The 52,468-nt window shown below is 43.8% G+C and overlaps 2 protein-coding genes and 1 long non-coding RNA gene across 5 annotated transcripts; 2 read left to right on the forward strand and 1 right to left on the reverse strand.

Annotated features, from left to right (window-relative positions):
- Window positions 1–2,454: 2,454 nt before the first annotated feature.
- Window positions 2,455–30,661, reverse strand: LOC147758737 (uncharacterized). Of its 2 annotated transcripts, none has more exons than XR_015319057.1 (2): window positions 30,523–30,661; window positions 2,455–3,417 (listed from the first exon to the last, which is right to left on the reverse strand). It is a non-coding gene; the product is annotated as an uncharacterized LOC147758737 (long non-coding RNA). The 2 variants fall into 2 exon arrangements; XR_015319056.1 differs by lacking the exon at window positions 2,455–3,417 and adding an exon at window positions 26,894–27,710 and having other exon boundaries at window positions 30,523–30,660.
- On the forward strand, window positions 15,409–27,556 carry LOC111242805 (uncharacterized). 2 transcript variants are annotated; one of them, XM_022787633.2, is made up of 4 exons: window positions 15,409–15,708; window positions 24,859–25,473; window positions 25,795–25,911; window positions 26,123–27,556. In XM_022787633.2, exons 2-4 carry the CDS (start codon window positions 25,137–25,139, stop codon window positions 26,515–26,517), a joined length of 849 nt encoding a protein of 282 aa, XP_022643368.1. In that variant the 5' UTR covers window positions 15,409–15,708; window positions 24,859–25,136; the 3' UTR covers window positions 26,518–27,556. The 2 variants fall into 2 exon arrangements, with proteins under 2 accessions (XP_022643368.1, XP_022643374.1); XM_022787639.2 differs by lacking the exon at window positions 15,409–15,708 and having other exon boundaries at window positions 25,093–25,473; window positions 25,798–25,911.
- Window positions 30,662–31,500: 839 nt separating the features above from the next.
- LOC111242799 (phospholipase A1-like) lies at window positions 31,501–36,187 on the forward strand. Its single transcript, XM_022787623.2, has 5 exons — window positions 31,501–32,375; window positions 33,726–33,891; window positions 34,006–34,261; window positions 34,474–34,668; window positions 34,844–36,187. Exons 1-5 carry the CDS (start codon window positions 32,020–32,022, stop codon window positions 35,089–35,091), a joined length of 1,221 nt encoding a protein of 406 aa, XP_022643358.1. The 5' UTR covers window positions 31,501–32,019; the 3' UTR covers window positions 35,092–36,187.
- The last annotated feature ends 16,281 nt before the right edge of the window (window positions 36,188–52,468 follow it).

Consider the following 52,468-nt stretch of genomic DNA (forward strand, 5'->3'; position numbering starts at 1 on the left):
TACACTGCTGCTACACGTGGTCGATGCAGAGAATTCAGAGAAAGGGTCGGTGTAGGGTATAACTGGACTCCGAAAACAGCTTCCCGGGCTTCGCTGATTAGCTGATGTGTATTGGGGTCCATTTAAGCTGTAATGAAAGGAAGGCTGACTACGCACAGCAGCCCGCCGTACGACCCCAGCATCAGCAGTAACACAAGAAGAAGACGTCAACAACCGCCATTACTGCTGTTACCACTACCACTCTAATGTCACCAGCATTTGTCTGACCTCTGCGTTTCGCTTTGAATGCTGCAGTTTCTAGTCGACTGGCGTAGACCGTATGTACTGCTTTCTGCTAGAATAAACGGGACATGCAGCTAGTAAGTTGTACGAGAACCTTTTGACCCTCCTTGAAAATCGCCTTTGACAGACAGATGGAAAAAGGTACAAAGTAATGTTTTCCTTTGATGTCTTGGCTTATGGCTTTCGACAACTAGTTCAACGAGTGAGTCGATAATAAGGGTCGTGATGCTGTTTGCTTAGTTGTTTGATCAAAAGGAAATTGAACGGGTTTCGCTTTAAGTTTATTTAATCTGATTTTCTCTTATCGAAGTATACAATCCAGTTTGATTACCTTATGAGTAGACATAAAAAAACATTACAAAAAAACTAGCCCACATTTTTTATTCGTCTAAATAACCGATTATTGACAGGTTTTTTTTTAATGTAATTTTTTATGTAATTTTATGTAATTAAAGTCTGCCCTTGCTATCCATTGAGTGAGTTTTTCTAAAGGAACAGCAATAGCATGATCACTCGAATTTGCTATTGTTCATTCGTATCTACGGCGCCGCCGAAGTACTCCTATGGGGAATCAGCTTATAGCAGTCCGCTGTTCGTTGCAGGAAATTAAAATTACCCAAGTGGAACTTTTTCCACAGTCACCAGCTTGTTGGCAACGGTAAGGCAGCTGCGTCGCAAAGGAAACTTGGGACAATGAAGCTTGGGACGTTTCGATTTTGTCAGATACATGCCGGTGAGCATTGACCCCCAGATGAAGCTCCATCTCAATGGAAATATGCGACGCACTCGACCAGTTCCTAAGGTGATGCACTTGTTTTTAGGGAGAGTCAAGGTTAACAATAATCAACGAGTCAATAAGGCAGAGTGCTATCGTTTTCAAGTCAGGTGGGTAAAAGCAAAAAGTAACATTAATATCATATATTGTAGTATCAGGATGTAAAATATTAAGCCTTGAAGTTATTACAGATTAACAAAGCTCATGACGTTGTTGCAAGTGCGATTCAAATATAACGGATACGATTATTCCATTTGTTGCCAAAATCTAAACAAGCATTGAACATGCCCATTCGTTGATCTTATAGCCAGTGTAGCGTAACTTATAGCTCAGTCTTAACTTACTCCGTTGTTCTGTTGCCGTACTGTAAATTGTTTGCGTACAACCTAATTTATTCCTCTGCTATGGTTATGTTGATGACTCGGTCGCCCACTCCGTTATAGTCACCGTGGCAATTCTTTTTATATGACCAAGTCTTCACAGTCACCTCTTGTAACACTTAGGGCTTACCCCCATCCGGAGTCTAAACAAAGTGTGTTTTTTTGAACTTCCCCGGGTTTTCTCTCGGCACGTCAACCATACAAACAACCATTAATTTTAGCAATAATGCCTAATTTTTCCTCGACCCCGCAATGCTAGCGTGCTTGCGTACTAAAGCAGAGGTGTTGTTCATTCGAAACTGGGCATAGGCATACTTCATCTCGTACCAAGAACCAGCTTTCTATGGCAGTAGGGATGTAGAAATTGGAACGCTCCGGTTACCTTGTTACTTTGTTGCAACTAGTCCAATTCTGGCGTCTTCTTATAGATATTGACCCGTTGTTACGTCGCATCTGTCCTGCTGCACGGGAAAAGTTGACTGAAACTTCAAAATGTCTAATATAAATTCTGAACCCCAAGCCATGTAAGCAGCGTCAATATGTTGCTAAGGCCTGGCTTAACTTAAACTCTAGCTAGGCTGACTTATATTTCTATTTTGTTGTCTTGCCGGCAGTAACTCCGCTAGCCTTCTTGTATGCTCGATACTTTGTTGCATTTTTCGTTTTTGCGCTTACACTAAGAAAAAAGAAACTTCCAGTTTTTATTCAATTTTCTGTAAATTTTTAACCAGAGGCAAAAATCAAGCGCGCAATTCAAGCTACGTGATGACTTCACATCTGCCACTTTGGAAACCCTCTGGCAAGATATACATATATATCTATATCGCTTTATACAGCCTGTAACATAGTTTATTTTATGTTTAGTTCTGAAAAAGAACTGAATATACTGGACGTATAGTTGGGGGTTTCAGTAATGCGTGACGCATTTAATATAAGAATATTTGGTTTGGTTTACTTAATTGGAGAGATAATGTAAACATCATGTAGATCTTAAACAAAATATAAATAACAATTAAATGAAGCGAATTAAGCAAAGGTTTTATTAAAAAAGAAACCCACTTTCTCCGTGCAAGGTATCTTCTATTGCCATTTATAATTGTTTAGGAGGCTTTTCCTGAGGAAGTTTGTATTTACATGTGAACAAGGGCTTTGTACATTTTCTAATGTTGCGATCACATTAATATTTATTATGATTTAATGTCTTTTCAAAATTGCTGACAGCGCCATTAACACTCTTTCCGTTTACTTGTTCAAAACATAAACAACAAATCAAGCTAATAACAGAATAATTTTGAATTAGTGCCGTGCCGCAGACATCCTTTCGAATCGTTTTGGTCCCCTCCTTCTTCGGTGCCAGCAAAGGATTATATAACGTCGCAAATTCGTAATCTAAGCTATATCAAAAGAAGAGACGTACGAAATGGTCGTTGTCCTAATAATACATAGTGTGGCATTAGGAACGTTCATCTGTGTATCAACCTTCCGCGGGTTCTGCCAGCCAAGCGATTTCTTCTTACAGGTTAAACAAGGCAGATAAATTCGTAAAATATCTCGGTCAGTTCGCTTTGCTTGAACAGTGGCAAACAACGGTACTGGAAGATAATCCTGGATTACTAGTTGTATCCTGCAATGATACTGCATGAAATATGGCCATTTCTAACCCCCTCTCAGCGAGGCTTCCTCCAGGAAGAGGTAATGTTCGTAGTTGAAGAAATGTAGCGAACAGCCGAAGCAGTCTGGTCCCCTAACCCCCAACGGCGCGCGCGCGCGCGCGCGCGAGCGAGCGACTCTACTGCGTCCAAACTAATGTCCGCGTTCACAGTAGGATAAACTTCTCTATTGGCTTCCCCTTCTAAGTAAACGTGATGAACAGCCGAGTATAGGGAAGCACTCGAGGGAGGTGACCCATTTCAAGTTCAAGTAACTCCTCGGGTACCCCAGCGGCCTTCGCTTTTTCGTTTCAAATGGTTCACAACTTGCCTGTAGGGACGATAAAAAAGTCGAAGTCGACAGCTCTCGAGTTTTTGCAATTACCGTTAATTAAAAAGGGGAAAGCTTCACATATTCATGTGTAATTCACGTGCAAAAGATTGACTCTTAAATGGAACGACACGTTGTTTGCGCTAAATAAAAACGTATTTTCCGTACTTCACAGAGCCGAGTGCAGTTACTGTACGATCATTTTCATAATCAATACAAAATAAAAATCAATTTTTTTAACATTTAAATGTTTCTGCCATTCCCAGATATTGCTAGGATGTTATAATTCCACCGACGAAAATTCTCCGCGTAACATAAAATAGCTTTTAATCATTACCTCACGTAAGAATATGTTTGCGCCTTTAGTCCCAAAGGATGGGTCTATAACGGCATTCTGTGCTCCTTTGACTAGCTAATTCGGTAACTATTCAGGTATGCTAAAACTTTTTGAAAAAAACCGTTGAATGTGGTCCTAAAAATGATGAAAGATCGCATGTTTAAAAGACAGATTGCTTTGGTCTGAATCTGAGTGTTGACGTGAAACTAGAAATAGAAGGTCTTCACATATTGTCAGGACTTCCGCTATTTCGCGAGCTTCAGCTATCTAGGTTCATTATGTGATCCTAACATACCTTTAAATTTACTCAATTTAGAAAAATGGCGATAGGAACGCTAAAGAAAGCGGACAAAATAAATACAAATGGAAATATTATCCTACTCTAGCAACTACTAATCTTTTGGGTATTATCTAATTCAGTTGAAGTATTTCACTATTTGAAATCAGGTTAGGTTTTGTAGGTTAAAATTGATAGTCATAAGTAAAAGACAAATAAGGTGGAAAGCGGGGAGGGCGTTTCCAGTAACTGTTTCAGAAACAGAGAACTATATAAGGAAGTTATGCTGAAATTATCTAATTGGATTTAGCATTATTTTCTTTATCAAGTGTTAATATGTTTCAGTTACTGTTGATGATTTTACTATAATTAACGAACGCCCCTCATCACACCTGAACTTTTACATATACTATAATCCGGACGAAATTTACCTAAAAGCAATGATTGTTTAACTTTAAATATTCATATTGTTCACCGGCCTTTGCTGCGCGTACCTCGTCCCACAGTTTCGATCCTTCTCGAACCGTAAACCCATCCCCTTACACTGCAACGTCTACATACTTTTCTTTCAGAAAGATACTTTTCAATATACCACTCATTGCCGCCTCTTCTATCTTTTTTTTCTCTATTGCTTTTGGTACTCGCCTTGCCTTCAACCGCCATCCATGTGTCGTCCTCATTTTCCCAACCGTTGTCCTGCTGCTCGTTCTCGTTTTCATTAAAGTGCAAATTGTTAAGTAGCAATTAATCCACTTTTTGTATACAATTCAACTCAGTGCACGGACGGAGTTCCTGCGTCGGTCGCTGCACGATCTGCCTTCTCGGCCTCCGCCTCGCCATCAACGTTTTCCTCGCTCCTTTCACGTTCCTCATCTGTGGCTTCGGTCTGAAAAGTCCCCCCTTTCTACCGATCGTATGCTATAGCATCGCTGCTCCTTAGTTTTGTCCCGGTGAGTGGTTCGAAAACCTCTCTCGTGCCAAAGTTGTGCCTTCCCTTCCTCATTCGTTTCACCCGAGAGGCAAAGAAAGATAGACAAAGACTGAGGCAGATCTTCGCTCGACTTTGAAAGTCTCAAGACGTTATATAAACCGTGGCGCTGGTGGCAGCGGAAGCAGCACTGGTCGTCGCAACGGCCTAAAGTCAGTTCGAGGAAAACTAAGGCGACGTTAATGCAAAACAAGAAGTGCTACTGTGTGGTCGGTCAGCCGGTACAGCCAGCAGCGGTGGCTCTATGTTGTAGCTACTGCTTGCGGGCTTTGCGGCACACGCTCAGCATCGTGACGCACAAATACAATTCAGTTCTTACTGTGTGGGAAAGAATAAGTACAAAACGAAAACTTCAGACAGGCTAGCTGCCAATGCTGTTGTTGCGGAAGCTACTGCTGCCGCCGCTGCTTTCGGCGCAAGAGCCAAAGCGGGCTGCTGCTGGGGTTGGCCACTGCGGGAGAGGCATTCCGCATCGGCCAAGTCGCCGAAGAAGTGGATAACATCAAGGGGACATTAAGAAGAGATGGGAGAACAAAAGGGCACAGGCAGTAGTTCAGGAGCGGCCACGGCAAGCGGAAGGAGGAGCAGGACGACGACGACGAAGAGGACGAGGGAAAAAAGAGAAAAGGGAAAAGAGAACACTGCACTGGAAACAGAGAAAAAAACGAAAGACTGCTAAAGAGAGCGAGCGAGAGAGAGAGGGAAGAGGGGTATCAAGAAATCTTCATCCACTCAGTTGCGGCTCGCCGGCCGGCCGACAGGCCAGTTTGCTGCTTCACAGGCTTCTTCTGCCGTAAATGAAGAAGCCAGCGCGACTCTGAAACGGAGAAGCGTGAGGTGCTAAGGGCGGGAGAAACGGCTAGAGTGAGACGAAACGACGGGCGGAACTACTACGACCACTGCTTGTGCTGCTGCTGTTACTACAGAGAGCGCTGTGAGTAGGGGTGGGCGGCAGTAACGGCAGCCGAAGCATACTTGCAAAGCGATAATTAAGCTGAAGTTTAAATTGAATTTTCAGGCAGGCAGGCAGGCAGGCAGACAGGCGGGCAGACGTCCAGACAGACCGCCACCGGCGCCAGAGAGAATCTCAACTTCGAACCGTTGCCGATCGCCCCGAAGACATAGGGCTTTCTTACGTACCTGGTGGTAATGGTGAAGCGAACTGTAGCAGCGATAGTAACAGGCAGGCACGTGACCGAAGAATCTCCCAAAGTACAGAAGCAAGGCACATTGCTGCATGTCAGAGTACCTTTGGGAGATCGTCCAAAGAAGACGGAGGCGAAAAAGGGCAAAATGCCGTCACGAAATTCGAATTGCCGAATTATTCCGAACTTTCGCAAACTTGATTCCCTCTAATATTTGTGTGCACGTGAGGATGTGTCGACGGAAGTTTGGAACATGGGGGAGAGAGTCAGAGTACGTATCGTGCACTACAATTATTAATAAGAAAACGACCAAGAGTAGGTAATATGATGTAGGATTATTGTAATTTTTTTTCAGTGTTTTAGACGGCCGGGAGAGCTATCTTGTAACTAGATCAATAAACATTTGATCGCTATTATTAGAATACATTGAATCGGCCATGTGTGTAGCGGCATCACTCAGTACTCGAGTGTCGACATTGTTGCCTTACCACCCGGCTACCTAAGTTGGGAACTTCATGCAACTGAAAATCTTCACGAACGGGCCACTTAAAGCCCAGCTAATAGACTATGGTGAGAACCGACCTGAAAATGACCTGCACTAGTACAATCACGGTAAAAAGGTTGGAAATGGAGACATGAGAAATTAGGGACTGATTTTCAGGTGGTAAATTAAGCAAAATCAGTGCAGGCGGACGGAGTTCCAAAGAGATCTAACGAGGTAAGTTGGCATTGTTTTGTATCGAGTTGATGTCTATGATGTTAAAAAGAATCATGCGCATCTAACCTTAGATTCCACTTGTACATACGTCGCACAAGGACGCAGCTTAGGCACATAATAATATACTTTTCTCTTATTTATTAGCAGGCAGTCTTCTTATAGCTGTTAATCTAAATTTCTTGAAAAAGATGAGTCCAGACTAAAATGGTTATTATCAAATTCCGACAGAATCCACGAATTATAATATCTCTAGCCGCCAACTAAGCTTAGACTTTCTCATATTCACGAGCTGGCCTTATGATTGCTAGAAACTTTTTTTCTTCGGGTGCAACAGCTAGGACACTTGTAGAAATAACGTAAATTTGCGATTCGCAAATAAAAGGAACCTCTAAAACGTAGCAGATGTAACGCTAATTTCAATAGTAACGACTAGTGGCTCTTTTTGCACAGTTATAACAACGTTACGATTCTGTAGTTTCCTCTGGGCATGTGCATACGATAGGCTTAAGACGGGATGATAAAATTAATCACATTAGACAGTTAAGTGTAATGTTACAGGCGTAAGTTATAAATTAATTATTGTACTACCAACGCTGGGCAACTTTAACGTTTAAAGCTGTGTCTTATCTGAGTGCTGGTGAAGCCTTTAGGCTTCATGCCTCAGCATCTTAACTACGGATGTTCATTGTGATCTATGACGGAAACCTCCAGCCGGAACAGGAATTAATGTTTGCCCACCACTCAATACGTATAAAATTTAATCCCGTACGAAGACATGCGGAACAATAAGGGTGGGTAGCAGCAACAATAATAACAACATCGATTCCGCCATCGAACAGCCGACAACAGGATTTAGCAATAAAATTGTCAAGGAATTGGATCGGCTGTAAGTGGAGCTACCTAGCTAGCAGTCCACGAAACCTTAGCCGAGTGCAGCCTTCTTCTTTGAGATAGTAGCCCCAAAAAGCAGTCAATCGCAAACGCAAGTCCTGGCTTACGACAGTCGCTGGTGGTTTCTCTCTTTCCGGGGCTACTGCTGGGACAAGTGGGGGTTGGCTGTAAACACTGGCGAACGCGCAGATGAAAAGCTTCTTGCGCTTGTTCCGTTCATAGAGACGAAGCAACACAGGTTAGACTATTTGTGACGATATGCGCCTCTGTCCAAACTACTATACTGTTGGTGGAAGGCGTTCGGCGTTCGCTGCATAAGGATCACATGGCCACTAGGGCCTGCAGGTTCGTTTCCCGCAGGAACGTAGGCTGACGTTCCGAAGAGGGTTATACCACTTACCGAGACGGACAGTAGCACCAAGCGGATAGAGTTCTGCACAGGTCGACTCATCGCCGTCGAAGTCGCTGGCGCCTGTCGAGTAACTCGTAAATATCCACACAGATGGATAATGCAATAAAGCGACAACCGTGGACATAAAACCCGTTTCCCACGCGATCAGACTTGAGATCTCCCTCGCTATTGAGTATCACCAACCGTACGCGATACTTTAGCAAGCAGCGAACGAGCAGACGGCCAGCGACAAGTGAGTGAGTACGCAGAAACGCAAGCAAGCAGCTCCAGTGCTGTACTAGCGAATCCCAAACAGCCACGGCCGTCTTACATCTTAATGGCGCCGAAGGTCTGACCGTCTCTCCTCCCTCGGGGTAACTAAGACTATACGGCTGCCTCCACCCAGAGCGCGTCTTGCAGGATTGCTTCCAACCCCTCAACGCCTTTCCCGTCACAGTCGACGAGACAAAAATAGACATCAACCCCTTCGCTGGCAACGTTCATGTTACCCGCATCGCCCTCGGACTCCCCCAGCTCAGGGGTGAGTAAGAGGGTGAGAGATAGATGCAGCACGGCAGGCAGCTAAGGAGCCTAAACAGCATCTCAGGTGCAATTACTCATTGTTATTGCACTGCTGACCAGCAGAAACGGTTGTTGAGGCAATGCGACCGAAGGCCTGGGTCAGTTCTCTTGTTGTCTTCAAGACGATACGATGCTTTCGTTGTTTTTACTATCAACACAATTTTACCCTTAGGTAGATAGGATACAGTTGGTGGGATGTTATTAATATACATATGCGTATGCTGTAAACTCTAGTCGTGTTGGATAATAGCCTGCTTGATGCCGGTTTCCATAGGTGTCTTTGTTGTGTAGTTTTAATATTGTTAAAAACACTCGTTGATTTACTGCGCAATAACGGAAATAAGATCGCTATAACTAAATTGATAACAGGTTATATAAGATAAGATTAAATGGTTATGTTAATTTGATACAAACATGATAAAGTTAGTATCTGATACGTAATTATTTTTATGTTTTCTTTTTCTTTTTCATTTTTTTCATTTCTTTTTTATATATTTTTAATTTTAACATATACAAAATCCAATGAAAGGCACAAAAAATACCTATAGGTGAACTGAATCTTCTGTTTCCTGTTGTTTTGCGGTCTACATTGTGCTAAGCAGTATTTAGATTAGTCTTTATTATACCAATAGCTTAAATATGTTTGATAATCCCTCCATATTGTTAGCATTTGGTGTTTCTGAATGGCTTGAAAAAGCGTTACATTGACCCACTCTCACAAAGGCACTGTGTCCCAATTCCGGCCCCAACCCTAGTTAAGTGGAACACCTTCTCGCATATGAACTGAGTATCGTGTTCAGAGTAGAAAGGTCAGGCCGATGCCATTCTTGGCCTAGATGAACGGAGGATTAAAGGCTCGACAGCTTCTACAAGTTATAAAAAAATGCTCATTGCAATAGATGATATTAATTAGAGCTTATATCGTTCGTGGCTGAGGGCTCTCAGTGAGAGTAACTCTGTTTACTACCACAAATAGGGTCAAGAATTCCACAGTAGGACCAAAATGGCACCATCTATGCTATTGAGAAAGGCTGAAAATAAAAGTGTTCGTTTTCATTACCGCCCGCTGCTCTCTAGGGAATGAGATATTGTTGACTACCTAGCAGATAGGTTAGACGCGTGCTAGGGCCGCTTCAAGGCTTGCTCGAGGAATTACCCCGATCGTAGCAAAGGTAATGCTGCAAACGAGGCAGCATAACAACGTCTATGGACTATACTATACCCTAGGCCTAAATCAACTTCATCGTGCTATAGAATTCTCGCCATTTCCGTAGTGGGCCTTGCCGTGACAATCTCCAGATACGCCGGAGCGTGCCACTGTGCCCCGTGAGTTCTACATTGGACTTCTGTTTTAGTAGACTTATTCACTTGTCTACGCAATGCTTTGATTTAGTATTCCGCCGCCAGTAGCGAAGACTACTTTCTATTACTTCCGTCCTACGTCTACGCAGGTGCTACTGAGGATCACAGAAAGTTTAGACAAAAATTGTCGAAACACGATTAGTGCATTAGGCTGATGCATACGGTGTTCCCTGAGCTATTGAAGGCGTCCCCATAGAGAAAAGTCACACATGGCAAAAGTCTTTCTGTTACCTCGATCTTAAAGTAAGTGACTTTGTACGCGCAACTTTTAATTTGGGACAAAGTAAACCTTTTCGGCGGTGAACGATTATCGTTTCGTAAATTTACAAACTGTAATAAATTAAGGCTCGAGACAGACATTGCATGTCACACAATGAAGAAACGTAGGTCATTTTATTCCTAAAAATCCTGCCTCGTTCAACGTTATCTTCCTTCGGTGGATTGAATCGTTTGTTATCGTACGATGTGAACTTGACCCTTTGCTCTCCTTGGATCGACAGATGGGTTCTTTCGGTTAAAACTATGCGTTTCGTGCCAACTACACAAATGCGCACAATGTCAGACGCCAAATTATCGTCATACTGCGAAACAAAGTATTTGGTTATGCAGTGACAAAGTTATACGCTCATAGTTACTATGCTCCTTTGTGTGTTTAGCACTTTAAAGTTCCCTGAAGTACTCAGAGTCGTCGGAGTGTCACAGTTGATAGTATCGTAAAATCTTCCACGTATATACAGTATACCTCAAGCTAACAAAAGACAAAATAGTTTCTTGTCAAGTCACGTCATATTTACGTATTTTGTATCATATGCATTATTAACTCTTTGCATATATAGACAAGTACCCCTGGACTCGTAATGCGTTATCTTTCCTCATTGTTGTTGATTGCTAGCTGCGTTTAGGGTCATGGCATGGCGAGCGCCTTATAGTCTGTGAGTGGTGAAGGTGACAATTCCTCGCTCAACCGTCCTTTACGCGCACGCTCTAACGAGTTTGCCACGCCGACGTTCATCGGTTTGTTGCGATTGCCCCTAAGCCATAAATGTGTATTGTCCCGCGCCGCAGATTCAGCCGCTAGCGTCGCTCGCGTCACTAGTATTCGGGACGTCGGCCCATAAATTTGCCTTAATCGTTTTCCTTTGCGCGGCCTCACAGTAAGAACGATGTACCATTTCAGTTGCAACTCAGATAACTCTCTGCATAGTGGCCTGACTGAAATAACTAAAAGCTTCCTCGTTCTCCCAACGATGCTTTTGCACTTGCGTAAAAGGACCCCCTCTACGAGCAAGGCTGAGGTGGGGGCAGACAATTTCAACTAAGGACCCCTTTACGTCCAGCCACACCTGACAGCCTCTTCTATCCTCTTCACATTCTCTATGAGCTGGTAGGCAGCAGTTTTTCGAATTACAGATGTGACGCTGTATTTCAGTATATGGCGACGTCGTGCCAACTTACGCATTCCCTTCACCGCGTGCCCGTACTGCTGATGCTCATTGTGACGGGATCGTTTTTAGATACGTCGCGTGTATGCTATGCAAGCGAGCCCTTGCGGTACGGCGCACTGTGACAATGGCACGGTGACTGCAACAGGATAATAGCCGCGCGCCTACGAAAGCCCAGCTTCCGATAGCTAAATGGCGTAGAGGTGCGCCCCAGATACTAGAATGCTTAGCTCATAGTACGATGCTAGCTTTACACGCGCGCGACACACACTCCATTCGTTTTATACTATTCGACCGATACGTGTAAACGAATTTGGCCATGAATATATCGATACGCGGTGCGGTGAGCGGAAAAGGCTAGGAGAGAGAATGGGAAGAAACCTAACAGAATGCTCGCAGCGACTTTTTGAACTGCTTGTCGTTTTAAATGGCTTGTCCGATAATGCAAATGCCGATATCGCCGAAGTCTGCCTATTCCTTGCAGCAGGCGTACGGCATCACAGCTGTACAGTGCGATTGCCTTTAAGTCGTTTCATAGCTCGTGAGCAAATGCTTCATGCCACGTTTAATTGTGCCTTCACTTAATTGTTGCTATTCTCTCTCTGCAGACGGAGGCGGTAAATCGTTGCATGCACAGCCACAGTACCAGCTCTCGTGCGCGACAGCAGAACGCGATAGCTTTGGACACTAGAGGCACGACTACATAATACGGGATGTTGGAATCTGCACACACTTGATGAAATTATTGAAAAACGGCAAGTTTTTATGAAAAAAATAAAACACAAAAAGAACTACTGTAATTTAGGATCTTAAAAATACATGTGCTATTATGCTACCATTGTATGGTGCTAGCTTTACACCCGCGCGACACGCACTTCATTCGTATTATACCAGTCGACCGATACGTGTCGTATATATATGCCCGAATGTAAGCGGTGAGATACGCTTTATACATTATATATATATATATATGCGATAATCCATATAAATCGACATTATATAAAGACTTTAGCCAAAGCCAAAATCAACCTCTAGAATAAAATATAGAAAACAATATATAGTAGTAATAACAATACTATTGCATATAAAACTATTGTTTGTATATTTATGAGAGAGACGTCTTCAGAAATTTAGACGTAACTTAAAAAATGCATTGCATCAAACCTATTAGTCAAAGTTATTCTAGAAGTCATACAACGAACCATTGATTTAATGCGTCCATGTGAACAAACGGATATTAGCTCTTAAACGAGAAAAATGCCGAAAAGTGGTCTAAAATCAGTTGTATTGACTTTATAAGGGCTCTATATCCATTGGTCCTGCTGACCCTCGAACAGCCTTCTTCCATTCTCAAATCCCGGCTCAGCCTCCCCAGGGACCTTCGCCACGCAACTGGCCGCATGGTCCCTGTCCAATACAACTCCCTTATATGCCGACGTTGAGCTGTATCCCTGCTGTGTAATGACTCCTTCTTGTATATGTTTTCGTGTTCAGCAGTAACCTATATATGGGCGAGGTATATAGATACATGCCCTACCAGTGTATCGCTCTCGTTGGTGTTGTCTTTGTCTTTACCGTCATCAAAAAACCCTCGATACATAGATAGGGGCACTGGTGTTCGACCTCCATAAAATTGTTCATACGCGACTGGCGACAACTGGCGACCTATCGACGGACCGACTTCTTCGATAGAAACCATTTGAATGATGTCCATTCTAGTCCGCTACCGCACCCTACCGCACTATGGCTACCCCCATTGCTGCTTTATCCCGCTAAGGTTTCACGTCGTCATCGAGATTTCATAGGTCATAGACCCCTCGTTCTATCTCCACATTTTCATGGAAGAGGCAATTTTCGTGGGTGAGTAGCGGCATGCGCTCAAATCGCCATCCGGCCACAGTAGCAGTCGTTCAGGTGAACAGGCAGTGCATCCCTCCCGCATTCTCGTTTTCCTTCTCGTCGCCGTTGTGGCTGTCCTCGTTCGCGCTGTGCTGTTACATAAAATAGTTTAGGCCGTGTGTCCGTCGGCGTTCGTTGCCCTTCACTTGCTCCCCTGCGCTTCACTCCGAGACCGATCGAGAGCTCACAAGTTGGCCATTTTGCTGCTCCAATCTTCGATCCAAAACGATGAAAAAGACAAGGGACGAAAAACTCTCGTAGTGGCCATGGGCCACCGGGATTTGATATAATTTATTGTAAGGCTCAAACTAGGCTGCCGCCGCCGCGATTACTACGGTTCAGGACGCTGTACGACAAGGTACGCGACTTAACCCCAATTTAGTATTCTCGAGAGAGCGACGGGTATGTCCAATGCCCGTGCAACTCGCGCCGCCGGCGTCTGGCTACTGTGATAATAATAATAACATTGTAATATTTCATGTCGCTGGGTGGCAATACTTGGTCGGTCGACTGATCGGTTGCAAGCGGCCGAACGGCTGCTGGCCGTCTGTCGTGCACTCTCCCCTCACAGGAAGATATGCGCGGGTTACCAACGTGACCGTAAAGGTGGCAGTGGAGCTACTGCATCTGCTATTGGCCGTTGGGTATCTCGTCGGAGAGTTAGGGCAGACTAGGTGGTCCTGGCGGCCAGCTGCAGGAAGGTCCTATCCCCATCCTTTTCATCCGTGCACGACCAGCGGCTCAGACAGTTAATACCTCCCGTGGTGCAATATCTCACGAGGCTGTAGTCAATGTGTGGGTGGATCCCGAGAGCGTGGCACCGATGACGAGTTTACCAGTAGAGAGCGGCAAGTTCAGGTGGTTTCAGGTGTAGCCTTATAGGAAATACAATATGAACGGATTAAGTGATTAGGATAGTACCTACACCCCAGACACCACTTGACAAAAGACTACGAGGCTGATACACAAAGACTTCCGGGTGTATTTTGAGAACGGCAAATAATGCTATCATGCAAGTAACAAAAAAGATGTCTTTTATTGTTGCCATTATTAATACTACATACATGTGAATATGCTGTAGTATATAGATTTAACTGCACTGTCAGCTTCCAGCAGCCGTAAGCCCTCAGAGGGACTGGCAGGCTTTCGACTGAATAAGGATGGGTCCAATGCTAGAAAAACATACGTAAGTTGACATGATTTAAAAAATTGACTGAGAATTAAGTTATTGTATTATAGAAAAAGTCCTCTGTAGTAGTAGTGGGAGGTTATCTGTCGAACTTTACCCTGCACTTCGACTAAGCCTTATCAATAGATCAGTACCCTTACGGCGATATTCCGGCCTTTGTATTAGGCGAGCCTACTTGTTTCTGTGCCTTTATCTGTTAGCGCTTTGTCATGGGAACGTTAGACGCTGGCTGGAACGTAAAGCCGAGTACGTTTAAATATGTCAAGTCAGTGCATTACCTAAATTGTGACGTGAAGATGTAGCGAATCGGCATTACGTGCGCATATGAGCGCCTAGCTCGCTTCAACTATTGATGGAGATTAAAATAGACGGAGGTCTCTTAACACTGCCACTGATAACCACTGATATGTAAATGTAAGTTAATCCGTGCGCCTAAATAGAGAACGCGCGAAGGCTGGTGCTGTCATATGGACTTTAGCCATCCTGCACATTTTGCAAAGATAACTTTTCGTTAATTTCATTGCTCCACTGGAGAAAGCCTTTAAACAAATCGCTAGACGTACAGCAGAACGACTATCTGATGCGCAACGTCATAATTTGGCTACGTCATAGGACAGCTACGTCATTTAGAGAGTGCCTTTGATAGTATGATTAAATCAGTTGAACTAGCTTGGACAACCCAATCATACTGTTTCTCTAAATCATGACACAGAGACTTCGTTGCTAAACTACAACATTTTATATAAGTGTAGTATATTTAACACGTAATAGCTGATGTACCACTGGCAGAATCAGTTTTTAAAAAAAAAACAAAACAACAAACGGTATTTTGTTTCGTGACATGCCACGATTTACAGCGCAGAGCCAGACGTTCAACATTCTGTCCGCTGCCGCTCCCTTGGAAATGGCGTCTTGGGAATTTACTCCTTGACGGCCTTTACTGTGCGCAAGCTCAAATCAACGCGGTCCACTACATTCAGATTTGCAGCGTCAACATTCAAAGACATCGGGGAAGCGCTATAGCCGAGGACAAGCGACACGGAACGACATTCGAACATCTTGCTTTCCAAGTAGGTGTGACTCTCGATTTTCGTTGTCTTCTTTCGTGCTTTCTACCCACTTATCGAAAAAATCAGTCGGGTTCGGGGAAACCATTTGGCAGACATTCGCCCGCAAGGAGAACTTGGCCGGCACCATTTCTCTCCTCTCTTCCTGTATTTGCTTGACTATATATTTCACTCTCCACCACGCGCTCGGTCCCTTGCCTACGCGAGGTGGAACTCTTAGCGACTCAACGTCAGGGTGGCTCTTTTTCTGACTTTTCCGGGGACTCTTTCCTTGTCGACGGACGATAGCTCTAAACGAAACAGGACCACATCTAAGCGATGTCTACAAGGCACATTCCTGTTCACATTGCACGCCCATGCATTGCCTGTTTCTATGTTAAATCTTGCTTAGGTAGGTGCCTCCTTTCTCGAAAATCATTGAGTTCTTCTGTTTCTCTTTGGCCTGGATCTCTCTCAGCCCGTCGTTATTTCTCCTTTCACTTTATTCGGATCTCTTGAAAAGTGTCGCATTGTCGCCGCCCATTCAAAATTTCAAGTCGCTGATTTTCATCATTAACGCGACGGCCACTCGGGCCGTATCAACCATTATTGCTACCAGTGAGGGTGTGGATTTGGATCAAAAGCAGCAAATAAGCCAAGCTCAGCTCAGCCAAGCCGTCAGCGACATGGCGGCACTAGCTTAAGCATACAGTTTGCTTAGACAGTGGCTGTAGCGGCGTCCTGTACGCTATCCCGCCTGCAGTGCCTTCAGCAGCAGAGTCAGTTACTTTCGCAACTCTGACTTGCTTGGATATTTGCCGCCACATGTGTCTGTCTGTTAGAAAGCGTCTCTGCGTACGTGAAGGAGAACACCTCTTAGTCAGGCCAAGAGGTGACGAATTACAGGGGCAAAGGCATATCGACACGGTCGTATCAGCAGCACAGGATTCATCGCCACTGTCACCTTTGCAGAATTTTTTCTTTTTCACATTTCCTTCATAAAGCCTTGGTACTCGAGAGATTGTGCTCTCGTTCTCGAGCGAGAAGTACCAATTAATGCGCAAGACTTGTCACGCCCCGTTGCGATACTCTCGGACTCCGTCGGTCGGCAAAAGTCGACGAAGTACCCCGGCTCTTGTGTCGAATCACATTGTCTGCTCTGACTCCTAATCGGCTTCTGTTATTCTAGGCGGCTGATTCGAATTAGAGCAATGATTCCCCTCATTTAAGTTAACGCTGCTACCTGATGACGATACTACTTTATCTTCGTTGTATCTTCGAGCTCTAGTTGTTAAGGAAGGAAATCTGAAATCGCACCATAGTAAGATTTGCCAATGCAGGGGATGCGAATTAAATGTGATTAGAGAGCAAAGCACTGGTCTAATGAAACGTGCAGGCGCCGCGTTCATTTATACTAAACTGCTCAGTATCTAACGCTGCTAATTGTAAAGCGCTTTTAATTTTTATTGTAAATTATTCCTAGTGTGCCCAGTTTGCTATATCTAGTTGTAAAAACCGACAGTTTCCGTTGCATACAATGAGCAGGTTGGTTTCCACCGTGCTTCGATGATATAGTACAATAAAACTGATACGACTTCCTTTTGCAATCGCTGACCGCGTGACCCAAGCAAAGGAACTCCCGTTTCCACACCTAGCACTCCCCCTGCTGGCATTTTCTTCGTATGCTTTCTCACCCCTTTCTCCCTTCTGATACCAGTTCTAGTCCTAGACTGCACCGATTTTCTCTACAGGTTCTCTGTCTGCGACGGCTCCTTCTGATGGCGCAGCAACGCACGTTATCACTGCGTACCAGGCACACACGGTGGCGTTCGAAGCGGGGTGAGTCTTCTTGCCTCAAGATATAAGCCATCCTTTCTTTTCAAGCTGGTCTCAAGTGCTCACTGGCGAAGTCTATTGTACGCCTATTTCCTTATGCTAGCGTCCGCCGTTTGAGCCTACAGCTTCTAGAATCTCCTCGTTTGCCTTCCGTTTATTCTACTACCACAGCACGGTGGCGTCCCGTGCCATCCTAACAACTACGACTGAAGAAGAGGAACTCAGGTTCCCGAAGCCTTCGAACCTCTTCGGTCACTAGAGCCGTTAGCGGATATCCTAAGGAGATGTCGTCGCCTACTAGCAAGCATGCAAACAACTCCCCGGTGTCCTGTTATCCTTCTACCTAGTTCGCGGTGGTGATGAGGGGTGATGTCTGTGGCTCCCCAGCCTCCCTGGGCAACTGCTACTTTCACTTGAAACGAGTTCTACTACACTAGTACATAGGCAAGCAGCCTTTAATTCTTGGCGCTCAGGCGTCTACCAACGGCTAGTCGTTACTTGACCCCTAGTGCTGCTGCTACTGGACATTACTGCAACGTGACGTTATTAAAGCAGCCGGGACAGATTTACAAGCAGGACAAGCTGGCCGACTGCCTGGCTCGCTGTCCAGGAGAGTCACAGCATTTGGGGACCGTCCCGCTGCGCGACAGAGGCGTGTGCCGATAACCATCTGCCTGTCCTGGCCTCCTTCCATCTTCTCCGAGATCTCTCTCTGATTCGGCTCAGCTATCTTCTTCCCAGAGGCTGGCGATGTTTTACCTACACCAACGGCATGAGCAGCACCTGGATCACACCGACGGTGCCGAAGGCCACCGCCGTTGCATGCTTGTGGAAACGAGGGAATGTTCAATATCACGCCCATACAAGGATAAGAAGATAAAAGACTTAGCTAGAGCATGGGCTCTGGTGCAGCGTTCGACTGGGATTCATTGATTGGTCCCAGTGAGAAGAACCGTTTTCCGATTTGGTTCACTCGACTATGTAGCCTCAGGTTAGGGATACTGATTGCTGCTTCGTTAAAATAATAATAATAATAATGGTTATGTATATTCTAATATTGTGCAGTATTCGTGGAGATAATCTGTAGTCAGCTAAAAGTCTTATGGACGGGGTATTGTTTATCAAGAATGTGCTATACTTAACAAATATCCTCTATTGTGACAGCTATCGTATGGACAATGAGCTATTTTATAACGGCATATAGTATATGTAGATTATTTGTGTGTCGTTCATTTTTATTGGGGGTTATTTTTTGTTAGTTTTTGTATATTGTGTCAAGTGGAACAGAGCTTTGTACACCCCTTATGGAAATGTTTAATAGAAGCAAATTATACACTTTAATACTATGATAATTAACTAATTTCTATTATTACTATTCCTTCGATTAAGCTAGAAGCAATCTGGCCAATAGGTACCCATGTTTAACCGGAGCTTTGCAGATTGTTCGCCATTGGGTCGGCACATATCAGTCACAATTTAATCTCATATCTTACTTCAGGGCCAGGAACACTGACTAATTAAAAATTTTTTTAAATCGGAAGCATATTTGAAAAGAAAGAGACGGAACCTTAGTCTGTTTTAACGTGGGAAAAATCCTGAAGGGTCATTTCTTATTTGAGGGTAATAGTTTATTCATCAACGCAGAATATAAGTCCTTCGGCAGAAGATAAAGCCTTGATTGCAGCACATATACACCGCCTTTATGAAAACTGTAGGTTGAATCCAATCCTTTCTGATGTAAACCCAAAATTAGCAGACCCAATGAGTGATATTGTGAATGTTTGTATTCGTTCCGAGGATGATATTACATGTAGTTGCAAATACATACAGGGCGTTCCGTTTAGGTTGGCAAGAAAATTTTATTTTTTGCTCTTCGCCTAACAAAGACAATGCAAGGTAAAAAAATTTTTTATGGACTGGGTTTTCGGATTACTAGTTCCTTATACTGTATGGGACCGGCGACCAATAGGTTCTTGCGACATGAAGCTTAGAAACGCTCTTCTATTCTATCATCCATAATACACGTACCTATGCAATGAATACATTTTCATCAATGGGTTGTTATAATTCATCAGTCGACAGCTGTAACGGGTTACTTCACTGTTGCAGGTATGTGAGCAAATTCAGCTTATTATTAATACACCCTTATGCTACAATTACCGTTTGAAGACGACCGTAGTTTTTCATTATCACTCACGTCTCACATCTTTTGTTTTCTTTAATTCTCCCGAATAAAGAAATTCGCTCGAAAAATAGTTGACTTCTAAAAACTTATCCTTCATTCCTGGAACCCTCGTTACTTTTATAAGATGCGATTATTTTCTGGGGCGCGTGTGCTCGACGCTGTTGTACGCAGCAGCTCTAGAATGAGGCGTCCAGCAACAGGCCCGGCAATGCTACAGTACTATGCGCGGATCTATTGTTCGTTTCATCTATGAGCGGTCTGCCCTCGGATGTTCCCCCATTGCCGTGACAGGAAAGTCATCCTGTTCTCTCAAAGGAACTTACGATGCAGCCGCTCATTAATTCCCGCAGATGCAATAGAATGTGTAAAAAGGCACCCTGCGATCGAAACGCCTGCAGTAGTAGCCTCTTCCACGATTCGCATTTGTCGATCTTATCTTCGGCGATGCTCACTTCCGACTCGCGCTTTGCTACTGCGTTTTTCCCTGATGTTCCCGTTATTTCCGACTTTCCCGGTTCGACCTTTTTCATTGTCGGCCATTTCCTAAACAAACGCCTTCGTCGTCGTTGTGCTCTCTGTTGTTTCTCCCTCTCGCCGACCTTTCCAACTCGCACGCCTACCATCGCTCTACCACCGTGCTCAGAGCAATGGATGTAGCTGCAGTTCCTTCTGCAACTACAGCCATTGCAGGCGGGCAAATGTTTTAAGGAAATTACACATGAAAAAACTGCGTAGTAGCAGTAGTAGTGGCGGCGGCGTGCCACAACGGCGTTCGTGGCGTACGCGCAGTATGATAGTAGCTGCAAGAATACGCACATCAAGTTGCTTTGTCCCTTTACAACTGGCCTTTTCCCGTTTTTCGTTAGCTTCATCCGCCAGCTTTGTCTTTATTTTTTTTTTTTTTTATTTTTATTAACATGTCGACGTCGAACAAAAGGAGCGGATCGGTGACTGAGAAGAGCACATAGTATCGAACAGCAGCAGTCGGCAACCGAGGCGGTGCACAGCTCCGATCTCACTTTGATTGTCTTCAACCGCGCTTTGGCATCTATAGCCGTCGCTGACGCTATCACTGCTAACAGTCGACACACAAGCGGGCAGGCAAGAAACAGGCGGATCGGTGAACGGGCGGCGGGTTTCTGCAACTGCGTCGTCGAAACGCAATCCCACGGATCACTAAGTTGACCTGACAGTGGCATTGATGTGAACGGAGATGGCAAAGAACGAGCGGAGATAGATGGATAGAGCAAGCAGAGATACAGAGAGAGAGGCTGGATATCTTACCATTGCCGGTAGTGCCGCCACTAGCAGAGCACGTTCTCCGCCACGTCTTTCCTTACAACGCCCTTCTCCCTGAAGTTTCCCCAAGCCTCACAGCCCCTTCCGGTTACCACGTTCGATTTTCCGTATGTCTGTGCTTCCTTCTGTTGATACCCACCGCCTCGATCCGATAGATACGACCGCTACTAAGTGAGACGAGGCAAAAGGAAGAGACAAAACCAAGACGAAGTGTAAGAACAACAGCAGAGTGAAATCAAGATGCCCCGAATTGGCCTTGCTTTCTGGCTTGATCGAGTTGAGTTGCGATCGATTTCGCTGACAATCGCTCAGTCGTCAACAGCTAGCTGGGCCGCAATCGTCATCGTTCTCCTTGTTTTCGTCCACCAGCCGCGTCCGTTGTAAACTTGTCCTAACATAACCCAACCAATGCCGTTGGGTCTTTGAAGACAGCGCTACCGATAGAGAACGCGGATACGTGATAGACGGAGGAAGGAAGGCGTGAGGGATACGGGGATAGCTGATAGACAGGACGAGTGCGCTCAGCCAGGTCTAAATCGAAAACCAATACAGATGTCGAGCGTCGGGAGAACGCCATAATGAAACGAGCAGTAGAGGAACGAAGGTGGGATGGTGCCTTAAGCAGCATCGAAGCGATTGGCGACTGTTGCCTCGGGTCGGCTTATAGTTGCTGCCCGCCACTGCGAGCACCGGCCAGCTGTACTTTTCCCGCTGCCACACTCTGTCCACCACTGAAGCTTTGCCAATTTTGCTTCCCCTTTACCTGACGCATCGTTCCATTTTAGCGACCTGGAGAAACTGAGACAAGATCGTTCGAGGCGACGAAGAACAGCTTTTCGGTTAAAGTAGGCGGGGTGAGGAAGGCTCAGGTAACTTTCTCAGGATTGCCACGAGCCGTCCACTTTCAGGCTTTGTGAAGAAACAAACAATCGCTTTGATTAAATTCCTTTTTCTTGGCCTACATCGAATTTGCTGCCAAGGCCATTATCCATGGGTCCCATATAAAGGCTTCTACAAGTAACAGTGCTGTAGCTCTCAAGCGATGCTACTGTGTCTATGAAGGAAAGTAATAACGCTCAGAATAACTTATAAGAAACAACTATGGGACGCCCGATCATCTAAAACAGGTTACCTTAAGTTGAAGGTAGATTTCCGCCAGTTAGTAAACGCGTACTTCGAAAATACTTTTTATTTAGCACAGCCGACTTAGAAAGACCTGAGTAATTTGAACAGGGGCTCTAAACGTCACTTGACATTCACTCTTTTAACCTGTCAATTTTAGTTAACGTCTATCTAGAACTATACATTTTCGACAGAAGTGTTTCAACATTCATGAATTTCAATTGTTTCTTGTTGATTTCCCTGACTGTTCATCCTGCCAGCGTCCGGGAACCTAATAAAAAGCTCAATTTTTTCGATTCGTCATTTACTAGAGCTAATGTGATTTTGTGGGATGTCTTCGCAGCGGTAGCAGCATCGCACGAGAAGACAATCTCACAAGGAGCAAACTTGTCAAAGTTAGCCTTATTAATATTTCATTCAGATTAGATAGGTCCATCCTTCTCTAGCCACTCCTTTCTGCTTTATACTTCGGCCCCTCTTTGCACTTGTTCTATTGCTGATCCCAGCTTGCAAGCAGATGTGCACCCTCAGGTCGATAGACGACGCTTTCAAAGCTTCCTTGGTCTCCCGTGGCGCTCAACTCTCCATTTCAGCTTCGTAGCCAATCAGCGTTTGCAACCGATGGTGCCTCATCGATGACTTCAACTCATCCAGGTTTTGTCCCCTTTGCCTACCCTCATATATAAAGGTAAGCAAGGGTAGGTTTGCAGTACGACCGGAGGCGGAAATAACTATCTTAATAGTTATCTATGTGCAAAAACGATATTGGAAATGCTTATTATTTTACAATGACAATGTCAGGGATTACAACACGGACTACTTAATAACGCGAATCCTCCATTTATTTCTTGGTGTTGTGGGCCATTTATGTAATGTGCCTACAACTCTAAGAAATACATGCCCATATATCCGTGTAGTGTGCTCTCATCACGTCGGTGGATTTCGGCCTTTGGGTTTAAGTAAGCCCTTGTGTCTTTTTTGTAGTTAAGTTCAACTTCAGTTGCTATATAATTAGGTAAAAACTTGATCCATATTAGTGTTTGACTAGACAAAGCGAAGGATATACAGGCCATATTAAGACGTCAATAATATCAGAAAACTTTGCATGAATCAGGCTATTCAGATTCTGAACAGAACATATATACAATTAACGCATACGCCTATGTAGTCGATTAATTTTTGATCGGATTCTAGCATTTTACAAGTTCGACTATGGAAAGCCATTATCAAGGCAAACTCGTTTGTTAATTTTTTAGACCCCCATCGCTCTCGAGCGTCAGTCTCTTGCCTGTATGATTACGATTGGTAATACGAGGCTGTCAATGGGTCTCAGAAGGTTGTTGATTACGATAGGACTGACGCCGGCGTCTTGTCAACCGCTAAAGCATACCATTGGCAGTAAACTATAGGACATACGGCGGCTATCGTAAAATGTGCAACTACTATTCACCATTGCTCTTTTCATCCATCGTGTGATGCTACTTAAACAACTCCCATCGACCACGCGACCTGCTCCATTGAGAGGTCTCTACGGGCGCTACCGTCACCGCCCATCTCAGCAACTCATTTCAATGTCATCGAATTGAGTTTAGCACTCGCGGCTTTGGGATGGACGACTCGAATGCGGCGAAGATATTGTACCTGCCCAATAGCAAGCAAACAGGCAACCGTCTCTGCATGAAACGGGCATTGCATTGAGTACAATACACGAAGTTGCAATGAAGACCAACCAGCTAGGCAAGGTGACAGCGTCCTTCATGCCCGCGTGCGTGCGTGCGTGCGCCTCACTGTATGAGTGTGTGTGCATGTGTATGATGTTTCGGCTATTGAATTGGCCAAATCCCGGCAGCCGCAGCCGCAGCAGCAGCAGCAGCAACAGCAAGACGAGGCGGCCTGAAGGACCATGTAGGGACAACGATGGTAGCTCGACTAAGCAAAAAGGGAGCGTACGGGAAAGTGCTAGCCTGGGTTGTACGGGGTGGGTGCATACAGATGAGCAATCTGTTTGGGGCACCAGACGACTAGTCGGGGAACGGCTGGTTGGTTGTCTGGTGCCCAACTGCTGAACAACCACTATATCTATCAGTGGACTAGCCATGCCTCTTTGGGCTGGTGCACCGCGATCGTGAATAGTGGCTGCAATCTTAGGATAGTCGGGTACCTACATCGCACGTATGAATGGCCGGGCTATTTACTGTGCAGGCCAGCAGGATTTTCACAGAATAGAGAATAGAATTCAATCTCTGATTCATCCGAACAAAAGCCAAAGCTTGTTCAGCCTGCTGAGATAGGCGACGAATTACTTTGTAAGACAACAAGCGAAGTGAGATATATCTATATCTATGGATCAAATTGACACAATGAATTGTCGACGAATACCTCATTCGTGAGGTCCTTTCAGACGGCAGATGTATATTTGAATTAAGCCTAGTTAAATTGATCGCAATGCGGGGCAAAATACAAGACTGCCGATCGGTCAATGTTGATTGTTTTGAAATTAAGCCTTTGTCATACAAGATAATCTATAAGTAAAATTTTATAGCTCCTGGAAGTGTGTAGGTAATCTTCTACCGGCACTTCAACCCATTTTTAATGTTTTTTCGATAATTCGACAGCTCGATAATTCTCTTAATTTGATACAAGCTATTCACGTAAACAAAGCATAACGATTGATATTGGTGGCCCAGGCGTCCAAATGATTTGACGTCTCTCCATTTATGCAATTTCGATAGGTCGTGATCACCGCATCGTCTGCGATTTATAGCATCAAGTATATGCCTGTGGTCTCAGTGCGTCCGACCCAGAAATGACTGGCATGACCATTACGGATCCCTATTCATCTCTACGATCCAGTTCTAGTCTCCTGATATCGTGACTTGTGGCCTCCATTTGACTTCTAGCAGGTATTGACGTGCTGCTTTTTCCAACGTTTTTACGATCCAACAGAGTCGCATATAAGAACATCGTACGACAAAGTCCAGGTGAGAGACGCTGACCGTTCCAGGGTGTTATGCAAATGTTCACAAACGTCGTTCTTACTTTCGATCGATTCTACTGTCTGACTATGAAATATCATGTCGTTTTATTGGTGGCGGCAGCCGCTCTGCCCTTTGTCGCAGGTAGGAGACAGTCACGCGACCACGGTGCTTTAGATCACGAGGTTGTTGGCCGAATCAGTTCAGAGCGAAATCAACTAGGTGTCGGAATAAACACAGGGTCCGGTAATAGGCACAATGAGCGTACGAATAGCTTTGTAGAGCGGCACGAAAAAGAAGAGTCTTCGGTAGCAAATGAAGCTGGCAGTGATGGCGGGACAGATGGAAACGAGAGTGGCGTTATGAGACAAGGTATTTTCATACATATTAATTTGTGTAATCTGCTTCAGCTAATTTCTCTTTAATCGTTATTCCTATTAAGGCTAGCTATGGGTTAGAATGGGTCGATAGAAATTGTTTTGTCGATCTTTATTCCGTTGACAAGCTGCGTACGTGTTTTGGCTGGGTCGAATGTTACTATGCAACGATGCTGTAGATACAAGCAAAGACAAGGTTTTTATCAAACAAGAAGTACCTTTCTTGTAAAGTGATCTCTTGTAGAAGGATGTATTTACTTAAAGATCACGTTGTTTGTATTCATATATTAAACATACACGTTATGTCTTGGTATAGTAGACTCCGGGAACGACATCTTAAACTGCGTAAAAAGCATCGATATGGATCTGTACGGTGCGTTTAAAACCATCCGTGAAGCGCTAAGGAGAGAAGGTACAAACCATCCTGGGGGATGTGAGTATTTGCAGACAAACCTTTATTTTTATTTTTGTTGAAACACTAATACTCCTCTGAAGCAGTGATTATTTACTGATTGTATACGGTCATTTCTCAATCGAAAGCAAGCCAATTGGTCGACATTTGTTTGAATATTATAATTATCTTAGAAGTAAAAATATGTAAACGTAATAACAAAGCGGTGTGGATTTCTATGCTGTTTTTGTAGTAACCCACGGCCAACTAACTGATTTAATTGACTGCCTAGAACACAAGAACATCGTTCCTATTGATGCGCTTCGTGCACTTGAAGGTATTGTGCACCATCTGAAAACCAATCCTCATCTAATACCTCTCCCAAGCAAAGAAATAGGTCCCTCGTCAAAAACAAACCCCTCAAGGAGTACAAGTCGGGCAGGGCACATAAGTAAAAGCAACCAAATCCAGGCCAGCGAGACCATGTATCCCCATTCCACTACAATCAGCAGGACTACGACTACGAACGCCACGACCACTGAAGCTCCAACGACTCATGCACGCAGTAAAAGTGTGGCCAATGTTATTCAGAAGGAGCAAAACAGCAAAGCTGAATTTTCTAAAACCGGCACTTTTTCGAAGTATTGACACCGTATGTAATGGCCCCCGGCGAATTCGCTAGACAGACGGACTGAGATAGAGGAGTTTCAATATACGAGTCCAGCACTGCGCAACGACTGTATAATCAACGTACGCTGAATATATGTAATTATTGGACGGTAAGGCAGTCGTACACATAGCTAACTTGACGATTCGTTCTAGAGCACATTTGTTGCCATTTTTCGAAATTCGGCTACGATGAATCGTTTCGAAATTCGTCTTACATAGACAAAGTGTCTGCTATTGATCGCTGACATAATTTGCATATGCATCCTATCTATATAGCTTATTCCTATCCAAGTGATGTATCATTAACTCCAGTTCAACTTATAAGCTTTGTATGGTAAATCGTATCAGCAGAATCTTAACTGATAGAAAAAGCTCGGAAGAGCTTAACGCTTTATTGCATGTTCATAGCGGTAAACATATGGTTGGTTCTTTCCAAGCTTTGCGAACCATCATACCATAGGGGGCCTACACATTATTTCCATGTTAGATAGCCGAGTACTGTTGAAAGGATTTGGGCGGACGCATCCACAAGCCGTCTGAATGATCTGAACACTGACTCACTTCTTTACGTTAACGGTAAATGTCATAGAAGGTACAATGCACAAACATTATTATAGGACCGCGTTTGTATAGCCCTCTTCCTGTGTTTCGGATTGCATCTATAAGAAATTTTACTAATCTACAATTTACACGCGTGTCTGGTGTTAGCTTGTGACGTATCAAACGGCAGACAAACCGTGTCAATCAGTACCGATTGTCCGTCACCTATAGTTGGCATGACAAATGTTATCATTTTACCAATTATAGCTCAAATTGAAATTGTGATTATACTTAATAGCCGTACGCTGGACCCGTAGTATACCTACATATTCCTGTCTTTGTTCGTTAAAGGAGTCGAATATTATATGAAAGCTCATCATGAAATTGTAGTGGGCAAATCGCTGACGAGGAAAGGGCAAGTGCTAATCTTATCTCGAGACGAATAAGTAAAATATATGATAGACAGTTATTGATTAAAGCGACTGGCTTTTGATATGTTATATTTATGGTGAAACGGAACCCCATTAATATTTGATTTTGCTAATACGGGCAGAATCCGCAAGTTCCAATGGCGCGTTTTTCTCCAGTTTTCAGCCGTATCGACGGTGTCTAACGTCTTTTCTGGTTGCAAACTGTAAAAGCATACCAACAACGTTTTTTTGAAATACAAACGGGAAACAATATAGGCCAACCAAGGACTGCAGTTAGTTGAAATTACTGTTTGAACGTACCTAAGTATTACCAGCACAGTTTTTCAACCTCGAAAAGGTTCTCATTTGCAAAATCCATACTATGCAATTTAAGGGAAGTTTAATTAAAGGATAATTATCCTGTGAACTTATACAATAAGTTTAAGCTTAAGATATACAATATCTTAAGCCGCTTATCGATTTAACGCCTGGAGCTGTTCTAACGCTTAATTATCATCAGAACAATGCTAAGTTATCCGTATCCGAAAGAGTCCTATAAGAGAGTCAGTCTACGAAATTTTGATAGCAATTGAAACTAGACTAGACTAGACTAGACGGGGACGTAAAGTTGTATGGAAGAGAAAACTTAACTTAACTACACTCTTGAGATAGGTACTATTCTATTGTAAATATACGTGGATCATCTATTAATGGGTAACAATAACAGACTGGTTTGAAAACACTGTCACCATTAGACGCTAATTTTCTTTCTAGTCTTTTAGAGACTTTTTGCCTGGTATTGCCGACACCGCTAGCTCCCTCTCGAGCATCGAAATATACTGATAATAATAATTATCTTGAATTATTATTTTTTTTTTTACATTAACAGTCCCACGCACAATGATCTGCGCTAATTGTTTGCCATTTCGAATTACGTATATTTTCTTTAAATATTCTTGATAAAGTAGCCGGAACCATAAAAATAGACCAAAATCTACTTCTGTCATAAGTATTCGTTTATTTTCGACGCGTTAGTACTTCTAGTAAAACAAGAAAAAAAAAGCAAATCAGATGGATTTGAGCTTTTTTTGCGCGGACCTGCTTTTCTGATCTAGGGTATGGGACCCACAGCTTCTAGTTCCCATAGCGGATTGATGATTGAACAGCACTATAATTGGTCTAAGGCTCAGATTTGACCATCGACTTCCGACCTGAACATGATTTCTTTATATCGTGTCCAAAAGAAAGTGGGTCCTCCAACCCGTTGGAGAATGCAATAGTAGCTGGCTAACGACTCGATGCTCGCAGTCACCCATATTGTTTAGAACTATACATTGCGTACCTTTATTTACAAATACGGCTCAATTCTCGATTTGTTACGTTTTCGTATTGGATATTTTTGTCTCACGAGTAAGCAATGTGGCACATTGTTGTTGTTAGTGATTATCTCTATTCATTGTAGACCTAGATATTATTATGTTGTTATCTATATTATAGTGCAATATTGTAACTAGTTTGTGGGGCTAGCACAGAGAGGTATTTCTCCAATTCTTTCCGTCCAGCCAGTCCTTGCGGACGCTATGATCTGACCAGTTCGCAGATCGTCTAATCTATCCGAGACAGACGTTTGCATAGCCATCTGATTCAAATTATCAATTATAATAAGCCTATAGGCAATAGTGCGGTGGAGCGTACTCATTTTCGGCCTTTAGTTTTGTTAGTTCCTTGCCATATGACTTCGAAGGTGTACGGAATCAGGCTACGCTATTCTAGGGTCCATGAAAAAAACACGCGCAAATGAAGGCAGTCTTTTCCTATTCCGCCGTCTACATTTGCTTTCTGTAATAATTTACGTATGAAAAAAGAAAGCTTTCATGGTAACACTGTAGACCAATTAGACAGGCTGGCTGTGTTCACAGATTGGGCAATTTAGCAAAAAGTTGGCACATAGAGACGTTTGAGATTGGCACATTATCAGCTAGACAATAATTCCACGGGGGCAAATACTTTTCAAAATTCCGGAAAAAAATTTTACCAGCTGGGAACTATTTACAGCTTGATTGGGTTTTATAACAGTTATTAACAAGTTAGTGATGCTAAGATGCTAGCTTTCTTTTTCCCCAGGACCGCACGCTTCTTTAAGGGTGTTTAGTTGTCTGATACGTGACGTCTCTTTGAGCCAGTTGTCAATGGGCGCTTAGTAAGAAGATCTCGGCTTGACCATTCAGCTCATCCAAACGTTATAGATCATTTGTTCTACTGGAAATATTCGCAAGTACGCATCGAGCATGATTGTCTTGGTACATAAAAGTCTGCCTTCTTGGACGGGATTAAAGTGAAAATCAAACTTATACGTTTCGTGTATAATTCTATAGAGTAGAGTAGCAAAATCAATAAAGCCTTCAACAGCTTCTTACTTTCACTGTAGCTGTTATCATATAATGATTCAAAATGATGAAGCTATTGAAGAACAGTTTCCTACTTCTGTCCTTATCCTAAACCTTTTTGTTTTCATTTCGTTCTTTCTCATGGGTCATTTTTTCTACCGATAACAGTCATCACCACTGCAAAATCGTATTGTAGCCGCTGCCCGCTAAATAAAACTTGTTTCAAAAAAGTCAACTAGATAAGTCGAGCTAGACATCCCGACAACGTCCGCTTGCCATGTGCGTCTTTGGAGAAAGGCGTGGTATTCTTCTATCGTTGAGACGTCAGCACTATTCGAGGCCTTTTGGTTAAACCGTTTGTGTGGCGCTTATTAATCACCGATCGATCCTTGATCTTATTCCAAAGATCCAGCTGATTATTTACACCTTCGAAATGCCCTTCATTCTGACGTAACGTGTTTTAACACATAAATAAAGGCTGAGCTAATTGTACCTGCATCAGTTGAGTGTATTTTAATTTACGTAGATGTGGTCAAGCTCGATGTGGAGCCAGACTTATTGTTGGCTTGAAGTAGAACTCACTGAAACTAAAAGGTCTGCCTGTAAAAGAAAGCTTATAAGCTTCCTACATACTTTAACTTACTCACTTTGAGATATCCACTTGATTTTTTTGCTTTGATGGCAGTTCTAAATTGCCTTCATCTATTCGGAAATTTCAATGTTTAGCGTTCTTGCTTGAACAAACAGATGTTGCCAGCTTTGTTGCACGTATTACTATTTAACAGAGAACGCCCTATGCACTACTATGATAGTTGTAAATCTAGGCCAGTCCACGTATTCCTAACTCTACAAGGCAAACAGGTCATCGCTGTACCTTAGCATGGATAACTAGAGCTGGAAGTAGATCTTCTAGCACGATTTGGTCTCCAACAATTTCGGTAGGTCATCATTACAGGAAGGTAAATTAGCAACAAATCTACGTTCGTTGCTATTCGTGCGTCGTAACATTTCCGAAACGTGCACGCGGCCGTTCTTCGAATGGTGTCCGTATCTGAGCTCCAGCTGTTGATAAAGTCTCACACAGGTCGTTAATATCGCCTAATCCATAAGGTTGGGCGTAATCGAACCACGGTGGTGTTAGTATCATGATTGTTGTCGTTGCAGCTGTTATCGTATCTATCATCTGTGCGTTTCGATGAGCCTCCGCCGCTGCCACTGTCGTTCATGGCAGCTTCCTTGTTTCATTAATTATCAATACTAATAATTGATGTTTCATTTTGTTGTCACTAACGTTACCGTGCGCTTGAGACGCTGCATGATCTCGCTAGACGCTACTCCGTTCCAATGCTAAAAGCAGTGCCAGCGTCACTAAGATTACCCGTATGGTTTTTCGCGAGGCGGTGGAGATGCAAAGCTTGTGGAAACTTTTGCCGAGTAGAATGTCGGCGTGTATCCGCGCTCGTTTCGACGTAGCAGACAATCAGGGACAGTCCTTTATTCTATGCGAGGAAGTAACCCTCGCCGGTGCTTGCCTAGCGGCACTTACCAACGGAATGATAGAAACGTACACGTAGCCGCAGCCAAAACGGGAGATCCCAGCGTCACAGAGAACACATGTCTGTATGTGAGTGCTTGTCTGGCTCGTCGTCTATCCAGGCAGAACGAAGTCCATAGACATGACGCGGACGCGGAGTAACATAGCTTGAGATTAATGAAATTGCCTTTTTTCGTATGTGCGCTCTTTCACAACGTACTGCCTACCTGCCATGCTATAGAGATACGTTTAAAGTGTTAAGCCACTCCTTAATCTCGCCAAAGCTGCAACGGTTCGCTTCTCTAGCAAAAATTAACCTGTTGCGGACATCGAACACGGTTTGAACGCAGCGAGCCTGTGAACGAATTTCATGTAGACGAGAAAAGTGGGAATACAACGCGATACATGTGAAATTTCGCGCGCAAAAAATAAAACTAGCCGCTCCCGAAGAAGCGATTCCGCGAGCTTTATCTAGGCCTGCAAACAGCGGTCGTCCGTCACACTTCAGGCCCCGCCAACAAACGAGCGTCATTACCAAGAAACCATATTTTTGTAACGCAATCACCTTTCATCGTTGAACAATAAGGCGATTGAGGAGCGCAAATTGGTGATGATGGTAAAGCCTAACCTTGTAGTGTTCGTGTTTATAGCTAGTGGTGTGCTGCAATTAGAGGGCAGTAATTTTGCGGCTGTAGGTTCGGGTTCGTTAAGTGTGAATGAAGCCGAGCATGTACATCCACTTCACCTAGACAAATTAAAATCAGTCACAAGTATATGGGACTATCTGTGGCACGTTTGGAAGGGGGTCGAAGACGTCATCGCGGGCAGAATTCCCCACCCGTTTAAATGCACAGAGTGCTTCGATGGACTTGGATGCTTCGACGCATGCAACGGAACATTCCGCTACATCCATTTACTTCCGGAGACGCCTGAGCAAATCAACACGACTTTTCGATTATTCCCATGGTAGGTTTTGTTGTGACGCGCGTTTAGATTCGTAAGCGTGCGTTCGGATATCGATCGTGAATTTTATCTAGATTATCATACCTATTATCTGTTATTGTCGAAACTTGCTGCAATGCGAGTTGAAATTCCCTGCTGGAACGCATCGATTGCTGTGGACAAGATTAAATAAGCAGTTTTCTACTAGTTGAAAAATGGCATCTTTCGTAGGGATCATCTTAATGGTACGTTAAATTACTTATGATGGTACGTTCACTTGTAAAACAAGCCGACTTTTCATTACGAGGTTGCATATCTGAATTTATCAGAGTATCACCAAGCTCTTGATATTAGATCCGGAAGTTTTATCAATAAATGTAATAATTTCCCCTCCAAATCGGATGTACATGAACTAACCGTACATCGTAGCTTGACAATTCTTCCAATACAAGCTAGCTATATACATTCATATCAGATGACATTTCCATGCCGACACAAACGTGCGTCAGCGAGCTTTCAGAAGCAGACTTTACATTATAGTCGTACATCTCAATTCGGATGCCCATCCCGTACAAGCATGCTCGGATAGGTGGAGCCGAAACCTCAGATATCGTACAAATTGCAAGCGGTATACGACGATAGTTCTTCTGCACGAGGTTCGGAACGCTTGGGTTGTCCTCGAGAGTTCGCTTAGAGCTTCGTTCGTTTGCCGATTAGCCGGTACAGAGTCCAAAGCGTAACCTGTAGTTCGACGCATGCCTTCGCACCGCTAATTCACTCTTTGTTTTCCATATTTCGGGATGACGCTTGATAATGCGAGATCTTCCGCTTACATCAGTTAAGAGTAGATTATACGCCTACTTCTTTTACCGGTTGAAGCGGCAATAGCAGCTCCGTATCAGATAGGCATACACGCTTTGGATTGCCCTTTCGACTCAACACGTTCGAATCTGCTCATAGCTTTCGACGTGGCCCTACGGCTCAATTGAGCGTCAGTGGTTTCTTTTCATGTGGCAGCTGACAAATTAACTATGTCCCGCTCGCAACAGTCAGTAGTACAACAGAGTCCTTTGGCAGTTTGCAGTACGTAAACTGATGATCAGGGTCCAAATGTTATTCAGCTACAGCTAAAAACCGTTGGCAAATATGGCCGACTCAAGCGTCGAGAATCAGATCAGCCGCTTGTCCGTAAAATGATGGCCCCACGACTGAGCACAGTTCAAGCATATCAAGAAGGGCTTCTTATAATACGATTCAGTGGCAACGACTTAAATTGAGGCGGAGTAATTTTCTTTAAGCAAATGCAGTTAAGTGCGGTGACAGATATAGCTATTCAATTAACGAACAGAAGGCTCTATTGTGCGATCACTACAGGTATGACAATGCAACCGCAATGTTCCTAAATTACACGGATGTTACCGGGCTCAATAAGACCATTTTCAATGACAAGAGCCGCAGTCTGCTCATCGTAAATCATGGCTTTGCCGCCGACTCGAACTCGGAGTGGATGGTCGACCTCAAAAATATCGTCATTCAAAACGTTAGTAAACTTCAAAGGCGTTTATGATCACTCGAAACTTGCCCCCCCTCTGCGTTTCACAGTACTCTAACTATTGCAACTGATTATTTTCATTGTTCTAATTGGCTGACACAGCGTCGATATAATGTGATACTCGTCGACTGGCTGAACGGGGCGGGCCCGTACGATTTCTTCTATCCTTTGGCCGTCGTGAACACTGAGGTAGTCGGACGTCAGATAGCGGTTTTGCTATACCAGCTTTTATCAACTTACGCCCTGTCACCGAGTTCTATTCACTACGTAGGACACTCCCTTGGAGCGCAAACCGCGCATTTTTTTGCTGATTACTTCAAAAAAATCTCCGGGGGCATGAGAATCAACAAAATAACAGGTATGGCTAACGATCCTAAACATTGCAGGGCGTGAAGCACTAAGTTTGGGCAAAAAAGCGTAGGCAAGTTATTGCTGTTCATCAGTGATAGGTGTCTTTTCTATTCAGCTTTACTACTAAGTGAACCAATTAGACAATGCGTATACTCTCGAAATATTTTCAGTTGCCTTCTTCAGTTAACCTTCGATTAATGATATGCTTTATACATACAGCTCTTGACGCAGCGTCGCCTCTTTTTGAAGCGTACGGCGTGGGGCTGAATTCCAGCGACGCGCTGTTTGTCGATGCCCTGCACACTTCCGCCGGCGATTCGATTCTAATGGGAAAGCTGGGAGTCGTTTATCCCATTGGCCACGTCGACTTTTATCTTAACGGCGGCACGAAACAGCCCGGGTGCTGGGACATTAGTAAGTACTGCATCTGATACATTCGAAACTTTATAAGGTGCGCTTCAAATTTACTTAGCACGGCCTCTAACGATTCTTGCTTGCCACATCAGAACATAAGACTTCAGTTCTTTGAAAAAATGGCCCCATACAGGAATAACCAATGGCAATATACATCTATTTTTTCTACCAACAGACTTGGTATGTGCTCACACCCGGGCCCATGACTATTACGTCGAGGCCGTTGAGAACCAGCTGACAAAGGCCAACTGTAGCTTCCATTCACACTCCTGCACCAACGGTCTGAACGGGTACATGAATGGCACTTGCTATCCAATGGTCGGAAATTTCAGCCGTATCGCGTTCGACATCACCGACAAGATGCCTGGAAACGGGATGCAGTACCTCGAAACAAATTCAAGTTCACCCTTCTGCATTCAGTGAGAACGAACGCAGCTCAGAAGCCATCAAGTTCAATCAAATCAGTCTCAGTATAACAGGCTGATTCAGTGTAAAAATTGTCACGTCGGAAATGCTTCAAAACGAAGATGAAGCACCATGACGGCAATATTTCGATATTGTTTTAGGAATCATAAATACATGGTAGTAACAACTATACTTAGTGTCAACCTGTTGTGCAGAGGCTAATTATAGTATCTGTCTGTGGTGCTTCAGTCTATTTTCTTTGTGCTTGAGCTGTCATGATGAGACGACAAGTGAAGATCAAGGAGCATTATAATTGTTCCATAATCTAAGGTAATTAGGATGTGGAGAGTTTAGGCTGCGAGTGTTTTTCAACTGCCTGAGCCTTTTTAAGTACCTACCGCCAGGAGCCTTTAATTAACCACAAATGAAAGTAAAAAAATTACTGAGATGAGATTAGCATTGTGCATTTGGTTGTTAGAACCCAATTTTTCTGACTGATCCTGCCACCCTACTAGGTAGATCGATAGTATTTTGTCTAAATGAAGATTCAGTATCATTCACAAGTGTGCATTGTACTCATTCAAACAATTAAGCAGGTGACTATCGAGTTTGGCCACCCGCTCGATAGCTTTATGATTGGAGCTCATTTAAAGGAAGGACTACGGGAAATTAAGTGTGTTAGTATACTAAACGCTCTGTAGCTTTAACGCAGTTCACACTCGGATTGACGGTTTTCTCACGTGATAAATACGTTATGGGTTACGCTATCAATGACAACGCGCGCAAACAATGTTGCGCACAGGTAGGAGTGCCAAAAATGAAAAAAGACGTATTATATTTTACCAGCGCTCGTTTATCTGAGCAGTGCCTATCTGGCGGTGGGTTCACCTGTAATTAGAGTTGAGTATATATTTGATTAAGCAACAGTAATTTTGTTGGATTTTTATTATTATTTATATACAAACGCAGCTATTTTGGGAAGCATCGTGACGCTAAGGCTCTTATTCCTACACAAGCCTTGTTTGTCAATCGGTGCCTTATTAGCCCGGTTTCTAAGTTTCGCTGGACAAGTATGCTTCGATTTTGCGAGCATATAATACAAGTACCTTTATTATGTCCTCGTCTTTTTTTTTCTAGGATTTGCAGTAAACAGTAACGATAGACTGTGTTTCATATTATTTGGTGATCTTATAGGGCAAGATATATTTTTATAACTAACATCGTTCACTTAATTTAACGTGATTATAATTATAGACTAGTTTAAGAGAACGAGCTGTCCTATCCTATGCAATTCGGTTTTCTTTGCCGTCCAAAACTCCGTTTCGACGAGAAGAAGGAACGCAATCACTGTGTGATCGTGATGTGAAGAACCATGCGCCAAGCCTATCGTTGCAAGATTATTTGGTTACGTTCACCGGCTTTCGACCCGACTAGTCCACATTGCCATATCCGGTTACCGGTGGCCAACCAGCACGCGTCCGGCCTGAGAGCCTTATGCTGAGGGAACAGCAGGCCGTTCCACTTGAGTGTGGAGGTAACAGTAACAGTTGTAATAGGCTGGGGGACTGTTGGCTGTGCCGCAGCAAACCGCGGTCATTGTAAGACCTCTGCAGCAGCTGACAGCAAGGAAGCCAAGCAAAAAGACGTTTGATGACAAGGGAAAATGAACTCTTTCTTTCAAGTGTTCTTTGGGTCTGTGTATCCCTGCGACTCGTCCCTTTTTCTCCCTTGGCGCTTTGCTTTTCCTTTCTCTAATTCGTCTCCTTATTCCGTGTTTCTAACGTTGTTGTGTCCCTTGGTCCGTTCTTCTTGGTTCATCCATACAGCCAATTGCTCTTTCGTCCGTCGTCATTTGGTCCATCGAGCGTTTGTGCTTCTAAGCATGTTCGTGTGAGTATCTAGTTGTGTGTGCATCTATACGAATGCATACCCTACAATAGAATGAAGCCTTTGGCAGTCATCCTGTTCTGATCGCTTTCTCTCTCTTCTCTCTCTCTCTCAATAGTCCTCTGGTCGCCTTTCGATGTTCCACCTTGAGATGCGTTTCCCCTCTTGGGGGTGTAGAGAGGGAGCAGAGGGTGAACGTCCCGTCCTACACAGAACTTTACCCAAGCTAACCATTGTGGAGGATTCTTCCTGGTCAATATATGCGTCCGCCCATGCACCATTACTTTGCCCTGCTGATGCCCTCTGTTTCAGCTGGTGGCACTGTCCGGAACGGTGCCAGCATCAACAGCAACTATGGCACACTTGTTTTCGTCGTCGTCCTCTCTTGTCTTTCTCCCCTTCTTCTCAAGCCTTTTCGTCGTCATTCGCTCAACTAACGCACGGCGCACTGCTGAATGCATTTTGGCGGCAGCAATAGCAGTTGCAGCGCACCAACAAGTCGAGCAGACATGCCCGAGTACGCTAAAGGGACAACGCATGAATGGACGCAGCGCCGACACCATACAGCTGGGGTTGGAGGTTTTTGGCGAAGCTTTAGGGGAACAAATTTGGGGGGTACAGAACAGCCTCCGGAGCACAGCACAACTCTTACCCGCAGCTCCGTTCGCACGATGATCCCAGTGAAGCGCTACCACTAGCCACTGCCAGCCTAAGCAAGTAAACATCCTCTCGATAGTAAATTACAATTAGGATGGCATCTCCTTAAGTCGCATTCGTGAGCCAGACAGCCACGCTGGCCAACGAGTCTGTCCTCCGCCGTACTGAATGAGCCAGCTCAAACCGAAGAAGCAATGACCCGTTCATATTGTCTGCCAATACATTGTGCGCGCATCTGAGTTCTCTGCGCCTTACCACTGCTAGCCACGTTTGCTGCTGCTGCTGCTGCCAGTGCTGTTGTTGTAGCAGCATTCGGTGTGCAGCAGTGCAAACCCACCTGGATGCACCGTCTCGCCCCTTCTATCCCGTCCCGTTTGACCCCTGACAGGGAAGTGTAATTCACCTAGTTTCTACCCCTTATTTCAGCCACCCCAGTGGTTCGCGCGGCGTCCCGCAATACACTAGGTTTGCTTACTGTTGCTGCTAGTCTAGAACGGTACCAACCGCCGCAGTGGCCATTAGCTGACTGCGAGTACTCAACGCTGCTAACGGCATTCATGTGGGTCGAACTAACCGATATATCTATATGTAGGTGCATATGGTCTGTATTTATGCATTTGTCTGTCTGTAGCGTTCGATTCAAGGTAGGTCTACCCTGTATCATTTATCCTCTCGCTACTCATTTAATACAATGAAAGAATATCTGCTTCTAATATTTACAACACGACATTCTCGTAACCCCCAACGACTGCCTCCAATGACTGCTTCGTTACACGGACTCGTTACCTTCGTTGACGCCCCTCCCGCCATTGGCTCATTGCTATTTATTGGCCTGCGTATGCAATACACAAGACTTCTGCATTATGTACACACGTCCACGATACCATATGCCTTTACTCATTAATAATATTCGTCATACGTATAACTACATTTGCATTAGAATAAGACTAGGTTTAATAACAATAATAATAATATAAATGGTTGATTCTAAGTAACATATTATCATAAACAAAGATGATTAGTTGCTTACGTCGCCGGTCTGTGTGTGCATGAGCGTGTTGTATTAGAAATAGCTCTGGTCACATTGGAAGCACATTGGCCCTACGATAGAGGCCCTAGCTGTTTTGGCGCGCGCCTCTCTGCCCTTCATGATGGCGTAGCAACCAATCACGTGCAGGGTAACTTCGCAACGGCTAGTGGGGCCCTTTCGCTCGGCGCAGGCAAGAGCGCCAGAATGGCTCGATCCCGAAGCCCTGCCCATTGGGTACGTCTTTCTATGCACAGAAACGCGATACGCTGGTCGGTCCATCGCCATTTCAACTAACAATTTTGGGTTGAGCTAAGGCTTTAGCAAACGAACACCGAACGAGTGCGTCTTCTTGGAGAAGCGTTTTCTGCTGTTGCTGTTTGACTGGCTGTTGGTATCGATGCCAGGCGGGCTTTCCAATCTACAACGCCACGTTAGGCGCAGTAAACGGCCCTCGCTTAGCCCCCAGATCGTTGCTGCTTGTTGGGAAAACGAAGAACGCCTGGGAATAACAGCGGGGCTTACGGCCGCTCTAGTAACGACTACAGAATACAGCGTTTACTCTTCCACCACCTTCAGTTTACTCCGCTCCTCCCCCGTTTCTGGGTGGCAACGCGAGCGGCAGGCGGCAAGCGCTGCGAAACGAGACCTTCTGCTTTGAACGTTGCTGCAGCCAGTGGTAGTAGGCGGTTGTAGTAATAGTAGTAGCTAGCAGACCTGCCACTTGCCATACGGCGTTCTCTGCAGCATGACGCTTAGGCTGCCTCTGGATACGTGCTTTGGGGTCATGCGTCAGAACAGGCGCCGCCCTCGGCCTCAGAAATCATCCGAACTCGGGCCCTCTGCCACATCTGCACGGGCGGGCAGACGGGCTGGTAGGAAGACAGACGGCCGACGCTCACACACCCAGGCGCTCACATGGTCAAGTCCAGGAGCCTAACGAGGAAGCGGTAGGCGGTGAGAGAGAAGCAGGCGGAGAGGCAACCAGGGGGTTGATAGCGCACGCTCAAAGAAGAAGAAGGAGGAGGAGGAGGAGGAGGAGCCGAGCGTCGCCATACAAGGGCCCGATATGGAGCCCAGACAAAAATATCGTGCGTATGTGCACCATCCAATAAGAGGCCGGGATAAACGTGGTCTTCCTTGCAAGCGACCGTGCTTGCTTTTGCACTGCGTTACAGCAGGAGCGAGGCTAACTAATAAGCTACTTCGCATCTTTATCCCGACTTCAAATAGATCACAACAACGAGAGAGCTGTTTTTGGAGAATTTATATGATGTGCTTCCGCAGAAATTTTACTGAAGCTAGAACACTTTCTTAGCGTAATCGCAAATGCATTGTTTATAAGACCTATCAAAGACGATACCTGCTGCTCCGGCTGACCTCAGTCTTCGTGCGTAGCACATTGTGCATGTATACGAATATGTCCACACAAATGTTCCACGAACGGCTGTGCGGAGCATAGCGACTGTTACGCAGAACATTTCCGAGACGAGAAATATGTGCGGGGGGGGGGGCTTTACGTCCTTTTTTGGTATAGAGGATTTGATCCTTTGGGAGGGTCCTTGCTTGGGGGGCCATAATGCAGTCGGCGTCATAATGGCACGACTGCTCAACGACGAATATCGTCCTAATTATGTGCTGATAAATCGTATGTACATGAACATAAATAATTAATGAAATTACACCCACCCATATGTTTCCAGACAATCATGGCGTGCTATACTTATTGGCGCTTGGTTTCGTAATTGGAAAACTGATAACTAATTAAAAATTCAGTTAGTTCGTGTTCCCGAGAAAATTGTTATAATATAAGCAACAAATGTTTTAAGGGGCAGATTAGCTGACATTTTGTGCAACAGGAATTAAGGTGTCGTAATGCTTTGCACCACGAGACTGTATAAGGGTGGATTTTTCTTACTGAGCGAATTGTAGCATTCCGTTTATAAAAAAAGAAATCGATGCTTCTGTTTGATCGCTGTTATCACCCTACTCGTATCGCTCCGCTACCTTACAGCGGGCGAAATTCCGACAGATTTTCATAGCGCCCCTTTTATCTGTAACTGTAACTTGACTTCCGTGGACAACTACAGATCGCAACAGATGCCTAATTCGGCAGAAGTTTACGTCGCGGGATAGAATACTGTGCTTTCCATTACCGGTTCTCCCTCGAGTTTCCGTCTTGCAATGATACGGACAAGTGATACAAACTATATGTCCAGTTTCGGGCACGCAAAAAATCCTAGTGCTGAGAAACTATCAGGCAAAGTATAATGAAACATTTTTGCTCTTTTTCTCTCTCTCTCTCTCTCTCTCTCTCTCTCTCTCTCTCTCTGTCTACATTTCGACGTAGACATTCCCTATGGTGAGCATCAGCTCAGTAAAGATGCCTGTGCGTATGACGGGGATTAATACTGTTCAGCCAGTTTCTTTTCATTCACAGTGTCTCGTTGCCGGCTTGCCATGTCCGGTAAGCACGAAAACGCACGCCAGCGGCATATTTAGATTTAGGTGTCCTCTGTGGGTGGGCGGATGAAGGCTCGTCGAGACAGTTTAGCAGCGGGACCAAACCTCAGCAGCGGGATAGTGACAGCAGTGTCATACATACAATCACTAATCACCCCACCAACCCTCGTCCACCACCCACCTCTTCGCTCTGGATAGCTTCGCCCTATCCATTCATCGTGTCGCAAAAATCTATCGATGTCTGCTAGTCAGTCGTCGTCTCGATGGTTGCCTGGCAAGCACCGATGGCAGGGTGCTGTGCAGTGACCACTCGGCCCGACAAACGGAGATAGACAGCAAGGTGGACATTGTCCCAAAAAGAGCGGAGCACAGAAGTCAAAGGGGAGGGCGCAAAGAGAACGTGATGGACAGAAACAACGAACGAAATCCTTCAAATGCTCCATCCCATACTATTGAGTATCAGTCGATTCGGCTTCAATGGTATTCAGGTCAGGAATGCCTTGTAGACATGCACATATGAGAGTTCGCGACGGACGGGAAGCGGGACGAGAAAACTTGTGTGCATAGAAATGTACCTGTGTTAACTGCAGGATGAAGGATGTGTATTATCGGTGTCATCGACGAGTTGATTACTTGCAGACACATACTCTGCTCAAGACGCGCTGAATAGCTTGGATATGCAACAGGTTGTCACTAGGATGTCATTTTCTCATTCACTATTCTCAAGGGATCATCATGAAGGCAATATGAAAGGCGTGCCATTTGGACCCTAGGTCTGTGTTCCCGATGCATCATGCGACTTTATCTGCAGATAAGTATTTTTGCACCATTGAAATTGTTTATGAATGATCACCCCGGTTTTAATATGAAACCTTTTTACTACAACGCAAATACTTAGGTCTTACAAATTCGTGTTGTTCGAACATCTACTGTGCGCTATATATATATCTCTGAATGTATGTAGCATGACGCACGCTCATATATGGTGACTGATGCATTCGCCCGATGTTACAGCTGTGAAAGACGTTTGTATGTCGTATGTATGTATCTATCTATGTATGTGTGTATGTATGGCACTGTTTTCACGATATTTTATGGAGTCCTAGGGCTTTCAGGGTGGCAAGTGGACACGGCACGGGCCAAGCAAACAGGTCGGCTTGGTGGAACATCATTGAAAGCCACTAAGAATCTCTAGTGTCACTATTTCCAGTGGTGCTGTTACTGCGGGCAGCGTCAATAGTACCGCCGAAACTCATGCGCAGGTCACAGTCCCCGGCTGACTGTGAACTACGCTCTGGCCGTCTTTCAAGCCCAGGCTTTAACTTAGCAAAGATCGGGTTCCCAATTCGAACTTTGCTGCTTTCTTCAAGACCCGGCCATTGCTGAGTATTGTGTTGCAATCTGTAGGTACCTGGATATGTGTGTATGTGTACTGCATTCCTACACCTGCCATAAAATCCCCATAAACCTATCCATTCGTCCATTCTCTCGTCGAGTCGGTTTCTTATTTTTCGCTTTCGATTTTTTCCCCGCTGCACCTAAATGGCGTAGCGATCGTATGATTCGGATTAGAGCGTACGAAGTCAGTAAAATAACGACGCAATCCAGTGGACATAAACTCACTAGAATTTCTATACTAAATTCGAAATAATACCTCATTGGCTGGGTCGCTGGCTTTTTGTCAACTGCTTTCTAGATCGTTGGCCTGTGCCAGCATAAATAAACAGTGGCTAAATCTATCGTTATCCATTGTGGGTCGACCAACTCTAAGTACTGGTTGTTCACTTTAAACAGAGACTAATTAAGTTCTCTATTGTTACCGAACTTCTGTTTTTATCGATTGCATGCTAGGACGTTATTTTCCTTATGAAGGGGAGAGGACACCGGGCACAAAACAACTTCGTGAAGATTCGTGTCTTATCATCCATTGCGTGTGTTTGTTTGTCAAATGCATTAAGCCTATTTCTTGTTTCTTTATCAAGCCGCTACTGTAATATCAAACACTAAGAAGTGCGTGCCAATAGTTGTACTTACCAATGCATGGTGGGGCAAAGTATTTACGTATGCCATCTAGGAGAGAAGCAATAAAAGCCAATGTACAACACTGATAGGTAAAAGTAGCACTATAAGATATTAAACACGCACTCGTACACACACACATATATATATATATATATATGTATATATATAGGTACGTGCAGGCCAAATTTCGACTGTAATGAGGCTCAGCAAGAGAAACGGAATGGCAAGCTTTTTTATGAATCAATTCAATGCGCAGGGGCATCCATCGGGTACTTTGCTAAGGTACAATATTTTATTTAGAGCAAGAGTCTGAGTTACATAAAAAATATATTTGCATTTAGCATTAACATTACGATGCTCTCGAAAAGGGAAAACTTAACAGTGTCAAGTAGGCTTAGCAAAGTGTGGCTATGTGTCAGAGGATTAATGCAGACTCAGAGACAACGTATAGAAGAGAAGGGTTTGAAAAGAAAATGCAGTCGCTGTAGACATCAGTCTCAATAACAAAGCAGAGCTTTTAAAAACTTTGTTTTTAAACTTGAAAAACTTCATTTAAGCTAATCCATGTTTTGTGTTTGGTAAGATTTTACTCGGCCAGTTTGTTCTAATAGCGAAAATTTGAATTTGCAACCTTATTGATATCGCAACGCGAGACTAGCAAATGGATCATCTTCTGGTCCGTTTTCTAGTAACGTTTGTCACTTATCGAGTGCCGTGTACGATGCTGTTGAAGAAGTCAAGCGGGTACCTTCGGTCGCGTAAGTTCTACATTAGAACCATCGTTGTTACGAGCATTTATTGTTTATCTCTCTCCCTTTTGATAAAAGCACGTTCAAACTCGGTTTTGTCTCGTTCGACGGTTTCTGAAATAAATAAAAATTAATGTATGTTTACGAGTTCGTATCGCATTTTGTATCAATAGAACCAAGCAGACGCAAAGCATTATCACACGCTTACAAAAAGCCGCAGCAGCAACACTGAACATGACCTTGACGGACATCACTGCTACGAAGTACACGTGTACCCCAGGCCAAATCCGCCAAGATATAAGTAAAACATGGTACTATTATAGACAGAGCTATGCTAAACGTATAATCACAAGCTAGATTAGTTGAGTCACACCATGTTCTTGATCATCAGTCTCATGAAAAGGTATATTAGGAGCTACTCGACGGAAGGAGGCCAGCGCGCCGGATTTGCATAACAAATTGCTTGACAAATCTTTTTCATTGCAGAGAAAGCAGGAAGACAAGATGTTTGAAAAAATTATTCATATCGCAGAGAGGAAGGGTTTGTGACGAACGTACACTTGAGAATTTACGAGTATTAACGAAAGCCAACCATTCATCTCTGCTTTCCGACAACAGGTACAGACTGTCAATGATATGTCAAATTTCTGCCTCATTAGGAAAATACCCTGTCTCGTGCCTTGAAGATTGACGAAACACAACTTTTCCGATGTTTTATTCTGAGATGATAACTAAGAAGGTGTCTTATCGTCAGTAAATATCACTAAAATGCGTTTCACAGTGTTCTTAAAGTAATAATTTTAGAAAATATGACAAAAAAGGTATAGCGGAAGGACAACCTTTTCAAGTGACAATGGTTTCACTCATTGCACTGTTTAGCCTTTCTTGATTGGTCTGGAACTTCCAGTTTTATCTTTGAAAACCTACGTTTGCCATGTGTGGCCTCAATGAAGTACAAAGCATTTCGAGAAAACTAGGTTTTACTGAAAAAAAAAACACAATGTTACTAGGTATCAGTTCGTGTTTTGAAGTCACAGCGGATTATGCCTAAGGATGCTCAGCAGGTACAATGTGTCTATAGGGAATTTCATAACCAAGATTTATTCTGGACTCTTAAGTGACATTTGCCACAAAAAAAACATCATCGATTATTATCGTATCTATAGAGATCTCAAATATTTGTGGGTTCGTTTAGATATGATTTTAGAACATTCGCTAGCGCCATGTTCAAAGTGAAGAAAGTTTCTCTATGCCATTTTCTTCCAAGTTTCCTTAAAAAATGCAACTTCAAAATATACGGAGCTAGTGCTCAGAACATCACTGAAAAGCATGGAAGCATTTATGCTATACATCTTACAAAATGTTTAGAATATACTCCTATTATCCTTTTTTTTCTGGTGACAGAAATGCGTTAGTAACAAACCGTGAGGGAGGACCGCTTAGCGCCTGGCCATGGCAAGGTCAGCGGATCCCTCACGGACCCTTTTGTCGGACCTCAAGCTCCGCCCAGGATCTTGCGCCCGCCTTTTCCCTCTCTCCATGATAACCAATCGTTCGCTGAATTCCCTCGTCCGGAACTTTATCGTGCATTATTGAACTGCAGCCCTACCATGTTTACTGACCCCAGGAACGATACGTCGGCAGGCGGGCTAGCAGGCAGGCTTCCGCACAAAAACGACATAAGAGATCGCTAGAGATGGAGGTTGTTGCGAGGCCCTTGGTCTACCAGGCAAGCATTGGGGCTTAAAGGGAAGAGGGCAGGACTCTGAGAGAGGGCATGAAAAATCGAGTGAGTTGTTCCGGCTAAAACAAGGACAGATGGATAGGATTCTACAGATTAGAGAGAAGGGGTTGTCGATACGAGGGGCGGGTGATGGGAAATGTCGGTGACATTTGGTTGGTCGGTCGGTCGGTCGATCGGTCGGACGGAGCTGTTCGCGCCGTAAAATCACCAGAACCATGGAGGCATTTCACAATGGCAATGGATGCACACAAGGCAAGGGTAAAATAGACAGCGATACAATGGTGAAGGAGCTTATTGTGCTTTAGGACGGACTCAGCTCAATAGGTTGGGCCAATTTTGCATGCTGCACAAAAAGGCTTGAGCACACTGCCGTCATTTAACGGGGGGCGGTACCGTAAAAGCATTGCGCTCTGGACGGTGAGAATGTTGATGCACAATCCCGGAAAGGACTTCGGTGCGAAAAGAAGATTGGGTTAGGGAGGAAAAAAAGAACAAATATGATTCATCATGTAATGAAATTTAATGCGATATCCTCGTAAATGTAAAAACCTTTCTTGGAATTAAAATTTTAGAGACGGTACTACTCGTTTCGAAGTTGTTCGTGTCACGCATACACGAAATAGCAACGAAATAATCCATATGCGTAACTTCCATGCTGAAATCGTATAGAACTTTGTAATGCGATCCAGCTGTCCGAGGTGGGGCGGGTGCCCGTTATGTTAGAAAGGGCATCAAAAGATATTGCACAGTTCATCACTCCGGTTATTATCAAACACAAGTCTATCCATTATTGCAAAGACAAACTTTATTATAGTGCTTTAGCTGATCTGTATTGCATGCGAGATCCGCTAGTAGAGCTCTAATTTGCACCCGCGAACTAACTGTCCGAATTTTGGTGTACAAAAGTCCTCGTATGAAAATTTATTTAGTACTATAGTCAGGAACCTGCGATTCAGATTGAAACAATCGATGAATGGTAAAATATTGGCCAGCTAGCACTTTGGAGGCTGCATCTACGACTAACATGGACTTTGGGCGCACCCTGTCCTTACCTTACAAGCCTTCAATCCTGCAACTACCGTAGAGAAGTACTAACATTTATGCGGCGGGTAAATATTGCTTGCATGGCTATCCAATGCAAATATTACTAAATTGCGTTAGTTAGTCTTGTATTGAACGATAATAATATCTACGAGGCTAGAGTTAACTCGGGGCTTCGAATACGAAAGACCGACGTATATTGCATGGATTATTCTGCACTAGACGCCTGCCCATGAAATAAACGTTTTATTGAAAAGTCATGAACTTCTATTATCCTTGGGGCGCATGTCCATCGAGAAGTTGCATTGAGCTCAAAGCTTTTATGGAAGAAAGGAATAGCATCCGTGATGGCAGTCGTCCGCTCTAATACCCTGGTTTATTTCCACAACGGAGCGGTTTATCGTAGCAAAGTGAATTGAATTCGTAAAAACGTCTTACGGGAGCAGTTGGCATCAGACGTAATATAATAAAAATTTCGTACCTAATTCGGATCGAATAGCGCACTCATCGGTATCGATCTAGACCAAATTACGTTTAATGCAAGAGATTGATTCGGTACGCGTTATCTAAACATTGCTCTCCTATCAAGACTAGACTTAGTACATCAATATCACGGTTTTTCGCAGAAGACTACTTTACAGATTTTCGCTTTGCTTTAACTTGCATGTAATGATATTGTTAGAATTTAGAGAAACAAATGCCCGGCAATAATATGTTACCACGAACGTGGTATAGAAAGTTATCTAGGGCCTTTTTTTTGATGGCTTATGTAATGTGTCAACATATCGCAGCATATCGCCATGGCTATATCACTTTATAATAAACTAATGAGACCTATTAGATTGGCTGACATGATTTCTGGCAAAGCTCTCAGTAGTGGACGTACATATCGAAAATGACAACGCCTTGTGAATACTACCTAAATAGATGCTTATAAAGATTTTCCTTTTCTATACTGTTGTCCAGAATTGCTTCGGATAGCGAACCCTCGTATAGAACAACGTCGTATACGATTGACTACGATCCTAAGCTACTTCACGTGTTTCTAGCTTATAAATAGTGTTTGAGGGCTTTCACGTTTTAAACCGCAACCCATGACCTCTTTTCTGTCGTTCCGGTTTATGTAGACCTTAAATACTGCACTGCACAGTTTTGACGAATTCGTCGGGACATGATGTCTCTGAAACACGAAACGCTACTCGACAATGCTTTTCAGTACTACTTCGATCCGGCCAGTCGCAGAGTCCCATACTTTAAACCTCCTAGTCGAGATGAATCTTTGTCCTATGTAAATTACAAAGAGCTAAAAGCATTCTTTTAAAATTTAGAGTCATTTAAAAATGCTACCCGTTTTCCTACACTTTGCTGTTATTAATTCAGACCGTGGCAATGTAGTCTGGCATGAGTCGAAAAAGGCCCTCTGCTTCACCTTCTGATCGAAGTCTTCTTTCTTGTGTTATCCGACTTCTCCAGCCTTCTCGGTATGCCTCGTTGGATTCGCAGACGGTAATGCCGTTGCACTTTATCGAGCCTGTCAGTGCGTGTCTCATGTTCCTCAAGTACCTTAAATAGGCCTTTGGCGTTATATTTCTTTTCAATTACTGATGTATTGCTGTTAAAACGCGTGTCAATTTCCTTGTATCGATAAAATTTTGCCTCTTATGGAACCTACACGTCTTCCAAAGTCGGACACATTATTTGCACCCGGGGTGACTTCCGATGTTGTTGGAACCTACCCAGTTACTGCGCTGGTGCACTTCTGACAATTGTTGCCCTATTAAAGCTTTATCTTCAAAAGGTTTTTATCTCTGAAGAACATGCAAGTAGTAGACCTATTACGAGGATATGCTGGAGAGCTTCGTGTGGCCTTCGTTGGACGCTACAAATACGGCTAGTGACGTAGAATGGATCCAAAAGGATGTAGTTCCGAGTAATTCAGGCTTGCGATAGCAGCCTGCTCGGTATTCATTTTACCGGTTGACCGATTTCAAATAACATCTACTTCTCGTAGCCACTACATCTTCTGACCGAGCTGCTCTCGATGTGGAGTTGGGAAAATGCTAAGCAAATAGACTAACAACTACCGATGCACTTAAAGTTTATATTCAAGCAGTGGTCGAACTGATCGGGTAGGAAATACTTCAACACTCACCTTTATAAAACCGGGCTATTTTGTACCTCCAAAGCTCAAGAAACCATTGTCAGATTGTCTTTCGCGCATAGACGAAAACGGCTTAATGAAACCAACTCAGGCTTCAACTGTTCGCCTTTTTAGCACAATCAACTTAGCGAAGAACATTAGAGCTCTCTGTATATGTCAGCGTCTTTTCACCTTTATAAACTTTCAAAAAGGTGTGGGGAGAACGCAGATGTATAGACCACCCTGTTGTAATGTATTGTCTACATATTCTTCTTTATTTGGTATTATATTTATTTATTAAAGTGAAACCAAAAAATAGGCTATTACTTGCACAGGGTACATCGTATGATAAAATTCCATCCTAATACTAATTTTGAGGATATAGATCGTTTTTATTTTATTCTTTTTTAATTTCTTTTGCTGCGTTTCCCCTACCAGCAGGAGGGTACAGCTTATTTGGGAATATTTTCGTTCCCTTAGCTCCATTGTGTTTGCCCCCTAGCTCTTCTGGCAGAGGGGAGACGGAGGCTGAGGTATTGGCGCCTCCTAGTATGCACCAACATGTGGGGCCAATCACCGCTACTCACTGGAACAACCAAGACATAGGACAATCCGTAGTCTGTTCGCCCCTAGACGTACCCAACACACTGGTTTCTGCATTCATCCAACGGCCTTATCCACCGGGCAGCAGCTCCTACGTCCATGAGCAATAGCAGAATGCCGGACGAGATGCAAACTTTCTAATACCCTTTTACCCTTTTGTCTATCCACCTTCACGACATCAGTCCCACCAACCGGCCAGCAAGTACTCCTTTGGTGAGGCGTTTTCTTTGACCCGAGCTGACCTGGCATAGCCATCTTCGACTAACCCAACCCTTCTTCTCCTCAGTCTCCTTTCCCAACTGCAGGAACTCCATGCGGCCCGCAGTTGGAGAGCTGCGGGACTTCCAAGAGCGTCCGCAGTGGGTATCCTTGGCCTTCCTCGTGGCTTTCCCCCTACATAAGGCCCCACTTTTAACGGCCTCTATTAGGTAGCCTTTACCTATACCCCCCCGTTCCCAACTTTTGCGTTGCCGGCAAAGAGACCGTTACTTGGGGATCATTTGGTTTTCTGAGTAGTTCATCCTGTTGTCTCCAGCTTACTTTCGTTCGATGGCAAGTACGTTGCCGCCACTGGTACCGCCACGACGACTTGTGCCAGTGTAGCTGTTGACTTGGTCGCTCGCTGGCTAGTCACTTCTGTTACTACTATTGTTGACCCGCAACAGCAAGTCCATGAAGAACCGCACTCTGTGGGGTTAACTTCATCCTAGCACTTGACCGGCCAATCCCATCGAACGAGGCAGGCGAGGCGGAACCTTGGGGCCACACCAGTGACCACCAGTGAGAGGGAGAACTAGGGAAAACCAAAAAGTTTATACTTTGCAATTAATCTTTTTCTTCTTTCGTCCTTACATATGAGGAACCCAGTCCATCTGCTAAGCCATATATATATATATATATATCACTGGCTCTTCAAGTGCACCCATTTTTTCTATTTATTCGTTTAGTTAACTCAATCTAAACGTAACAGCAGGTAAAGCATGTATTAAAAAAACAGTATATGAACCGATTGAATAACTAAATCAATAACTTCCAATATTCACATTGCTGCTGCTACAGACGAAAAACAAGTCAAACAAGCAAGGTATTAATAATACTGTAAAGGAATCATACACGAAGCTCAAGTGTGCAATGGTTTTGTGAATTTTGTTTCGGATAATGTGATCTATTATGATGCTTCTTTCATTTGTTTACGGTGAAAAAGTGCGTTTGTTTAAAGAAAAGCTTATCGGTATCAGAATAGTTTCAGGGTGTTACAGAACTGGTTGATTGGACCAGTTCTACAAGAGACTCTCAGCATGCTCAGCTATACGCCCTATCATGTATTATATGTACATCACTAACGTTTCTCCCTGACAATATGACCTCAAGGCAAAGTTAAATGGTTATAACATTAAATTAGGGCGACTTTTTATAAATGATAGTAATATCTATTTATGACCTATATTCCGCCGCAGCAATGGAATCTTTTCAGCCGATGTGCAGCCGCCGATGCTCATAAACGTGTGCTCTACATTTACTGAGGTATTACCGTTTTTCCAGTCTCCGCTAGGGCCTATAACAAGATTTTATATTAAACTAACAACAATGGGGAAGCACCAGAGACAAAAAAATGTTTTAAAAGGGTTGTATACAATAATACGAAGCTGACTTGACAGCAATCTGAAATAATCGGCGATAACTGTGCTTATGATCGCGGAAAATTCAGATGAGATTTGTGAAGAATTTCCATTGTCCTGTGCATATGTGTTATGAAGTATTATAATACTTTTACGACATGACTGAGCTCCCTCCTACTCAATATGCATGCGGCAAGTTGTGTTTATATTTGCAATTATTCATTGGGGGTCAACCAAAAAATCTGCAAAAATATTATAGATTATCAAGCGATGTAAATTATACTGGTATAAACGCTTCATCTTTCGAACCTACATGGCGCTTGAGGCAAAAATAAAGATGTACGCTTATTTTTTAAGTTGCTAATATTATGATGAAGTATGATAAAGCTGAAAGTACCTGTTGATTTGTTAGGAGCTCTAGGGTACAAGACACAGTTATTTTTTGAAGGAGTTTCTCATTTTCCTTTTGTCGTATCTATAATCGTTTCTATACACATGGCAAAACCGAAAATGGTCGATCTATCTATGTATCTTATAGTTTCATTATAGCTTCTCGGTATATGAATGCACTTCATTGTAAATTTCATAACAAATTTAACCATCTATTGAAAACGCTTTATGATAAGCTTTTTTTTTTGTAAGTACTATATTACTAGAAACCAGTGAATTATAGGGGAGATATGTACATGCTGCTAATGTAACCTTTTCAAACCACTTAGAGATGGAGAGGTGCGTGAATTTTTTCTGTTATTATAATTGTATTGTAACAGCAGAACAAAAAGTTAGCTATATTCATGGAAATCAAAAATTGTTTTACTCCGCGTTTCAGTTCATTTAGTTTTCGGTTGCTAGATAAACAAGCAGAATTGATAATGATAATAACGAGAAATTAACCAACTAACTAGCTAACGTTGTTAGAAGGAGCACAGGTTGTCGATGCAGTACGGGTGATTTAAATTCCCTTTCATCGCGAAGCCTTTCAAGGTAGCTGGATGAGTTTATTCTACGCTTGGCTGCTTGCAGATCGAGTCTCTACCAGCTCTGACGGGCGGACAGGCAGCAGAAGGCGTTTCATTCGTTTGATGCTAAATTCGTAGCTCTTCTCTCAGATGTTCTCGTCTCGTCGTAAGCCAATGGTGTAGTCGTCAGCTTCACACAAGTTGGCTGCAAATTAAGAATTAAGAACACGCGAAATCCCTTACTATTCGTCTTGCGGACGCTCCACCTGCCCACTGCTGATGAACATCTGTCGACCGGCTGATTTGTAACTCTGTCAAGAATGCGAGGGGAAGGCCAGAATAAGACCTGGTAATTACTAGCTATTGCGTCCTTACTGTTCTCAGTGCTGCAATCACTTCGACAAGTCGGACAAACCGCTCATACACTGCCATACAATCACAAGCGATTAAAAGACTTGGTTGCATCGGATATCTCGGCGTACTT

Source organism: Varroa destructor, unplaced genomic scaffold, assembly GCF_002443255.2.
Source record: "Varroa destructor unplaced genomic scaffold, Vdes_3.0 BEIS01000001.1, whole genome shotgun sequence".
Classification (NCBI taxonomy): domain Eukaryota; kingdom Metazoa; phylum Arthropoda; class Arachnida; order Mesostigmata; family Varroidae; genus Varroa; species Varroa destructor.

What these genes read in the sequence shown, in the direction of transcription:
- LOC111242805 (XM_022787633.2), top strand. Translation starts at nt 25,137, where the DNA reads ATGCAAATGTTCACAAACGTCGTTCTTACTTTCGATCGATTCTACTGT. An exon ending in GAGTGGCGTTATGAGACAAG is followed by an intron (nt 25,474 to 25,794) that starts GTATTTTCATAC and finishes GTCTTGGTATAG; the next exon opens with TAGACTCCGGGAACGACATC. An exon ending in TACAAACCATCCTGGGGGAT is followed by an intron (nt 25,912 to 26,122) that starts GTGAGTATTTGC and finishes CTGTTTTTGTAG; the next exon opens with TAACCCACGGCCAACTAACT.
- LOC111242799 (XM_022787623.2), top strand. Translation starts at nt 32,020, where the DNA reads ATGATGGTAAAGCCTAACCTTGTAGTGTTCGTGTTTATAGCTAGTGGT. An exon ending in AAAATATCGTCATTCAAAAC is followed by an intron (nt 33,892 to 34,005) that starts GTTAGTAAACTT and finishes TGGCTGACACAG; the next exon opens with CGTCGATATAATGTGATACT. An exon ending in GCCCGGGTGCTGGGACATTA is followed by an intron (nt 34,669 to 34,843) that starts GTAAGTACTGCA and finishes TTCTACCAACAG; the next exon opens with ACTTGGTATGTGCTCACACC.